The sequence below is a fragment of the Xiphophorus couchianus genome, chromosome 12, assembly GCF_001444195.1.
Source record: "Xiphophorus couchianus chromosome 12, X_couchianus-1.0, whole genome shotgun sequence".
NCBI lineage: Eukaryota > Metazoa > Chordata > Actinopteri > Cyprinodontiformes > Poeciliidae > Xiphophorus > Xiphophorus couchianus.
This window is the reverse complement of record NC_040239.1, coordinates 17,805,967-17,868,977: the sequence shown is the minus strand read 5'-3', so window position 1 is coordinate 17,868,977 and position 63,011 is coordinate 17,805,967. Positions and strand designations below refer to the sequence as shown.

Sequence of the window (63,011 nt, the reverse complement as noted above, 5' to 3'; positions counted from 1 at the left end):
TAGTCTTTTCCCCCCGGTTCATAGTTCCTTTACAGTTTTTGTTCAGCTTCTTCTGTGCTGAAGAAGAAGCACAGAAAAAGCATCTTCAGTTCCTCCATCAGTTTCCCTGCTTGCCTGAACTGCAGGTGTGAAGGAAAAACAGGGAGCAACCAGGCCGGCCGAGGGAAGGAGGCTATAAACTGGAAGGACGAGGACATATCCAACAGCTTAAAGAAAAGGTTTATAAACTCAAGAATGCACAAAGAAAACTAAGAACAAACAAAGAAAATAAATATGAAAGAATGAACTGCTAAGATAAGAGCCCAGCTTAAATAAATAAACAAGAAAATAATCAAAATGCAAACACAGATGAAAGCCAAAACTGAAATACAGCAGGATTATAACCGTCTGTTCTTTATGTCCTGGTACAAGATCTATGCATTCTATGTTTATCTGTTTTCATCCCAAGTTCCCGTCGGCGTTGTGGTCCGAGTTTTATTTATTTATTTATTTTTTGCAAATAATTTTTTAAAAAGTGTTGCATCCATCTGCATTTGCTCCCCTTTACTCTGATACAACCAAATCAAATTCAGTGCATCTAACTGCCTTCAGAAATTATCTCATTAAGTAAAGCTGTTCTTCAGCTGAAGTCTGTAAGATTTCAGAGGTTTCTTATAGAAGATTAATGAACAAATAGCATCATAAAGACCAAGGGGAAATGCTTTGGCGAAGTTTAAATCAGGGACAGTAAATTATTTCCAGAGCTACCAACACACACCTAAACTGAAAGGACAGTCAGGTAGAGCATCAATCAGAGAAGCGACCAAGAGGCAGGAGCTCTAGAGATCCACAGCTCAGGTGATAGAATCTCCAGACAGCATGACTATTAGTCATGCTCTCCATTAGTCTGGTTTTTATGGAAGAGTGGAAGAAAGAAAGTCACAAGAAGGTCAAATTCCTGCAGTTTGTCACAACTTAAGTAGAACTTGAAGCAAACATGTGGCGCTCAGGTCAGACGGGACCGAAATATTAAATTTTTACCTTCCTGCGAAACACTGTGTGTGAAAAAACTAAAATCCCCTTGAGCACAGCATACCGATTGATCAACATCAAACTCTGTGGTGGGAGCGGGAGCATTATGCTGAAGAAAGTGTACATGTTAGCAAAAAGATTTTTTAAATTGTTGGGAAAATCCATTAAGCTAAATACAGGACGATCTGTTGGAGGCTGCAAAACATTTGAGCCAGTAGAGGTTCACATTCAACAACCCTAAAAATGCAGAGGTCCAACAGAATGATTTAAATCCAAGTATCTTCATGTGTTAGAAGAGTCCAAAGGTCCAGAACGAAATCTTGTTGAAGGTGATTTGAAAATGAATATTCATAGAAATAGAGAAATATTCCCAAGGAATTACGTCTGGGATTGTGGATTAAGAAGCGTTGACTCAACATAACACATTATGCAACTATTCAAATTTCTGTTGTAAACAATGAATGGTTTTTCTCCATCTTCACAGCAATGTGCTAATTGTGTTGTTGTGTCACCTAAAATCCCAATAAAAACCAAAGATGGCTGCGGTTATGACAACATTTGAGTTGAAGGGATGCGAATATTTTGCATGTTTAGATTTTTCGCCTTATTTTCTATTCTGACATTTCCAGAACAGGGATGCTGGAGGGATGAGTCAACAAAAATAAAAGCCAACCATCTGGCGTGGACCATATTACACATTTTGATTTAATCACTTGACTGAAATGAAACTATTCCTGCTTGCAAATATGGCAGATTTTAAATGACATAATAACTTATCTGGTTGCCTTCTGAGAGCAGAAAAAGTAGGACACAAGATGCACAGTGAAAAAGCCAAAAATGATAAAGCTGGCAGGGAATAGGAGTTGAACACTGAAGAGGGGCAAAGAAGAGTATTAAAAATAATGTTTCATTTTCCTTCTTTATTCTCTATTTTACACATATGAACCTTGTATTGCTCTACCATATAAATCCTGATGACATAAAGTCAAGCTTGTGTCAACTTGACAAAACAGGAAAAGGTTCGAGGGATGTGAATACTTTTGCCAGACGCTGCAAGTGTGAATGTTGTCAATGGCCCAGCAGCTGAGGTGATCCCCAGGAGGGCTGATCTGCAAACTCACTGCAGCAGCAAACAATAAAAAGCATCAGCAGAACACACTGAAACCCCCTCAGCTCACCCTTACCATGGGTTTACATCTTAAAAAATAAAAGATGAAAACTAAACTGAGTTGTTTATAAATATTAGTGTTGGATTGAAATGCGACATGGTTGCATGTTTTAAACTGTGTTGTTTTTTTAAATAAATAAAGAAATATATATATTAGAAAAGTAGATGAGGGGATTTCTAAGATGCGTGTTGCATGATATAAAGTTAATATTGAGGTTTGTAGTTTCAACATCTCAGCTGCTCAGTGCGAACGGAGTTATTTCTGGGCAGCCGGTAGATTTTTTTTTTTTTTGAGGGTGGGGGGGAGAGGAAAAGATGTCTCTTTAAAAATACAGTGCCCTTGTGCTGACTAGCGACTTTTCCCTCCCTCCTATAAAAGCGCAGCGCTCTCCCTCCTTTGCAGTCAGTTCTCCACCGGCCTGGCCAACATGAGTTTCACAGTGGACCACCACTTCATGGGCCCGAGCTCGTACCGCAAGGCTCGGCCCGCATCCGTGTCTTCCAGCGGCTTCCACTCCCAGCAGCGCCGCCGCCTCACCTACAGCCAGCCGACCTCCATCGAAAGCCTGGAGACCTTCAACGGCGACATGACGCGGAGGAGCGAGAAGGAGATCCTGCAGGCTCTCAACGACCGCTTCGCCGGATACATCGACAAGGTGCGCAACCTGGAGATGCACAACCGCAACCTGGAGGCAGAGGCGGCGGCGCTGCGGCAGAGCCAGGCGGGGCGCATCTCCGTAGGGGAGCACTACGAGAGAGAGCTGAACGACCTCAGGGGGCTCCTGCAGCAGCTGACCGGGGAGAAGACCCGCGCCGCCCTGGAGCACGAACACTTGGAGGAAGACATCCAGCACCTGCGGGTCAGGCTGGAGGACGAGGCGCGCAGCCGCGAGGAGGTGGAGGCTGCCGCCCGCGCCATGAAAAAGTATGTGGAGGAGTGCCGCTTGGCGCGGTTGGAGCTGGACAAGAAGCTCCGCGCTCTGGAGGAGGAGGCGGTTTTCCTCAAGAAGAACCACGAGGAGGAGGTGGCGGAGCTGCTGGCGCAGATTCAGGGCGCGCAGGTGAGCTTCGACCTGAGGGACACGCTCAAGGCGGACGTTACCAGCGCGCTGCGAGAGATCCGCTCACAATTGGACAGCCACGCGTCAAAGAGCGCAGTGCACGCAGAGGAGTGGTTCAAAGGTGAGGCTGGCCAAAGGGACAAGTTTCAGAGCAAAAGCTGCGAAGTCCCTCTGTCCATGGTGCTGAAGCCGTTTCTCTGCATGTCATATAAAAGCTGTAGAGATTCATTTTAAACACCGTATCTATTAATACGCATTGATTATCTGGTTGCAAACTTTTCCAAGAGAAAAAAATATTAGAAAAACATATTTTGGCATACAATTCGGATTTCAATTACATGCACCGCAGTTGGGCTGCATCGACGCCGCATAATGATAATTTTCGCAGAAAGACAGGACAGCGCTGCGTGAGATGGCACACAGAGAGGAGACTCATTTGCACTCTGGCTTGCTGCCCTTGCATGCAGTGCATTTTTTATGGTAATGAATGCAAAAAATAAAACTCCTCTTCAAGGACACAGTTCCTTGCTCAGACAGCAGGACAAATTAACGCCTCGATCAGTGCGTCTTCTTCTAAATTTACGTACTTGTACCTACATGCAATAATCAAATGGCTCATTATCTTTTGTCAAAATAAAAAAATAAAAAAATAGTACAGTCACAGTTCCTCTGACCTTTAAGCCTTTATTGTGCTGCAAATCCAACAATGGTGCCATAAAACTTGTGCAGCCTATTTCCATGCTGCTCTGAGTGAGTAAAAAGAGCAAACTGAGTGACCTCTGAGTCCAGCCTACTGCAGCAGAGCGTCATTCCTGAAGGGGAGGAAGCTGAGTCAGACTGAATGACAGGTGGGCAGTGTCAAGGTTACTCACGCTCCCAGCGGTGAAGGAAGGGATTGCCAAAAAGTCTCAGGATGACAAATCTAATCTGACATGCTTATAAATCGGTGCTGTGAAACTAAAACAGAAACGTGGCTTCTAAATGTTTAATTTTTCCTTTAATTTTGTACACCTGCAGTGCGCATGGAGCGCCTGTCCGACGCTGCCAGGTCCAACCAGGATGCAATCCGTGGCTCCCAGGAGGAGATCGCAGAGTACCGCCGCCAGCTCCAGGGCCGCACCATCGAGCTGGAGACCCTCCGAGGAGCCAAGGAGTCGCTGGAGAGGCAGCGGATGGAGAGTGAAGACAGACACCAGGATGACATCAACTCACTCCAGGTACCAGATAGGCACTTTGTTCCCCACTCACACATAATCTCCTCATATGTTCAGTGTGACTCTTTATCTTAAGATTTCTGTGTTTTCATTTCGCAGGAGACCATCAATCAGCTTGACAACGAGTTGAAAACAACCAAATGGGAGATGGCGAGTCAGCTGAGGGACTATCAGGAACTCCTGAATGTGAAGATGGCTTTGGATATTGAGATCGCTGCATACAGGTTTGCTAGGGTCAAAGTGCACACGTCTTTTTTTTACTATTTAGACACTCCTACCAAAGGTTTTCAATATTTTTACCATCTGTGGTTTTGAAACAGGAAGCTGCTGGAGGGAGAGGAGAATCGCTTTGTGTCAGGTGGCAGCCCGTACACCTACCTGGAGAGCAGGATCTCAGCCCACATCAAAGTAAAAAGCGAGGAGATCTCAGACACTGTGATCGTGGAGGAACAGACGGATGAGACACAGGTGACAGAGGTGACAGAAGAGGCAGAGGATGAAGAGGAGGAGGAGGCAGAGGAGGAAAAGAAAGAAGAGGAAGAGGAAGCGGAAAAGGAAGACGAGGAAACCAAAGAGGATGAAGAAGGTGAAGAAGCAGATGAGAAGGAGGAAGAGGGAAAGGAAGAGGAGCAGAAGGAGGAGGAAGAGGAAGAAAAGGAGGAGGAGAAAGAAGAGAAAGAGGAAGAAGGTGAAGAAGAGAAAGCTAAATCTCCTGCTGTGAAATCACCAGAGTCTAAATCACCTCCAAAATCTCCAGAATCCAAATCACCAGCAGCCAAATCCCCTGAGCCCAAATCCCCTGCCAAGTCTCCTGCAGGAGACCAGTCAAAATCCCCTCCTAGTAAATCCCCCGAATCCAAATCTCCAGCACCCAAGACCCCCGAACCAAAATCTCCAGAAAAGGAGAGCGCTAAGCCGGCTGCTGCCAAAGACACCCCACAGGAGGAGGAGAAAGAGAAGTCTCAGCCAGCCAAAGAGGAGCAGAAAGAGAAAGAGCCGCCTGTGAAGGAGGAGAAGAAGCAGGAACCCAAGGAAAAAGAGCCAGAGGTGGACAAATCTGCTGCAAAGAAGGACGAGAAGGCAAAGGAGGAAACATCGAAACCTGAGACTCCCAGCAAGCCCGCTGAGGACAAACCTGCTCCAAAACCTGAGCCCAAAGAAAGCATTCCTCCTGCTAAAGAGGAGAAGCCCCCTGCTCCCAAACCGGAGAAACCAGAGCCTGAGGCAAAGTCTGAGAAAACCGAAAGTAAGAAGGAGGAGAAGAAGCCTGAAGAAAAACCAGAGAAAACTGAAAGCAAGAAAGAGGAAAAAAAGCCTGAAGAAAAACCCGCAGCCAAGGTAGAAACAGAGAAAATCGAGAGCAAAAAGGAGGAGAAGCCAGACGAGAAGAGTAAAGAGGAGAGTAAAGGAGCGAAGGCAGAAAAAGCTGAAAAGTCCTCTAGCACTGAGTCAAAGGATACCAAGGAGGAGAAGGCCAAGAAGTGAGACTTATAGCTGCATTTTTACCTGTGGAGGAGAAGGAGATGCCAAAGAACAGAGTAGGAAGGAAGGAGGAAAAGGGTGCAGAGCAGGAGGAAGGAGCTGGGCGCACCCAGCTGTTCAGGCAGGTAACAGTATGTAAGCAATATTGATTTCTGTAGCAAACAACCCCACCGCTCCCCAAGTATGGCCACTACACCCCCCCACCCTCCAAAGCTTCTGACTGTATGACTGTAGTGAATGCAGAATGCTCTAAACTCCTTATGTGAATGTGACAACCGCCCTTAACGGACATCAAGTGCATTTAAACTGAATCCTGACGGGGCCGGCAGGGCCCTCACGAGCCTTCAAGGGCAGAGATATCAAAACTATGTCAAGCTAATGATTGTGAGCAATATTGAATATATATAAATATGTTTATTAAGGGAGGTAGAAATCTCTATATTCTATTTACAGATGAATAATTTAAGGAAGACTTGAGTTTTGCTCGTTGTGCACCAATAATGCTGCTTCTCCAGACAGGTGAACGATGGCGTCTCACTCTTCCAGTCTGCAAATGCTAAGACAATGATGACTGTGCTATGTATAAACTGCTGAGAATATGCAAAATGAAACAGTAAATAAAAAATGGGAAAAAAATCATAAAAAGTCTGTGTGGCATCATTTTCTCTCTTTTTCCTTTTTAATATTACAGTCCTACAGAAATGTGCAGCGTAAGAACTCTTGGTAGAGATTAATGAAGTGTCAGAAGCTCTCATACAAGGTGTGAGACCACAGAAAGGTAAATGCCGGGAGTTACTGCACTGCATTGCGGCTAAAGAGAGGGGGAGCTGTGCCCGTCCTCAGCAGCCACTGCACCCTGCCTTACATGCAGAGGATCACACTCATGTATAAATCAGTAGTCCTGTCTTCACGGAGCAACTTCAGTCTAAGTAACAGCAGCGCCTTTATGAGCCAAATTAGTACTATTGATTCCTTATTACCAAGGTGAGGGGATAAACATGTAAAAACAGCAGCAGAGGCTGTTCATTTTCAGAACCCGCTTGTTCAATCAATAGGGACAGATGCAATTGATTATTTCTGACTACGTCAATTGAATAGGAGACAATGATCTTTGTAGGAAATTCCCAGCATTGGTGCTACAGAGCGTGCAACTGCTGCAGAAACAGGGTGTGGTTTCCCTTATTCAAACTGTCAGATGTGAAAAATTGCAAAATTGACACATCAAGCAAGAAAACATGCTTGTGTAGTTTTAATTAGGTGTACAGACAACACTAGACAACACACTGGACACACTTTTTGCTGACTCTGAGGATGCGTACTCCGGCAGGTTTGTCCTCATTGCAAACAATACTTCACTAAAGCTGCAGAGCACCAAATTAGAAGCAGAGTAAAGTAATTCCTCCTCCTGCAGCTATTCTGCCTCCAGCCCCTCCCACCACAGCAGCATGTTTTTGATGCAAACTCCACGTATACTAAAAATAGATTCCTGATCACTGATATAGGACTGGATCCTCACTGGCATTATGCCATCATTTGTTGAACCCTCTAACCTCCCAATAGGTGTAATACCAAGGAGTGGATGAGTCAGAGTGCCCTCCAGCTTATGGCAGAAAACCGTTTTTAGTACCTAGAACTTGACTCAGTGAGGATAAAAAATACAGGACAAACATGAAACTTTGGTGTCGATTTAGAATCTAATTAAATTTTGACTGATCATATGAAATGTGCTACTAAATTAGCTATCATTAGCTAATTCAGTATTTCAAGGAGCAGAACTAAAATCCCTGAAAACCAGCTTTCATACAGGATTTTGTTTCATACATGCATGTGTATGTAAGTCTCCGCGAATATGTATGTATGTATATATATATATGCTTCATACTCTCATGTATGATTTATGTATGTTATATTCTGAAAAACTAATAAATATATATATAAAATCCCTGAAAACCTGAGCTGTACAGAAACTGTCAGCTCCTTCAAATCAGGAGTAAAAACAATTTCGCTTACAGCAGTTTTTCAAAGAATCTGATTAACTGTTTGCACAATCATTAATTATTGAAGCTTGAGTTTCAAGACTGGATTTGTTTTTAAATGAGCATTTTTGTTTTACTTCACGCAAAGCTTTTAAATGTTTGACAAATGTTTATTTTTTGTTTTGTTTTTCCTTTGATGTCCTGCTAGTGCATGAGTGGAGCTATTTAAATAAACCTCCCTCCCTACAGCTCTTTTGTACACTAATATAGGATAACCACAGTTAACACACATATACAAAAAATCTGCTATCCTGAGAACATTGCAATTCAGTTATTTAAACATATTATTTTGATAGCTTTGCATTGTAAAAAAAACCAAAAAAGCTAAGCTTTAAGTATTTTTGCAAAGAATGGTCTTAAGCCATGGAGAGAAAAGCAAAGCAGTTGTAATTGCAGGGTAAGATGGTTCTGCAAGATATTTCTTCAGAAAGGTTGTAAAGAAATGCAGGCAACACTTTTCAGATTTTTATTTGTGAAAAAACACATTACTTCCACTTCAAAATTACACACCAATTTGTGCTCAGCTATTACACGAAATCTTTAAAAAAAATACAAACATCTTGAAATAAAGGTTGAGATGTTTGAATACTTTTGCAAGACACAGCACCAGTACAAGTGCCGTCTCATATTCTCCACATCTCTGTACTTGTACTGTCAAATTAATATCTCACTGCTGTCTCTAGGATGTCACTCTGCTGTCTATACATTTTCTCTTCAAAACACTTGTTTTAATTCTATGCAGGGTGAGGTTTAATTAAGCATTCTGCAGAACTGTTTACATTTGATGAGTGAAAATCATCAAACTGAGGTCAGTCAGCAATGATCATCTTCACCAGAGGGCTCATAAGAAATTTTTAAGAATCTCCTCTTCCCAAAATTACAAAGAACCTCCCACCTTTGTTTGATCGAAAAAATGAAATGCATCTCAGCAAAATTCTTAATACCAAGCCGCCCTGCCACTAGGAAAGCCTAGACAATGAAAGAGTGGTCAAAGGTTACCTGCACACAAAATGCAAAATGTTGCATTGTGTGTGCATTTGTCCCTGTGGAAATGACTCAGCTTACCCCTCCACTGAACCACAGTGGAATAATAATCAGCCTGCTCTCACATAGCTAAAAATAGAGCAGGAAAGACAAAGGTTGGAGAACAGAGGACATTCAAGAGATTAAATGGAAAACAATGTGTGAAACAGAGCCTGCTAGTCATAGACAAACCAGATCTATGACCATTAAAGATGACAACAAAGAGATGTTTTGTTTTCAAAATCTTTAAAACGGGACTTTGTGTTAAGAGGTACAAACACAATTTCAGAAGGACAAATATAGACGCAGGTCTAACGGTGACTGAAGAAGCCCTGAGGGTGGTTGTACTTGAATGGCTTCAGGCGGTTTGGACCCCTGAATTTAAAAAAAAAAAAGAGAGAAAGAAAGAGAAAGGATGCAATTACATAATAATTAAAAATCTATCAATTCTGACAAAATTGGATACCTGACAGTACGCAGACACATCTTTTCTCGTGGGAACTCTCGAGGTCCCTCCACACTGTCATCTTGCACTTCTGTCTCCAAATGCACGTCCAAGCAGACGCACAGGCGTGCAATCTGATTGGTCAGAAGCTGATGCCCAGGCTTTGGGCCCTGTAGCTCGTTTTTGAACACATTCACTTCACTCTCCATGGCCTAAAAATGTAAAAGACATTTAGACGATAAAACATTACATAAAATCTTGCAAAAGTATTCACATCCCTTAAAATCAAGCAAAGATCAATTTCAGTCTCTAGATGTCCAAAGCTAGAAGACAAAAAGCTGAGTATGGACAGATATTTAATGGTACAAGTATCTGAAAATCCTCTTTTTCATCCACTTCATATTATGCACTACTTTGTGTTTGGCTTGCCGACAGGGCCGAATGGTAAAAGGTTAAATGACCATAAATACTTGTGCAAGGCACTTATTGTATTACAGGACTAAACAGTAAACTGAGAACAGAATTTGAGGATATATTAAGCTGAAATGTCCGTACTCTTAGGTTGTCATCACTGCGCCCGCTGCACTCTCCCTTCCAGTTGAGGGACAGAGAGAACAGAGGAGAGATCTCTGGGTAGCGGGGACTCAGGACCACAGCGGCGTGAAGACGCGCTAAAGGAAAAGCAGCCATAACGTGGTTTTTTTTATAGCTTCACAACAAATGACTCCATCTATGGTGTCAGTGACTGGACTTACCTGTTCCTCTTTCGACAACTGCCATAAAGTACAGGTCTGACTCTCTGGCCAGTCCAGCTTCAGTTACATGATGAGTATAGGCCAGTTCCTTCAGATGAGATTACGCTGAGCATGAGCAACACTGTGAACTTGTAATGAAAATGTCGAAGTGGTTTCTTCTTGAATTTACCAAGTACTCCTGCTGAGTGATGGTGGTCCACCGAGCCAGACGGGAGATGATCTTGGCAGGAAACAGGTGCTGACACTCGGCGGAGATCGGAATGATGTTGTGCTCTGCAGCCACAAACACAGTCAACCTCTTGCACAGCGATCCACAATTAGGATTATTTAACATAAGTTGTAAAGCGAGTCACCTAAAGAAGCAAACTGTTTGTGCAGAGCCAAGCGGGACAGGACTCGCCCCCTCAGCAGCTTCATGGTGGTCTCCATGTGGCTGGCGCTCAGAGAACTGCCCACCAGAACACCCTGGAAACACACAGACATACACTGGCATTTAACAGCTGCAGCTTCGCTTTCCTGAGGCACCACAGGATGTCAACACACACCTCTGATGTTTCAGTGGGGAAATGAAGTCCTCCCAGATTCTGGACCCACATGTAGGGATATCCCAGCTCATCCACATAGTCAGCAAAGGAAACAATCCTAAAGTAGAATTACATGTTAAACCTTCTTGAATATACTGACATGTAACATTGTAATCAAGAGCTCGCATTTTATTCTCCTCATCTGCTCGATGTTCTTACCCGACTTTGTCAAACTGGTAGCGATTGGCTGGATTGGGAGTTTCTCTTCCTTGGTCACTGGTGTAGAGACAGCTCAGGAGAGTTTCCGATTTAAGAAGCTCTCTGGAGAAAAGAAAACACTGTTACAGCATCTTTAGGTTCTTAAAGGCAGGGTTTCTATGAGCTTTCTAAATCCAACACTTTATCAGACTTGAATTTACAGACTTCTCAGTCCTTTTAAGCCTCTTTTTAAAGAAGAAATACAAACAATCAGGGTGGAAAGAATTGTCCTTTTCCACACAGCTCCTCCATGGGGATAAGAGTTCTCAGCTCCTTCAGACTAGCGGCAGCAGCAATTAGCAAAAACCTGGCGGAACTGTATGTATGCTGAGATCTCTCTCAGTCCAACACTCCTAAGATGGCTGTACATGGTGCAACGGACGAACGTTGATGTGGTGATGGTGAAAGCAAAGTGTCAGAAAGGGCAGGAGGTATTTAAAGAGACAACGACAATTTCAATGTGTCAAATTACTAAGTAAAATTTCTCTTATGTCACATTTGATATATACATCACTTTTATAACAACTGAAGGTAACATTGTTGATTGTAATACAAAATGGCACCATGTGCCCGGAAAATAGATACTAACCCTTTAAAAACTTCTTTAAACTCCACTGACAAATACACATTTGATGAAATTTGTATGTAAATCAACTTACTTGATATGTAAAATATTCAACTTCTCATTAATAAACACTTCTCTTTTAAGCTTTACTAATAGTTGCATAGAATTAGCTTAGCATATTAGTTTTGCATCCTCTTTTTTGTTTAGCTGAAGCCTTTTTAAATAGAAATTAATTTGATTAACAGTAACTGCATCTCATTACTACTCTTAATCTGTTTTCAGTGTTTGTTTGTTTTCAGCCCTACTTTAATAGCAGTTATTATATATATTATATGGATTCTTTTAAAAAGTGTGACATAATTTGTTCAATGGAAGAGAAAGAATTCAACATTATCACAAAGTAAATGATCACTAGAATAAATTATTCAGTACAGCTAATTGGATGGACAATCTGATTTATAAGGGGCAAACAGATGAAAAGATGAATAGACCAACAACTGATGAAAGGACAGACTGATGGATATCACTTATTAAAAACAGGTTTAACTATATCATTGTGGGGAAACATATTTTTCCCACACCATTTTCTTTCACCGGACTAAGGGTCTAGGTAAAAACATTCGAGAGTTTTCCAGATTGGAACCCTAACACAGAGTTGAGTTTATACACACCCAGCGCTGATGGCCGCGTTGAGGTCTGTGGAGGTAGAGACTCTCGTCTTCACAGTCAGAATATTCAGATTCATCAGGTAGAAGAAGTAGAGATGCAGAGTGCTGCCATCTGTAGGGATAATGAGGGAAATAAATCATCCTGAAAAGACAATTCACTGCTGTCTTAAAGACGCTCTCATCCTTCCTTCATTAATCCTCCCAGTGATAGCCCTCATGGGTTTACTTCACACTGCAGGGTGTTAGAGAGCAACAATAGTGTGGCAGCCAGCCGCACCTGGGGAGCACACACTATGCTGATGGTCATCTTTTTACATCCCGTCTCTGCAGTAACGCTGAACTCAGTGACACGCCGTCAATCACTCACACTGCTCTCTTTTTGCTTTTCCTGCACTAAAAAGGCTGCTGGTAGCAGAGTGAGGGGGTGGGGGGGTGGTCATGAAGGGAGACTGGGGTAGAAACAGAGAGAGAAAATGCTTACAAGATGCTGTAGGTGCTGCAGACCTACGATGCTGCAAGTATCTACCTCCCTCCGCTTCCTCCCCTCCCTTCCCCCATTAGGTAGAGTTACGCCTGCAATGCAGATCTCCCCCATAACTTGCCACCATGTTCCCTTTGTTGCCAGCAGAGGGAACACTAGGGTCAAGCGGTGTCATGCCACAGCAGAGCCGCTCACGATTTCTCCCTCATACAACCATAAATATAGAGTTACATCGCAGCACAGCAAATATGCGGTCAGATTACAAAGTGTGCATGAGAAAAAAACTGTAAATATTAGGATGTATGGTGTGTAAAAAGAAGAAATGGATGAAACCTTTACACTGAAGGTTCAAGCTGAGAGACAGAGGGTGTCTTTTTAGCATCTCTCGTCTTTTGTCATCCAGCTGTCCACCTGTGGTCGGCCTCCTTCTCTTCTGTCAAACACACAGCCACCAAGACATAACATCAGAAAACATAAAAAGGCAGAAGATGTTTCATGATGTTTATGAGATGCAGTTAGACAACCAAATAGCTGAAAAGATTGGGGAGAAATGGAAAGAAACATTTTCCTTTTGTTAAATTAGAGGTTGTAGAGAGCACTACGTTATGACATAAAAGTTTAACTTTTTACCTTTGAAGATTATTAAAAGGTAAAATAAAAGAGAGAAGGAATTAATTGATGGTAAAAGATTGAGAAAGACAAAAAAGGGAGTTTTGGGGCACAATAACAGAGCAGGCGTGGCCGAGTCCAGTCCTCCATGTTTTCCTGGCTCAACATACATGAAGCAATTAAGTTGCTCACTAAAAGGCTCCAGTAGAATCTGATGACTGGGTAATTCAGACAAATGAGCCCTGTGTTGGACTAGGGACAGACATACAGAACAGTGGATGTTGAGGACTGGAGCTGGTTGATTTTCAATGCAGGCCTTTTTACTGCTTGGTCTGACAGACGGATGGACAGACAGACAGATGGATGAAGGATGAATGCCGGCCAAATCAATGGACAGACGGATATATGAACAAACAAACTAATGGATGGATGAACAGAAAAACCAATGCGCAGACAGATGAAAAATGAGCAGATGGATGGCTGCAATTTTTAGGAAATAAACTCAGGAAATACATATTTTTCACCTTCTTTTTCAAACATTGTTATACCTGGAAAAAATACTCTAATTGCTATATTTTAAAACTGTGTCACAACCTTCACTTCATAAATCATATCTTTAAGTCACAACTAAACCTTCGTCCATTTAGATGCTAAAATCCAGATTTTCTATGCTGCTGAGAGTGCATGTCCCAGATGGACTCAGGTTACAGTCACCTCTCCGATCTGGGTAAATATTTCCCAGAATCCCCCACTCCCCTCCGGATGTAGACATCGATCGATCGCTGAAACTCTCTGAGCCACCCGACCACAGTGTGTAGAAAGCAAAACTTCAGGCAAGGGTTTCTGTGTCCAACCCAGAGACGGGTATATTTATAAAACAACTGAACTCACTAACCTCTGAGCGTGAGTGTGTGTCCGTGTGTGTGTGCATCCTGGCCTGAAACTCACCGTTTTCTCCTGCTCCTCTTCTGCATCTGAATCACTCTCATCATCTGGGAACAACAATGTCACATTTTGAAGAACATACATGTTAAAAAAAATCCAACTAAATGGACAGAAGCTGAGTTTTTAATGTGGACAGCCTCCAGTGGCATCAACATGGCGCTCCATGTACCTTGAGAATCATCAGGAGGCTTGGAAAGGGCCCTGGCCTCATCCACGTCACCACAGATCGACACACTCAGGTTCTTGTCTGAAATATAAAAAAAATAAATCAGTTATCAAACTGAAACTGCATGGTGAGCTGTCAAACTCAGATTTCTTCTTTATTTGTGGTATATTCTGTCTTGACTCACCACAGGCTTGGCCGTAAGCATTTGCTTGAACAAACAGCACGTAGAGCGGAGGAGGAAGGTGACGGGCAATCTCTGCCTGCTTCTGGGTCTTTTCGAATGGCATGGACAGATACTCCTGCACCGGGAGAGACGCCTGTGGAGACAGAGCATGAGGAGGAAATTCTCTAGCTTAGAATTTCAACATAAACAGAATAACAGCAGTTTTCTGTTATAACTTGCCTGCATGATGGCATTCAGTCCAGGCTGAAGGCTTATCAGATGCTCCTTCTTTACCTCTATGGTCTTCTGAATTTTCTCCTTTGTGGATTGTGACTCCTCGTATTTCTCCGCCAACCTGGATTCCAAATACTAACGCTTAACAACTTCTTTCATCTCTCCAAGAGTTACTAAAAGCAACACCAAGTTATTCCAACTCTGGACGACTCTGCTTCCAGTTTTTCACCTCTTCCTCTGTTCCAGCTCCCAGTCCAGTCTTGCCAGTGTCAGCTGGTGGGGGTCATTTTTGGTCAGGCTGGGTCTGGAAATCTCCGGCGGAGCATCCTGGAAGAACTCCTCTTCGCTCACCAGGTCAATTTCTTCATGCTTGGATCTGAAGCAGGAAAGATGCTAATCAATGTGACAAAATATAAATCTGAAAATGTGAAACATTTGAGGATTGCTTTAAGTGTAACTGGATTGTGCTGTTCGTATGAATTTTTTGAGTCGCTTGGTCAAAGTCTTTAAAGTTTAATTTTAATACGTAAAAGCTTACAGTAACGACGTCTCATACACATTTCTGTGTAAAAGTATTAAAATCTATTGAACTTCATTAAACCATAATCTTCAGTGTATTTTATTGGACTTTAATATGACGGACCAATATAAGATAGTATGTATTTGTGAAGTGGCAGGAAAAGAAAATATGGTTTTGAAAATATTTTACAAAGAAAAGTCTGAAAAGTGTGGCATGAATTTGTGGTCAGTGGCTCCCTGATGACTTTGTAGAACCACATTTCCTTCTTATTGCAGCTGCAACCAGAATAAACACTCAGATAATTAAATGATTATACATTATTATTTTTGCAAAACACACCAAACTCAGCTGGTTTGAATGTAGAGCATCTTTGAACTTGCATGTTTAAATGTTGCCACAGATTCTTAACTGGGTTTGGGCTTTGACTATGCCATTCCAACACATTAAAACATTTTTATCTAAACCGTTCCTTCGTTTCTCTGGCTTTGTGTTGTCCAGCCATCTTACCATTAATTCTGACCAGCTTTCCTGTCTCTGCTGAGGAAAATAATCCCCACAGCATGATGATGCCACCATTTTAATGAAGATGTTTACTGCCTAATGTTCTCTGAGGCCTTTACAGAACAGAGTTTAAATTACACACATGTGGTCTCTATAAACTATGTGACCAGATCTGGTTGCACTTGATTTTATTTAGGTGTAGCAGAGCAAAGGGGGCTGAAGACAAATGCACACCGCACTTCAGGATTTCAATAGAAATAAAATTTAATACATCATCTATCTTCAATAATGCACTACTTTCTGTTGGGTTTTCACATAAAATACATCAAACTCTGAGGTTGTAACATGACAAAATAAATATTTTTGCACGGCACCGTCTTCCAGTCCTTTATGCCAAGGTAAACTGGTGCAACGTCAGTGACGTACATTGTCTCAATAAAACTGTAAATGTTTCATCTAACAAAGAGTAATTCACACTAACTTGAATTCGAGACACTTGCTGATCTCCTTCTGAAGATGCATAACCTCATATAGGAGGTTCTGCAGCTGAAGATGAAGCACATCGACCTTTTGCTTTGCCTGAGGACAGAAACATAAATCGCTGGTGAGGTTTTTCCACCAGAAGAATCACCTGACGGACGCAAAATAAACACAAATACATTTATACCTGACAATACGCCAAAACTGAGAGCCAGGTTTATGTGGTATCAAAGATTAATGAGCATAAATATGATCTACAGTGAACATTTACAATCTAACACAAGCACACTCAAACAGTTTCTGCAGACTGTAGCCTCTACTGCAGTTAGATGTTGCAAGGACAAAAGTACTTAGTTCAACACTCCTTCAGTGATCAGCACAAAGGGAACTCGCATCAGCATTTTTTGAGAATACATAGAATAGTACAACTCAACTTATTTTGTCTGTCATTAACTCCATTGTAGACCTGTGGGAGAATTACCTCATGGGTTTGGTCTCGCCCTCTTTTTAGACGCATGTGAGCCAAACGGTTGAGTTTTTTCAGGTTCATGAAGTGGATGCAGCCCTGCATGCGTCTCAGCTCCACCTCAGCACTCTGAGGAGAAACACACAAGGTAGATATATAGATATTTAAGGTCCTCTTACTGCACACACTGCAGATACAAGAGGGGTGGAAGCTGAGAAGCTAAATATCTGCAGCATCTTCTTAATTATTGATTCCTTTGAAGAAATATTATCAATTTTAAGAGACATGTTTTAAATGTAGCAAGTAGTTAGTCACTGATCAATGTGTATAACTATGTGTGATGAAAAAAAAAAGATGTCTTCATTCACTTAAGCTGATCTGACAGTTCCCTTTCTTGTCAGTTTATTGGATAATTTTCATGGCAACCATTATGCTTAATTTTGGCATAATGTCTTTTCTCCTTTTTTGTTTGTTTTTTAACAAATTCTTACTTAAAACTCCAGTTTCACTATCTTCTGAATATATATTCTGTATATAGGTGGCATTTATGTATTAGCAGTACTTTTTTTTTTTTACTGAATCGCAAAAGCAAAATAATTAACCCCATAAAGAATTGTGAAGAAAACAAAACACACTACACTGAATTGAATTAAGGTACTCTCCATTAAGAACGATGGGAAACTATATTTATGATGAATTGATTGTTTTACCCCCTCTTTGGCACCATTGGCTTTCAGCTCCTGGATCTCACTCATGACTGTAGCCAGACTCTCACAGGATTCTTTGTACTGAAGGTAGTCCTGCTCGGGGTCCCTGCCGTCCAGCTCCCCCTCCTCATTATAGACACGAACGTCCTGAATGAAACAATAATTAAAAAGTTAAGAATCCACCTGTATTTATGGGTCACCTCTTCCGTGTTGCTCTCATTGTGTTATCAATGTTAAAAGGTTTCAATCAATCTAAATCAAAAACAAAATTTTTTGGTCATAATTGGTTATGGTTACACACGCGTGCAGCAATGTGTGTATGAGCAGATAAAATGAATAAAGCAAGGGCACAAAATCACACATACATAATAAAGGTGCAGCTCTGCTTCAGCTTTAATTGTTTTCCATTAGGCCTCATATTTTCCTCCAGCAGACTCTAATATTTACAAGAATTCACGGTGGATGGTGTGATGATGAGCCTCTGATTTGCAGCATCTCTGCGCTTAATGGATGTCAAGCTTGTGCTGACGGTTGTTTTGAATGTCCTCCACTTGTAGGCTGATTTCAGATTCTTCTTCTCAGCCTTTCCACATCCCCGCTACAATCTGAAGGCCTCAGACAACTCTTCTAACCATTGTGTTCACTAACACTTCAGAACTAAATATCCTGAGCTTAAAGAGGGCAAACCTGCACCAAAATGCGGAGAAAACGTGTTCGAATCATTTGCACCGATTATGAAATTACTAAAACTAGTTTTTGACATTTTACGTGGGACTAAATATAGAGGTGTAACAAATTATTCCTATCCAGAAGCTATTTTTTGTTATATTTTATAGAAAATGTTAAAGGGTTTTTCGTGTTAATTTAAAACACAAAACTTTGTATCCGTTAATATTCTCATTTTATTAAAAATGGTTATGAAATCAGATGAAGACACACTGTCTGCAGAGCGTCGGTTCTCTGGTTGTGTGCTTACCTGGTCCACCTCCCCCCGGCCTCGCTTCGTCTCTGGGGTCCCTCCTTCACCGCGGAGAACCTTCGACTTTCTCTTCTTTAAGGCATCGGTCGACATGGCTATCTACGTGTAAATATGGGTGCATAAACCGGATAAAAGAAACGACATGAAACCTCAGTTTAGCAACATGTTAGAAGTACGCTAATGCTAGCCACATAGCCTGTGATAGCTTAGCTGCTAACAAGTTCAGCCGCTAATAGTCGTCTTTCCTGACGACTGTAATGAATATGATATGTCTATTATTGTGTTTCAAAAATAATCACGCACCAGTTTGTTTGAAAAAATGGCACCGTAATAGTTTAATGATAATTTGGCAACAAAAAGAGCTATAATGTCTTACCACAAAGCGCCTTATATCGACGGAAGCCTGGATTAGCCAATAATCAACCAAAACAGAATAAGCAGAAATAAGACTGCCACCTACTGTTATGATGTGGTTACCAGGATTACCTCTTTCAGTGTCGAAACTGTTTTGTCATGTCAGTTGTATTACAATAAATTATATGGAAAGAAAACATTAAACTTTTCCAAATGAGCATTACTGGAAATTTGTAAGACTCATCGGGGGAATTAAGTTATTCTACCTTTCTTGATTAATTTAACCAGGATTAATTTATAGCTGTCAACAGGAAGTTTATAGACAGATTAAAATAGATTTTATTTTTCACAGGGCTGTCTTTTTGTGTCTCTACTAGAATTTGGTCTCCAAAAAAATAGAGTGTCTTTACTTTCTTTTCTGTGTTGCTCTAGCATTTTCATGCTATTCTAGTTAAAGTTGGTGAGAATGATCAAAGTAACTCTTAATTCAAATTCAGAAAGCAGCATATAACCTTTGAGATATTTGGTTCTGAATTTTCAGCTTCCTATGATAGTTCCTAGTTACTGCTGTGGATGCTCAGCGTTGTTTCTAAAGTCTACGTTTTATTGAAGATGTAGTAGTTCTTCCTACGTCAGCTTACTGCAGGATGTTCCATCCTCATTAGACAATTCCCACTATTGCTGCATCAATGACAAAAGTAATGAGTTGGCTTATGCTGAATCTGACATTATTGTCATAAACTTGCAGAAAAAGGATTGAAGGACCAAACTCGTACATCGTATTTCCATAAAAAGTCCAAAGTTGTATTGAAGAGATGTCAATTCTAACTGAGAGGTCATTAATAAATAAATAAAAATAGAAAACAGGTTTTATTTGTGGAAAGTAGTCTGTGAATGGTAGGTATTTTTATTCAGTCTGACATTTTTAAAATTTATAGACATGACAAATAACCACTGTGCTAAAGTTACATGAAAAAGTTGCTTTACTTTTTAAATCATTTTATAAACATCAAACCAAATGCTTATTCTGTCCAAGTTCACTTTGCCATATCTATGAGACTCTGCAAAGACGTGGGAACCCAAGTCTTCTCCCCTTGCACGAACACAACCCCCCTGTCTATGAAGATCACAATACGTCCAAATGTGTAGAGCTGCTTCCCCTCGTGCCGTTTGCCCACTAAGGGCATGAAGACGATGTTGTTCTCCTCTGCTTTGGTCTGAATGAGATCTTTAAAGTTTGTTGGCACACCAGTACTGATGCCTCTATGAGCCACACTCTCAGCATCCCTGCGCTCCTGCAGCGCTTCGTATTGGAAGTCCTTCCGTCTTTCTGTCTGTGTGAGATATGCAATGTTCTCTCTTGCTCCTGGTTGCATGTATCCCCCTGTGGTTGCAAAAGTGAACAAGTGTTAAAATAGGTTTCAGTGGAAAGACAAGCTGAGATGCAATAATATCTTTTTAAGGCAAAACAACTTTTTAAAGGTTCTTCAGTACATATTTTAAACGAATATGGACAATGTCCCATACCTGAAGACACTGCTCGGTTCATGATGTCCAAAGCTTCGTTGAATTTCTCTTTAATTAGTGGCTGCGCCAACAAGACGTCGCTGTACATGCTTTTCCAGCCGAGGTACCACTTAGTAATTTCCTCATAGTTTGGACTGTTGCTCAGCCACGAACACAGCACCTTTAACCAACACAAATACATCCCATTAAAGTTATGAACATATTATTACTGACTAGAAATGCTTTTCTATAAATCCCAATAAAATTGTAGAATCAATGGTCTAACCAAATCACATCCTGTTCCTATAGGTGACACTCCTGGATCCCTAAAATATCACTCAGTTTTTAATTAAGTAGGAAAATTATATTTGTAAAATGACTGAAGGTAAAACAATAACTAGTTAATATACTAAAGTAAAAGTTTGTTTATATTATTGAAACTCTGAGATTTCTTTATAGGTTAACAAATCTGCACAATTGGGTTTTTTTTTAACTGGATGTCTAACATGAGGTGTCCCTCATATGATCTCCACTACTAATTGGCTGATCAGTTCCATCTGATGTCTCCTCCCCAGGAAGTGCGTAGTGCTGAGCTGTTAAGTTTGTGCAGAAGACAAATTTTACACCTATCACTCTGTTTTTTTATTTTAATGTCATAGGAAGACATGATGCCGTATGAAAGTAGCACTCCAGAATTGCCTTACTACTTTTACTCTGCAGTATTTCACAATAATTTCCTTTCCTAAATTTACAATTACATTTACAGTTGCAGAATAAAATTAATATTGTTTGTCTCTGTTGGTAGTTCAACTTTTTTGATTGGAGTTTAACCATCTTTGATTGTAAACGAATCATAGTCCAGAAAAATATATTGAAATTTCCAAATTTCTTAATGTTATTTAAACTACTTACATCTCACTACATAATTAGCTTAATAATGTACAGACCTGAAGATGATCTGTTTATGTGTCCATAAGATCTGTTTTATTCCAAGTGCATTCACTAACCTGCAACCATTTGGGAAAAAAGTTTTTATCCAAAAGCGAGACCAGGCTGGAGGGGGACAGCATGCCTTCCCAGTCCATCACCCAGTGAAATGGCTCCATCTGCTGCTGGTGAGGGTTGATAACCAGCTCTTCCAGACACAAGGCTTCCCCAGTGAACAGAAGAGAGACTACAATTAGTAGCAGCCACAACAAATGGAGAACAACGGGCAGCAAAGTACACATTCATTAATGGATTTGCCAAACATAGTCCTAAGCATCCCTGCGGACTTACCTAGTTTAGGGATGATGTTTTTCACCATAAAGGCCTCCCATGCTCCTGCTGTGAACACATTCTTCCATGGCTGCAGGATAAGGCGGGCTGAGGCGTCACTTGGATGCCACCGTTGCAAAGCGTTGGACAGTTTGCTCCTGATAGGAGGGTAAAGAGGCTCCAGGCGGGCTTGGAGCAGAGGCAGCCAAGGGTGGATCCAGGAGTGAATCGGGACGGTGTCGGTCAAAGGGTTCCAGTTATCCACCTGTTTCAACAAGAAAGAAGTTCACTCTTAATATCTGTCTTCTGATGCTGATATTAGGGAGAATACACAATCATGTGAGACGGTCTTCGTCTTGCCTCTCGCTGCAGTCGGGGTAAGATCATCTGCTCCAGCAGCTGATCCAGGATCCACGGGGGGAGAAGAGGGGCCCACAAATCCAAACAGTCCACCATTGGCCCAACTAGTCGAGGCTGCCAGTTGGACACACAGGAGCGCATCACTGGGATCCACACCTCCCATAACAGTCTGGATGAATAAAAGTACATCAGACACTTTACAAACACAAACTAAAATATAGTGACAGAAGTTTACATCCTCTTATAACCAGCACAACTGCTGTTAAATAAGGGGTTTTACTACATGTTTATAAACATTGACACAACTTGAATTTTAAAAACAAGAATTAATTTAACATATTTTAATTCGCATATTTTAATTCTCTAATCTAAATAGGATTACATTTATTTAGAAATTTATTTGAAATGCATACACATTCGCCCCTACTAAAAGTCTAATAAAAACAGCTATCAAATATATCAGAATTAGGCCAGTTTTTCATGGGTGCAAAATTTATCTGCAAGTTGCTAATTAGGATTTACCTAAATATCATTATTTATATATTTAAGATTCCACGCATAATTTTAATGCAGTGGGGATTAAAGAATATCATCAAATTCTAACTTGTGCGCTTACTTTTTGTATTTAAAATTCTCTAATTGTGTGATTACTCCACCCACAAAAAGAGAATAATGTTTTAAATGCTTTGTTAAAAGCCCAAAATTAATAAGAAACTCACGTCAATTATGACTAGATAGAAATTCTGATTGGCACAAATTCTTCACGAGGCACATCTGAGTCTCTCTTTTTTGTTAAAAATCACCTGTGGTATGGATCCATGTTTGAATGTGGACCGCTGGAGTGCATGTCTTGGGACTCGAGGATTGCTCTCCATTGACCAATATCTTCCAGACAGTATGAGCTGTCCTGAAATAATCAGACAAACATGTTGGCAGGACCACTTAAAAATGTCATCATTTTCTTTAGCTATGATGATAGTAGAAGAATACCTTGAGAGGGTCCCAGGAGGAGAGTTTCTCTTTGAGTAACGGGTGTACAACAGCGACAGCCAGGTCCCCCAGTCCCATTGTCTTGTACTCTTCATAATAATCAGTCTGCAGGGTCTCAAACATACGGGCACACTCCTGAACAGAGAGGAAGAAGAAGTGATTAAAAGAATAGGGTTGGAACTATAAAACTCAAAATGCTTGACGATAGAGGCTCTACAGTGTATAATCAGTGTAACATAAACCTGCAGGGTTGGCCCCTCGCCCGGCGCCGTCTCCTCCGTAGGAAATCGCTCCACCAAGGCCAACACAGTCTCCATTCTTTTAATGGCATCCTGCTCTGTGTCCAGTCGGCTCTGCAAGGCTCGAGATTCGTGGCTCAGAGAAACAACCACGTCTTTTTCATGCTGCAAACGCCTGGCGGACTGCAAAACATACACCAGGGAAAGAAATTAGGCTTAGAAACCATTTGGTAACTCTTACATTTGTACCTCAGATTATTAATGTTTTATGAAGATTAAGTCTTGCTCTTGCTGAATGCACCTCACCTGTAAAATGTCCTGCTCTGTGAGGTCTATTAGAAGCTGCAGGTTGTGCTCAAGCTCAGGGAGAGCAAAGCCAGATCCTTTCTGATCGCGGGTGGCCAGACTTGGTGGGGCTTCATCTGGAACGCTGTGTTTGTTGGATATCTGGCTGTAGCTGTAGTAAACCTTCTGCTCTCGGCCAGTCATATCTATGACCTAAACCAGGAGAAACATGGGAAAATTACATTTAAAATGCTAAATAGTAGACTTCAATGGACTCATGTTCAAGATATTCATCCCCAAACTCTTCATTTTGCTCCAGAGGTAGTATGCCCAGTGAAAAATTAACATTGTGACATGTATGACTCATTCGTTAACATATAAACAAAAAATACTGCTTTCTAAATTTGATGAGTAAGAATCCATATAAAACCATTCAAAGCTAGCAATGACGTAAGAGAGAGAAGAGGAATAAGTAAGGATGATTTCAATGCCTGAAAAAGTAAGAATGCATGCACCCTTGCATACTTTATTTTAAAGTATGCAAGGGTATACTTTACAAAATACCCTGGTGTGTGAGGGCCATAAATGTGAGTGCAACTTTATTTTTAAGCTTAAACACAATAGCCCAACTCCCCCAAAACGGTTGTGTAATCCATGTGAACATATATGAAGGAATCCAGTCTAAGACATTGACATACCTTGACTTGTGCCAGCTCTCCTGCAGATGCCGGTGTGCCCCGATAAGCCATTTTACCTTTAGCTTTTAGCTCATCTGCAGTTTTGTAGGAGTACTTTGGTTTCTTCTTTCCCACGGTCCCAGCCGGATCCTTACGCCACTGGCCTAACTCTTTCTTAAATTCCTTTAAAACAAAAACAAATAACGTTAAAGAGGCTCTGCAGGTTATGAAAAGCAAAAGCAATAGTGGATATAAATGGGAAAAGTGTGAATGGCGACATCTGTTCCAGTAGTTTACCTTTTCCTCCTCTTCCTCAGAGTCAACCACGGGGAAGTCCTGAAGACTCTGCTGAGTTCGCTCATTGCCATAAGCACCGACTGCTCCTTTACCTTTACGAACTTTGGCCTCAATGGGATTCACGATACCTGCAGCAATGACAAAAGAACTTCATGTTAAAGTTTCCCAACTACAAAATGTAAACAAAATTACACAACAAGACAATATCACTGTCAGTTCTACTCACCTTGCGCATTCTTGCCCAAACCTTTTCCTGGCTGGTAACCCATTTTCTGCAGAAGCTTCTGTCCAATTCCCTTGGTGTGCTTCTCCCAGTTTCCAATGCCTTTACCAGACTGTATGCCACCTGCAAACCTCTGGGCCTGATTCCCACCAAAAGTACCCTAGAAAAACAAAGCATTTTAAAAGAAGGTCTTGCTACTCTTCCCTATATTTTCTTTAAATGAATGGTTAGCAAATGGACAAAATGCAGACATAAATAAATTCACCATCTGAAGTTTTTTGGGAGCCGTCGCACGTGGAGGAGGTGGTGCTGGAGGGGAATCATCATCAGAGTCATCAGAACCTCCTTGTTGCTGCTGTTTCTCCTCAGCTGCAGTCTTACGCACACCAGCACTCACAAAGCTCACTGGAGTAGTGTAGTCTTTAGACCTGGAGGAAAAAAAATGTCACAACCATTTACAGTGCCTTGAATAATGTATCAGATCAATAGAAATGTTCCACATTTTGTCCAACCACGAATTGTTTTGTTAGCAGAAAACAACATGTTTTTTTAAAACTAGAAAATAGAAACATTTCTGCTGACGACAACAATTGTTTTAGCAGATCCAAGAACTTCCGGTTTACTAATGTTACATCAAATGTCTATATATTTTAATAGGTTTAATAAGTTTTACATGCTAGGCCAACATAATGTTGTTTGTATTCAGCATATTAAATAAAATCTAGTGTAAAAAATGTTATTCAGATGTCAACATATTTGCAAATAGAGCCCATTTGTGTGTAATTAATGTCAGCATGAATTCAGCTGATCTGTGAAGGCCTCAGCAAACATTAGCTAAGGAACAAGTAACACAGCAGACAAGTCAGGGAGAAAGTTGTGGAGAAGTTGGACCTGGGTTAGGTAGTAAATGAATATAACAACATTTTAAGATTTTTATTTGTATAAAACCAGATCTTCAGTTTGTGTTGGTCTGACATATTAAATTAAAGGTACTTAGGTTAGTGGTTGTAATGTAGGAAAAGGCCATGGGTATTAATATTTTTTACAAAACACATTAACTGAACCTATTATTACTTAATAGAAATGGGCATAGATGCCACTACCTCTTGCCACCGAAGCTAGGTCTCTCATCCTCATCTGAATCCCTGTCAGCCCAGATCCCATAGGTGGCCTGCTCCTTGGTCTGTCTGAACCTGCGACGCTCCGGGTTGAACTCATTGGCCAGATCCCAGTCTGTCACCTCAAAGCTCTCTATCTCCACACCTTCCTCCTCCTCCTCCCTCCGCCCGTAAAGGTGAGACATGGACATCTAAATGTTGAGGCAAAAAACACAACAAACAAAACAGAAGAATATGTGAAAATTGGTGACCTGATGGTAATCAAAACTTGTGGTTGAAAACTGAGGGGAAAAAAATCTTGTACTTGTGTTAAAAGTGTCAGAAAAGACTGCGTTTCCCTTCAGAAACAATATAAATCTTACTGCTTCAGACTAACAACTAGGATTACAAATAGGATATTATTTTTGTAGCAGCAATTTGCTCATAGTTAACCACAATAAATAAAATAGTAACAAAAAAGGGTTAAAAAATTTATATATATATACATTGCTATTTAGCGACGACAAACAATTAGGCGACATGAAAGCTAATGTTAACTAGCAAAATCTAACGTGGGACATAATCTATACGTCTGTACGTTAAAACAATTTAAACTGGAAAACACTGAATTATTTTATCATACTCACGTTAAAGTTTATGTAATATTCTTATTCGAGATCAACAACATGTTTTTTTAAAAATTAGAAAATAGAAACAATTCTGCAAACGACAACGATCGTTTTAGCAGATCCAAGTACTTCCGGTTTACTGGTGTTACGTCAACGTCAATTCTTGTACGTAACGAAAGGATAGACATGAATACGAACAAAATAAAAGTCTTTGTTTCTCCGACTTACGTTTTAAGTTATGTTTTTACTTTCAACAACTGAATTGTTCTTTTATTTTTTTACTTCAGTTACTCTGTTGAGAAGTACGAAAATATATATATTTTTGATTATCAAAGATTGAATATTGTCTATTATATTATATTATATTATATTATATTATATTATATTATATTATATTATATTATTCAGATTCCGTATATTAGATAAACAATTTCTAGTATTCTGTGTCTATATTTCAGAGCATTCTATAAATTATTTATTTTACTTTATTTTTTTTAATTTTGCAAATTATTTTGATTTTAGTTACTTCGCATCTGTGCACAAAATGTTACACTACTTTATTTTGCGCCTCCTTTGATTTGAAAATGACGTGACCCCGGAAGAGGAACTTCTGTGTTGTTCTCAAAATAATCCCTCGTGCCAGCGGCTTCCCACCATAGACGTGTATACGCTCTCCAGCAGACAACGATTGCAATAAAAATATGCATCATAAAATATACCTTTTATGACATTCCTGCATATATTTCTGCATAGTAATACATAAATGTCGTCGGATTCTGTAGAAGAGTGGCAGGTAGTAAGACGGGGAAAAGGTGCATCAAGGAAATTTCGATCTCACCATCAAATCCCCTCTGTATGTCTTCAGGAGCAGCTGGATGTTGAGAAACTCGTCAGACGGATCAGAGACACAGTGTAAGAAATGAAGATCGTCTGCAACTCAATGAATATCCTCAGTCTTTGAGATTAAATCTTTCCAAAGGTTAGTTTTTAAATTCAGCAGATTACCTTCACACACTTTTAACTGCTTTTATTTCTTCTCCTTTAGGTCTGACCTGAGAGCTGAAGAGATTTGGCAACAGTGGAAAAGTAAGTGTAGTTCACAGTATTTACAGTGCCTTACAAAAGTATTTATACCCCTTGAGCCTTTTCACACATTGTCACATTCAATCACAAACTTAAGTGTGCTTTGGAGGATTTCATAAAGTGGACCAACACAAATCAGGGCTTAGTTGGTATGAATACATATATCAGCGACTGAAGCTTTGTTTTTGAAGGATCTTGCTTGCAGCCTGATGAAAATCTTGTCTTTAGATCAGCTTCTAGTTTCAACATCCCTATCAAGACCTTCAGACAGTATAAAGACTGAAGGCCAGCAGGACAAGGACACCGAGGCGACAGTACGCCAGCAGCTGGAGTGTGTGTGCTATGGCCTCGGCTCCTTTTCTTCATGTGTCTCAGCCCGCTACCAGCTTGCCATGTTGCTGCTGCTACTGGATGCAGGACATGTGAGCGAATCAATTTCATCTGTGTTATACCTCACATTTATTAAATGGTGTTTAATCTAAGAGGGTATGCTGTTCTTCCTTTCTTATAGATTCCCTTGAAGGATTGCTCTCTTTATGATCCTGCATTCTCCGTCACAGAAAAGGACATTTTAAGAGAGCTGGGTTTGACTGTGCTCACAGAAAATGAGGTTAGTTGTTGGCTGCTTATGCATTTTATTTTTTCAGACTTAGGGTACGCTGTTAGATGCATATTAAAGGTAGCTGCATTATATTTTACTACTTAATCAAATCACAGATCCAGTCAGTTTTCTATGTTTTCTATTTATTTTAGCCTGTAATTTATGATAATACTTTAATAGTAGTAGATTAGGCAGACATCAACATTTACAGCTATTGCAACTCGTCATAACTTAATAATAACCATTTGTATGGAAGAAACAATGTCTTATTTTGTTGTATTGTAAAGGAGGGGAAGCGTCTGGCCACTAAGCCCACCTTATTTTATCTAATGCACTGTGGAAAAGCTCTTTACAACAACCTGCTGTGGCAGAACTGGAACCCACACTGTTTGTCTCTGGTTACGATCATTGGAAACTGCTTCAGCGGCATCAGAGAGAGGTGTGTACCAGGAATTAATGAAATGAGACCATATTGGAAATCATGGCTGAGATAAGATGATGTTCTTTCTTCCTTTGCCTGCAGGACTTTCGAGAGGGAATTGAAGCGGGATTACAGCTACATCAACAAAGCTGTGGATTTGTGTGAAGAGAGACTTCTGCCTTGTCCTTCCCGTCTGATAGACGTCTTCAGTGATACAGCAATTATCACTTTTTCTTCAGACCGACTAAACAAACTCCCCTCATCTACTTGGACTGACTCACCTGAACCACAATACCAACATTGCTCAGATTTAGAAATTATACTGAAACAAACATCTGTCTTAGACTCGCGAGAGACAAGTCTTAGCTAACAACGGGTGTTTTTTCAAGCCTAACATTTATACACCTTTTTTAAAATAAATGCTCAATTTGACAGATCAGCATTATTGTAAGTTTATTTTGAGCCTTTTCGGGAGAAGAAAAGAAAATATTTAGTTCAGGTTTGGTTTCATTTAGCAATAATTACTTTCATTGGGTTAGTTTATGCCTGTTATTTTTAGTGTTTTATTTCTGTTTATTGTTAACTACTTTCATATATTTGAATGTTTCTTTTGGTTGAACTGCAGTAGCATTACCAAAAAGATTATTTCCGTTCTGTGAAGTTCTGACGACCAACATTTTCTGCAAAAGCTAACTTGAGAGGAACCAGGGTCTAAATATCAGATATGTAGGATGCAGATTTTGACAAATATTGGCATCGCTGCTAAGTACATCTAGAACTAGTGCGTCTAATTAAACTAGTTAAAAAGGGTAATTGCTAAATACTGAAGACCATTTTGAGGTATTACGTTTTCAGCCTTTTTCTAATTGTTGCAGTACCACTTACCACTTACCATGCTTACCAAGAGAGCATCTGAGAGTTGGCACCAAGCTTTTTTACAGATTCCTTGAGGACCGCTCACACCCACCTGGAAGTGAATTTACTTGGGTAACTTCCAATAAAAGTTGGTAACCATCTTAAAGATTTTCTACTTGCTGCTAATATTTTTTCACTACAGAATGATGGATATTGTCTCATAATTTTTCCCAGATTCATGGGCAGCAGCGATTCATGTTGATGTCTTTCCTTGTTAACATCATGCTAACAGACACCTGTGGTGTTTGATATGACTGTGTTTATTGTTCATAATCATTTCATAGAGTTCCATTAAAAAAAACACTTGACATATTCCTTTAGGATAGTCTTGATTTTAAACTCACTATGCTTTCATTTTGTCAAGAAATCAGAATATACTTCTGAAATACGGTTCAAATATTTGCTGGAAAATTAACTTTTTTCTCTCTCTCTTGCTTGGCGAACATTATTTTATCTTTTGTGCTCATGCTAGAGTCAGGAAAAGCAACAAAAACCAGATTACTTTATTAATAGATGACAAAATTTGTTTAATACAGCAAAGTAAAAAGTTTATTTTTGAAACAAAAAATTGCAGCCAAACAAGTTTCTCACAGCATCCGTGACAGTGAAACATCTCAAAAATGAAAGAATACTCGTCTTTGTTAAAAATACCTTCCTGTTGTTTTGAACACGTTACATTTTAAATCCAAGGATAGTTTCATCTTACAGCAGTGCCTTTAGAAAGCTCGCCCCTACAAGCCTGTGTGTGTTTTCAGTGTTTTCACTCTTCGGTTGCTCCATTAGCAGTGACTCCATTTACTGCCTTGCCTCCTGTTCCGTTGCTAGATTTTGAAACGATATCTGCCCAGCTTAGTTTACTACCCAGGGCAGATGGGCTGGGAATTGTTTTCACATCTCCATTTATTTCCCTATTTTTCCCCCCTGAAGCTGACTGCTTCTCACCTTCATTCACTGTCTGGGCTTCACCATCTGCAACTTCTCCATTAGTATCCACATCAGCTTTCTCTCCATGTTTGCTTCGCTCAGCTGGCTCTACCACATGACCGTTAGCTAAGACACCTGCACCACTGTCGGTAGACATGTTCTCCTGTTGACTCTCTGCGTCTTTTATCTCTGCTTCGGTTCCTTTGTCACCAGCTTCCTTCCCATTTTCTTTATTCAAGCTTTTATCTTCTCTGCTAACAAGATGTGAGTTGACAGGCCAGATTGGGAGCTTGAATCCCAGTTCCTTTGCTGCTGCAGCCTTTCGTTCCAGGTGTTTCTGCTTATACTCCTGGAACCTGTCACTATGAAAACACAAAGAGATAAAAAAAAATTGGTATTGCCTTTATTTATAAATGTAAGTCCTCCTATTTTGTGAAAATTTTAATGAATAAAAACAGAAACTTTAACATATCAAACTGAAAACAGGTAGATTTTTTTATGCTTTGGAGAATTTTAATACACCTGGAAATATTACTGGTTTCTGTGATCTTTACAATTAAGATAAATAGTCCACTTATATCCAGCAGAAACCAATATAGTTTAAGCCCAACATATTCAAATTTAAAAATGTGGTTTTTCACAATAATTAATGATTTAATAGTGGAAGTAATTCATTTTTCACCACTAGTGATAGGTTGGTCAGGATAGTTTTGTGCCCTCAAGAAATAAAATTAGATTTTGAAAACCATTTGTCTTTGCCTGATATTAAAATGTGCTTGAAATTTTGAAGTATTTGCTGGTGTGACAAAAAACAAAAATACAACAGATCTATGAGAGATAAATATCTGTTCATGTCAAAGTGTAAATAGGAAAATGTTTTTTTTGAATTGAGCTTTACTCTCCTTCACCCAGGTGAAGGCCAAGTTCCTTCACCCATAAAGAACTTGGCCTAGAAAACCTTTTTAATAAATCGAACTACAGATTTGTTGCGAGTCATCTAAATAATCGTTTTTTATTTCTGATTTCACACTATACAGTCTGTTTAGAAATGTATTTACCTGCGTGTAATCCTCCTGATCCCTGTAACCAGAACCATCTGCTCCAGAACAGTTTCAGATGTTGGGCTTAGACACTGAGAGAAGAGCATACAACAACCTGAGCATGTTTTTACACATTTTAGACAATCTATATATACAATCTCTTACATTACCTCAACGGTTTGCTCAGCAGACTCACTTCCTGTCTGCCTGAGAGTGCGTTCTACTTTGACTGCCTGCTTGGTGATGGTCCCCAGGAACTCCTTGCTGCAGCTCGTCTGTGGGTGATCTTCTCCAAACTGGAGTAGAAAGTTAATGTAAGCAGATAGGTACAAAGAAAAGGAGCCCTCTGACGTTTTCTCTCAGTGTCACAGAGTTACGAACCAAGGCTGTAAAGGCAGAGAGGGCTTCTTTCTCATGTGTCATAGCACTTCTGTAGTCTCCTTTACTGCACATCCACTGGGCCAACAGGTGGTGGCTGCACAGAAAAAAATGGAAGCAGTAAGAAAACTTACTCAGTTACAGCCAAATTTCCGATATTTGCTATAATTAACATACCTAAGAGCGGTATTCAGATCAGTGGGGCCGAAAAATGAAGTGTTAAGTTTTAGAGCATTCTTAAGGAACTGTCCTGTTTGATCTTCTGTCAGCACCAGGCCAAGACAACTCTACCAGAAAACAAGTAGGAGAAAAAAACTGAACCATCAGCAAAAACGGTATTTCCTTCTTTGTTAGACTATAATAAATTGATTTGACTTACATCTAGCGTTGCAGTGTGCGGGTGGTCTTCTCCATGGACTGTCAACATTAGCAGACGAGCTCTGAGAAGACATTTCTGAGCCAGGGTCGTCTCCCCTCCAGCATACGCATACACGGCTAGGAGTGCCTATAAATCACACATCAGTGACAATATTCACACTGTGACAACTCGGATGAGTAAACAGTGATGATAAATATCTACATGGAGCTGTACTCACATATTGCTGTATAGTGTTTGGATGGTCAAAGCCAAGCACCCTCTCACTAATGACCACTGTCTTCAGCTGAACACTTCGAGCCTTCAGGACAAAAAAAAGTCAAGGTCGAAATTTAGCTGTTCTTGTTTATAACATCCTGAAATATTTGGCAGTACACTCTCAAATACAATAACAGTGTTGCAAGATGAATTACTGAAGTTAAGTTAGCAATACAGTCATGTTTGCTCTGCCTTGGAAAATACAGGACATTTTGCAATTTTGTCAGATTACAACCACAATTGTAAATGTGTTTTATTGGGATTTTATGTAATAGAGCATCTCCAACTAGTACATGATTGTGTAGTTGAAAAACATGCAAGTAAAAAATTTGAGTCGTGTGGAGTTCATTTGTATTCAGACCCCTCCAAGTTGAGCCTTTTTGCATAGATGTAGACTCCAGTTGTAGCTTTCACTGCAGCTGCAACTGGGAGTCCACTGGACAATGTCTCAAACAACTTTACATTTTATCACTTAAATTTTTCTCCATTCTGTTTGCAAATTACCATAGCCTCTGTCAGGTTGGACAATGAGTTTGTGAACATCAATATATACAGTCTTGCCATTGATTCTCAATTGGATTTAGTTCACTATTATAACCTGGTCACAAAAACATACTTTGATCAAAAATGTTCTCCCTGGATGTTTTGAGTTGTCCTGCTTCACTGTAAATCTTGGCTCTAGTCTCGTAGCATTTTTGCTTGTTTTCTTTCACGGTTGCTCTGAATTTAGCTCCATCTTCCACATTCAGGGTGATTAGCACTGTTAGTTCTCCTACCATTCCGCTTGTAGGCCAAAACATTTTATTTGGTCTTCTCTCACCAGACCCGGTTCTTCCACATGTTTACTGTGTCCCCTATACAGCTTGTGACAAACTTGAAATAGAACTACATTTGGCTTTCTTTCAACAATCACTTTCTTTTTGCCACATATCCATTAACTCTAGTTTTGTGGAGCTCAGAATCTGTCAACAGATTTTTCCTCCTGAGCTGCGAATCTCTGCATCTCTGGTAATGCTCTCCTTGGAAGACCTTCCAATTTAGGTGGGCAGCCATGCTTTGCTAGTTGTGCCATACTTATTTAATGTTTAGATGAAAAGTTTTATGAAACGTTGTGTAAATAAATGTGTATTTATACTGAAATTAACCTGCACACAGAGGAACTACATTTACTAACTAATTGACTTCTCAAGGCAATTGTTTGCACATGGTACAGTAAACTTGACATTAATTTTAAAAACATGCATAGTTTTTCCTTTAATTTCAATTATACACTGCTTCATGTTGGAAAATTACTTAAAACACCAATGAAGTATGTTTATGTTTGTGGGTGTAATGTGCCAGAAGGTGAAACCATTTCAAGAGGATACATTGATACTTTGCAATGCACAAAGCAATGTTTTAAGTAATCAGCCACAGATATCCATTACTGGAAAATGCAACTGGAATACTTTAAAATCTGCTAATGCTCTGTCATTACTGTCAGAAGTTGAAAGGCTGTGAAGTTGTGAGCATACCTCAGCTGCTTTCCCCTGCAGGAAGGTGACTTTGGCCAACAAGCTGTTACAGTTACAGGCCTCAGGGTCCAGATCATCACACACTCTGCCATACAGGTAAGCTGCTTCCTTCAGCTGTTCGTAGGCCTGATCTAGCAGACCTACACACCAGAATGGAGGATTCATAAACACAAGAGTCACTCAAAAGCATGTGTCAAACATACAGTGTACTCAATAGTTTTTTCTTTTCTTATAGACATACCCTTCTGAATGGAAGTCTGTGCAGCTCGGTATGCCTTTGAAGCATCAGCAGTCGGCATTTTGATGTGTTTAACAACGGGAAAGATGTTAAGGATGTCGTCAGGACTGAAGGGCGCTTTGTTCTGGTTCTCGAGGACGTAGTCTCTCAGTCTCAGCTGGTGCAGATACAGAGTTCTCAGTGGTGTTTTCAGAGAGTTTGTTGCTTTCAGGGTGTTTCTAATATATGCATTGTGTCTTATCCTGAATGCATCTTTAGAATTGCAAAGTATTGATTCAAAGAAGCAAAACTGAATATTTGATTACCTGCACTCCGGTCTTTAAACAGAATTCTCTCAGCAAAGAGACTTTTTGAAGCCCATAGTTCTCCACCAAGTGATTCGGACTTGAACTATGAGAAAAGGGCTAGGGTTAAGCATTAACTTCACCATTGCTTAACACACAAAGGGGGTGAATGAGCAAGGTCTGTGACTTCTCACCCAAGGCTGTCAGAGATATCATATGTTTCAACAGCGTCTTGGCAGACCAGATTCCACAGCTCAGATCCAGTGAGCATGCTCCAGGGCGTGCTCTCGGAGGCCCCGGCCCCACGGCCACGCCTCCGTGACTTTTTCTTAGCCTCCTCCCCGACAGGAGAGGGTGTGAAGTGATGAACCAAAAGACAACTGAGGAAATGACTGACGGCTGCTGACAGGCTTGGCACGTCCACACCCTACGCAGACATGAAGAGATGCTGAGCTACATTTTCTGTGGAGAACCCCACCGGTTGTTACAGTACCAGTAGGACGTTTACATACACTCATCACGGACAGAAACTGTCGTATTCATTTTGGACCATTACTGGTGCAAGTCAAGGCTTTGTAAGGATGATTCACAACATCTGATAGACATCTGTAGATGTAAGGCGACACCTCAAGTACTGCTTCCTTGTGTGGCATTATAGGACAATTAAAAGAAATTCACCAAGATAAGGAAGAGACCTTTTTGAGTTTCACAAATCTGGCTCCGGCTTCGGTATTTCCAGATGACTCAAGATTTGTCAACATGCCACATTGAAAAGCCTAGGAAAATTGTACCCATGGATTTTTCAAGTATGAATACCAGGGCAATGTCCCATCAACATACTTTTCAAGGAGGTTATTTGTACCAGATTAGAGTGTTTTGGTTTGAAATGTGTCAATCAACCCCAAAACAAAAGCAAAACACTTTGTTGAAATACTGGCTTAATTTGAAGTCCCCCAGAAAGGAAAAAGTAATTACGCCAAAAGCAGATTAAAATCCAGCCAGAATCATTTACCTTTTTTGGAAATATATCTGTCTGATAAAAACAAAAAGTGACGTTTTAGGCCAAATGATAGTTGTTACATTTGGAGATAAAAGGGGGAAGTCTGTAAGACTCAGAACGAAATCTGCAACTGTGAAGTGACCAGTGGCAGCATTATTTTGTGTGGATGTTTTACAGGAAGAGGAACTGGTGCACTTTACAAAATAAATGGCATAAAGAAAGAACTTTACACGGGAATATTGAAGCAACATTTTTGAAAATCAGCCAGGAAGTTTAAACGGCTTAACAACAATCTTACAAAATGCGAGTACATACCACCAACTTGGCTACAAGGTATCTTAAAGACAAAAAGTCAATGTTTTAGACTGATTATTGAAAAGCCCTGATCTCAGTCTAATAGAAAATGCAGAACTGAAAATGTGTTAGAACCAGTTCTGTTTGGAGGACTTGGCCAAATTTACATCAAACTGTTGTGAGAAACCTGCAATAAGATACCCAAAATGTTTGACACAAATCATACTATTGTCAAGGAATGAATGTAAACTTCCAACTGGAAAAGTCTTTTACTACCCATCATGTATTAAGGTTTCCAGACATAAAAACATATTGGAGTTATTACTGAATGCTGCAAAGTACCTGTAGGAAATGGTTGAACACTCTTTTTGCTGAGCGGGTGAAAATTTCACCTATTGTTGGTCTCTGTTTAATATAAATCAGGAGAAAGAAGAACATTATTTAAAAAATAGTCACAATAAGACAGTTTTAAATGTGTGAATTAAATGTGAGGAAATTAAACACACCATTATATGCCTGAGTTGCTCCTTGTGTTCTGACTGGGAAATAGCCTTCACCACGTGCCCCAGGTAGCGGAGGTTGATGCCTCTCTGGTGTAGCGCCTGTCTCAGAGATGCTCCGTCCATCGGCGCCTCATTGCTGTGTAGGCAACACTGCAACTGCAAACACAATCATTAAAACGCATTATGCACTGATTTTGTTGTCCCAGAGAATTTAACTGTAGCACAAAATCTGAAACATTGAAGACACGCACAAAGTCTGGTATCTGGTGTGTGATAATGAAAGCTGCAGCTTCTCTCAGCAACTTCTCCTGCAGGTTTGTTGATGCACTCTCAGAGGGAGGAAAACGTATTCCTGAATGTAAAACACAAGAAATGTATGCTCCAGTAAACATCTATTGTCTGTCTGTTGTTTCTGAGAAGGTATAGTTAAAGTGTATACCTGGAGAGAAAACATTTGGGTTAAAGCGCATCTCAAAGATGATGTCACTAACGGAGCCCACGTCTCTGCATGCGGCTCGTACGGCATCAGTCGCTCGAGAGTCACCTGGGAGAAAAGTAATATTAGTCCAGAATAAAATGTGTGCTTCGTGTTAAACAGGATTTGAATTTCCTTTCACAAGGATGTGGTGAAACACTCCTTACAAGCTGTTGCACATTCTTCAAATCCTCCATTTTCATCCATCTTCTCCTTCACACGTTGGGTAAACTGACAATGTCTGAAAATAAATAAAACATATTAAACTTAATTTTAAAAAAAAGAAGTTCTAACTGAATATAAAAATTTTCTTTCACATTGGACTCACTTGTGCTGAATGAAAGCCTGCACCAGCTCTGGCCTCAGCCTACAGAGACTGTGAGGAAACCTCTTTGGAAGCCCAGAGGCGCTCTGATAATTCTCTGGCCAACCTTGTTTCTCGTTCCCGTTGCTCTGCTCCTCATTCTCTTTACAGCTTTTGCTGCTCTCTTCCTCCCCAGTAGCTGTCTGACTTTGTGTTTCCTCCTCTGGACAGAAGTTGGCATCAACTGGGAAGCTTCTGAATACGTCTAGCAGGTAGAACCTCCCATCAGCCCCCAGCAGGCCCTGAGCGTCCACGGAGGTGAACAGAGGTACCTGGTGACCCTTGGGGGCCACAACAACATGTCTCTGGATGAACAGACTTTTGGCGGCTTGAGCCAATAAGGCTAGCAGCTGTCTGCGTTGACGGGATTCTTGGGGCCCTGCGTTCACCCCATAAAGCAAACCTCTGAGGAGAGAAGAAGAAACAGATTTAGCTCCAAATGGACAAGAGAAGTCTCACACAGCTCAAATATAGGTCACAGGTCAGAAGTACCCTGAGGCAGGAGAATCTTTTTGGTCCTGCTCTGAGCTTTCAAACCCTGGGGCCAGACCCTGGGCCGACAGACGCACTCCTCTGTAGTCCACGATGGCTGTGGGTAAAGTATGCAGCCCCTGCAGCCCCTCTAAGTCACTGTAAGCCTGCACACATTTAAGCTCCAACCTCTGAGCTGCCCTGCAAGCAGGAGATCAGAAAATATTAAAATAAAGTAAAGAAAATCCATTAGAAACCCAAAGTCAAAGTTGGAAAATGCCTTGAAATAAATTCCTCTTTTTTTAACAATAGTATAATGTCACACTAAATATTTGATTAAAAATCCAACTTTTAATTTGATTAACTTTTTTCAGAGGGAAAAACTCCACATTGTGAAATACTTGGCATCTGAGGAGATCACACTGTAAGAGTTATGAGTGTCGCACTCCTCGGCATCCATAATAATGCCTACAATTGCAAAAATATTCATCCCCTTTAAAAGTTTTCATGTTACAACCAAAAACATCAATGCATATTATCTTAAAAAGTAGTACTATGTTACACAGGATAACAGCTTATTTCATTATTAATTCCTATCAACAGAAAGGGAACAGCATTTGTTCCCTCCTGAACAAATGCTGTTCCCACAGCATAATATAAAAGTCAGTCTTCAATGTGGGGAACACAGAATGGCATATCACTTCTCTAAGACAAATAAATATTGGTTTTCATGATTCGGGAAACAGCCACAAGAAAATTACAGCTCTCCTAAACGTGCTCATATAGTCTGAAGTACACATATTTTCAATTAGCTTAGATCATATGGAAATATGGCAAGTACAACTGGTCAAGAACTAAAGTTTATCTTCTTTCCACACACTGCGAGCTGTATTGTAAGGAAGATAAACATCTCCAAAGCTCACTTATAGAGAACGGCAGCAAAGAGTCTCATCTTAGGTTGACAGAGTTTCCATAACAATTTAATGTCCTGTTTTCATGCAAATCTTTGCAAGGAGTGACAGCAATAGTGGCGTCTGCATAAATGTACAGTTTTGTGCATCTTCTCTCCCATGTATGCAAAAAGACTTTAGACTTTTATTACCTGCGACCCCTCTCACCACCAAACACTGGACCTGTGGCCCCTTGACTCATGAACAGGCCACTCCAAAGGAATGCTGGGTCCTCTGGGTTTCCATTTACCGGCTCAACAAAGCCATCTACAACCATCTCAGCTGCCTGCATAGCAGTCCTTACGAAAGCACTGTTAACCTGAGGCGTGAGTGAAAAAGAGGAGGACCGATAAAGTAATCCAGAAAGATGTAGAAACTGTACTTCTGTCACAAATAAAAAATTTCACCGGCTTATTTCTTACCTGTAGCAAAACTTTGTCTCTCTGCAGCCTTTCTTCCAGACTCCCCTGGGAAAGATCTCTGGCTGCTTGTAACTCCTCATTCCAGTCTGGAGCCTACAGGTGAGACCCACAAAGCAGCTTAGACTTGGTATATTTATGTTTTATGCAACATGTCCACAATTAAAATCAACAGCAAACCACTGCTGTGTGGTGTATAACCTGTGCTGCCGCCTGCTCATCCACCCCCAATCTACTGAAGGTGTTCTTGTGGAGACGAGAGGCGCAGGGAGGTCCGAGCCAGCACAGCGTGTGGTAAGGAGTGGGCATTGCCTCTACTGGTGGCTGTGGTGGCCTGAGGAACGAGAGGCATTATGCAGATTCGTATCCATCACACTCAGCCGCAGCAGTTCTTACAGCATCCAGTGGTATTTAATATTACTTACCTGCTTTTGAGAGTGGTAAAGGCTTGTTTGAAAGTAGGACTGACATGACACAGCAAGTCGGTGAGACAGTGACAGACTGGAGTAGACTGCGCAGGACGAGGGTCAAACATATCGTGGGTAGACCTAAACATAAAAAAAGAAATATGAAACAACATTAACACTGTTCATTTGCAATAACCAGGGACTCTGCAGTGACAAGCAGGTATAGCCGGTATATAGATGGATATACTTGCAGTGTCCTACAAAGTCAGATATATCCTTAGAACATTTACACATGTCATTTTAATGAATAATTGTTAAATGGAAATAAATTGATTCATGGTTTTCAGATTGTTTTTCCAAACAGAAATCTGGTCATTTTGGCATGGCCCTAAAGTAATATTTCATAGAATATTTTATTCAATTACAGCTGCAAATCTTTCTAAGTATATCTACCAACTTTCCACATGTAAAAACTAAAATTGCTGCCCATTCCTCTTTGCAAAATACCTCCAGCTTAGTGAGATTGAATCGCCTTTACAAAAAGCCTCTGGACCATTACATGGAAATACTTTGATCTAGACTGTTATGTTGTAGCACTGGCAGTGTTTTAGTGTCCTGTCCTGTGGGAAAGGGAACTTCCTCTCCAGTCTCAAGTAGTATCTAGCTTCTAAAATATTTTCTTTCAGGACTGTCCTGAATGCAGCTACATGCTGAAATAATGCTGAAGCTCCATGAGAATTACCACTGAAATCTTGGCAGCTTCTCTGATTAATGCTCTCCTTGTCTGGCATGTTAGTTTAGACAACCAGCAATCTCCTTGTAAGGTTTGCAGATATGTCACCCTTTTTCTACTTTCAAGCCATGCATTACACAGCTTTTCATAACATTTCAAAGCCTGGGATATTGTTTTATAACCTAACTGTGCGTTAAGCTTCTCCTCAGCCTTCTTTCTGACTTGTCTTAAGTGATCCTCACTCTTCATGATACTTTGTGCTCAACTATGTTATCTAACAAACATTGAGGAATTAACAGAACTGATATTATTGACAAATAATACACACAGGTGAATTCTATTTACTAATAATTGTATTTAGTAGAATCAAAGCAAATATGGCTGAACACAAATAAGTGCACACCGGACATTTTAAAAACTATGTATTCATTTCCTCCAACTTCACAATTATCGCTTTGTGTTATTGATAACACCCACCACCCAAAAAAAGAACCTGAAACATGTTTGTTATTTTTTTTTTAAAACGTGGGATATTTTTGCATAATGATGTTGCTCTAGTATCAAAACACTTAGTTATCTAATTATTGCTGTCAAGTCAGAAAATAAGATAATTTCTATTGTAACTGTGCTCACTTGTTCAGGAAGAAACCTTTGGGACAGGATGTGATATCACAATGCCGACCCTCTATTGTCACCACTGTCATGTACATGAAGTCTCCCTGCAGCTTCCTGTGTCCTGGTGGGGGGTGCCAGCAGCTGAGGGACAAGTCCTTCAGGTAACTGGGAGCCTGTTGAAACACAGATGAAGAAGAAAATTGTAAACTTGTGCTTTCTTTGGGTCAAACAAGCCAAATTCCCAGACAGACTCTGGTATGAATCCACCTCTGGTTGAGAACTGTGTGGCAGCAGAGCCATAAGGGGTCTTTCTGAGGAGCCAGGCAAGAGGTACTCAGGTGGGGGTCCATCCTGGTTGGCTGATTCTCCCTTTGAATTGCTTAACGAGCGCTTCAGGCTCTTTCCATTTGGTAGGCTCGAGTCTGTAGTAGGGGAGGGAGAGAGATTTCAGAATGAGTCAGAAACCATCTTGTGACTTTTTGTTGCCCTCTTGTTTCAGTGGGCTGTTTCTTTGTGCATTTACCAGGTGTGTGTGTGAGTGTCTCTAGTACGCTTGGTGATTGTCCTTCTCTGAGTGCATCGTGAGGTCCGGACGCTCTCAGCAGCTCCACAACCCGAGCCAAGTGGACTCTGGCGGAGTGGGAGGTATAAGGCTCTGCAGAGACAAGCATTAGTTAGCATCCAGTGTTGCCTGACCGTCTTTATGAAAGTCACAGTGATGTGGAAAAAGTCTGCTGAACCTGTGAAATGAACAACATTTCTCACAAAGCATCCAGAACATAGTGGTGAGCAGATGGTTGGGATAGTTTAAGTCTAACCTTTTAATAATAACATTAATTCATTTTCTGTACCCTTGATGGTGTTAGTACCTGTCTCTTCTTGAGCAAGAACAGTTATGACTAAGTCTTTTGGAGTATCTACCTAAAAGCTTTGGACATCTAGAAACTGTATTTTCTGCCCCTTCTGGTTTGCAACATAGCTTAAATTCAGTTAGACTTAATGGGGAACTTAAATTTAAAATAGGGGATTTAAGGAGACTTCATTTATATGCATAATGTGAAGAAGTTCATGGGATGAGGATATTTTATATTTTTAAAATACTGGTGTAAATTACTAACCAGAATAGGACAAATATATCATGTCACTAGATTTAATTATTACCCAATTGTGCAGCTACAGCAAGAACTCACACAGAAAAAATAAATTGAAATAAGAGTATACCTTCCACCAGGCGAATGAGAGCTCCTGCTTTAAGGCCCTTAAGGCTTTGCAGCTCAGCATGGGGATCCAGTGTTGTTCCAGCCAGAGCTAGAGACAAGTTTGAACGTGGACACACCTCATTCCTTGACAGCAAGGCCATTATTGCATCTTGAACAAGCCAAAATGCGTTAACCTACACAGCACAAACACAGAATGGACCTCAAAACTCTGGATCATGAAAACAAAATGAATTTGTGGGTTATGGCTGAGGGTGAAACTAATGTGCCGTCTCGCCTCTCACTGTTGTTTTTGTACCTGCAGTTCAAACGACTCGACTCCTGCTCCTTGGATCTTCACAGGAAACGCTGTGCCCTCATCTTGTTTGATATCAACAGCATCATCTCCGCTGGCTGCACTGATTACATCTGTGAGAAGGAGAGAAACCCAACTAACTGTGAATAATTACAGTGTCTGTAGAAACAGGAGAAAATAACTGAAAATTTCTCCTGGAAAATACCTGGATAGCTGTATCAAAAGATTATTTGAATATAATGAGAAGATATGCTCTGATTTTATCAGTGGTTTGTTTATTTTGTTTATCAAAACCTTTTCAAAAATCCCCTTCAGCTAACTTGAAGAGTCTTAATGAAAAAAAAATGAATAGGACAAGAAAAACATGCCAAGAAGAAGATCAATGGGGCGTAGCTACAGATCTACACACACATGTAGAACCAGAGGCAAAGCAGGACTCGGCGTGTTCCCCAAACTGATCTGTGACTAAACCTGTTGCATTTGCCTACTGATCTTGATGTCATCTCCAGGTGAAATGACAACCACACCCAGATCTGATATCAGCAGACTGTACAATGTAACAAGAGACACAAACCCCCCCAAAATTTGACTTCTTCCATTCAATACTGAAGGCCCACAACACAACAAATCCTGATCTGTGTGTGATTACTGTTCTCTCTACTACAGTAGATTATCTGCCCATGCTGTCAATCTGGATCTGCTTTACTACTGGAAAGCTTCCAGTCAACGAGTAGCCACTATTGGCTGGAGGAACACGCCTCCCCTCTGGAAGCTAAGAAGGCATCATTTATTTTCTCCACAGAAGTTGCTACTTTATTTTAACAGAAAAAAATATATAAAATAAGCTGCTTTGAGAGTCTCATTTCTATTTCTGAAACAGTAGTTTTCATTTTGCCAAAATGTGTGGGTTTTTTTGCTTAAATTGGAGCAACTTAGAAATTTGACACATATAAGTGAAAAATTGCTAACAACACAGTGGTTAAAGATGTTTAAAAAAAATGTCTGTAATGTGAAAACATGGCTCTGATTGCTGTTGTTTTTTTATGCATGAATGATCCATAAGTTGGTGTTGAATCGCTTGACAAACACTCCTCTGAAGGGTCAACTTTGAGAGACGTCCTAAAAACTTTGAAGAATTGAGATTTGAGATCACTTTTCAAGATTATAAGAAAGTTTAAAATATCATAAACAAACTAATACAAAACTGCCTTGTCATTTACATGTAACTGTAATAACACAAAGCATCCAGGTAATTAAATTCACCACCTTTCAGTTTTATTATGGTGCCAACATTTTATTATTTTACAGGAAAACGTTTGACTCAGTCTAATTTGGAGATGAACCAACACACACTGAACCCTAATTCAATCATTCAACTCTGTAAAAAGGGGAGTGGCAGATGTTCAGAAAGGTGAAGAAGTCATACTGGAGAGCATTGCTCCTTCTTCTCGTAATAAATCTACTCTTTGAAATTGTTATAACTAGATTGTTACAGTAGAGGGGGGTTTAGCTATTTTGAAGGAATGAGTCAGGATCAGGAATGCCCTAAAAACAGAAAAAATGAACTGCACTTTTCCCAAGAGGCTAAAAAGTTAGCACCAGCCATGTTAGAGCGTCAGTGCTGTGCCAGATCTCCCACCCTACTTCCACACATTCTTCACGAAGGAGAAGAATCCACTAAACGGAAAAGAAGGAACAAGAGAAAAACCTGTGATTACAGGGATTACTCACCAGTTTTGACTTGATTTCTTCCTCCTCCTTTCTTCACTTTGTCCTTCATGGCTGGGAGTTTTACTTCTTTGTTACTCCCTAAAAATGTCTTGTCTAAAAACTGCTAGAGCAGAAGAGAGTGGATAAAAGGGGGTCTGATTTGTGCAGCTGAACTGTGTGTGTGTGAGAGAGAGAGTCCAGCGGAGTGAAAGTAAACGGCTCACTGTTCACGACTGTGACTCATGCACCTCTTTACAAGGCAAACTCAACTTATCTGTTCCCAGTGTGCAAAAAAGGCCACACCCTCTTATTGCTCCACACAGACTGCCTCAAAAACTTTGCTGGACTGGGTGTGTCTTTGTTGTAGCTTCACTCACTCTTCCTCCCTGAGGCATGTTTCACTCCTCCTCTATAGGCCTGCACGTAGAAGTGAAAATTGTGCACAAAGCTTTTGACATTTTCAGCTTTTATGTTGTCACTGAGTTTTGAAAGTCATTTCAATTTGTCGGAAGAAGACATAATGCAGTGAGACACATCTATTACAACAAAACAGCTAAAATATCTTTTAAACTGCATGACTCCTTCTGCTGTAACATGAAGTCGATCCACCATGCTGCACTGTTCGTTAAGTCAGTTTGCAGAAAATACAACAAGGCATGGTTGAACTTCCACAGATGGGTGTGTCTCTGTGTGATGTGGTTCCTTGTGATTGTTTAGTGGACTACACCTACCACGTTACGTTTCAGCACACACATACTTGAGAGTGTCTCAGTTTGAACAAAACTGATGATGTGTGGGTTACAAATGTCACCTGCCTGTTATCACTGGTATCCTACAAAATAAACTGGAATAATGTAGAAGTAGGGCAGGGCGTTGTCTAAATTAGCTGTAGTTGTAGGACAGGTAAGTCGAGACCAAGACCAGGTTAAAAAAAAACTAAGTAGACTAAAGTTTATTGACCTCATGACATCTATGCTGAGCATGGAAATGACTGTGCCAGGGGCTCTTCCATAAAGATATAAAATAAGTTCCCAGATGGGGGAGGAAAATTAAGGGGTGGCAGAATTTAAATAGTTTTATTATTCTGTCACTAATCCTATGGCACAAGCCCTAAATTATTCACACCTGGAGAAGCTGAGAAGGGAACAAAAGATTAGAGTGATGACAAGAAGGCATTTCAAAGACTTAGAAATCTCTGCAAAAGACAAGTCATCAAGAATACCAGTGGAAATATACAAAAGTTGCTTAGCAATTAAAAGTATTTGAGTGAGGCTTTTCCATTAGTTATTGAGATAGCATAAATAATTATTGACATGCCATCTTCTGTTAAGATATAGGCTATATATATATATTAAAAAGAAGAAATATTTTTTTTTCTGTTGTCTCGTAAGATTTTCCTGAGTCATTTTAACTCAGAATGTGTTCAAGCCATTATATGTCCGTTTTTTTTTCTTTTTAATTATGTCTTTTCACAAATAGAGAGCTCTTACACAATTATTTGTAACGTTTTGACAAAAAAAAACTGTGCATGTTGGTCTAAATAAATTAATTTTTATTGTTAAGACGATTTCTAGCTGATAAATATATTTTAGGGTGATATAACCATCCTTAAAGTGGTCTTCATCATCTGTATTTATTTCAAATAGAATATGCCCATCGAGGTGAAGTAAATTACTCAAACTACAACATGAAATGACAAGAGGTGAAATGCCTAAAAATGCCTAAAAATCCAAAATAAATCTAAATAAATTACTTAACCCATTAATCCCACAATTCTCTTTCCTAAATTTGAAACTGGAGTGTGGCCAGCAATTTGGCTCTTTCCCTTTATACATTCACTCTTTGTTTTTACTTCACAAACAATCATTTGTACGGACTAATTTACAGTTTTGATGACAGCTGCTGCAACCTTGCTTTTATCAATGTTACCTTTAAAGTTTCTTGTAAATTTATTTTTTTTTAAAGGGTGGATGTTATTAAATGTTTTCACCTTCTGTTTATTATCATCATATTTGTTAAACTACATAAATCTACCACTTATGTTACGGTGAAATATTACCCCCCCTGAAAAATGTACGTAATGGTTGCGTAATGGTTTAGAAAATACGCTCTTTGTATCAACTCCTTTTAAAATAGCATGTATCGTGCATTACATTACAAATACACCTTTTAGAAAAGATTCATTTTAAACGTACTTTATGTTAACTAATACTGTTATCCTTTGTTTGTTTTGTAGGGTAAATCTGTCGGAAAACGTTTGACTTATAATTGTCGTATTTCCGACGACACCTAAACCTATCTGGACAGCAGCCGAGTTGACAGGAGGCTGTCCTTAGCTAGCCGCATTAGCAAACCGAGCAACATAACGCCCGCACAAGCCGTTTGTTTTCGGTCTATATGAGACGGTTGTGGTGAGTTTTTGTCAGTTATTTCATGCTGTTAATGTCGTGATGTTAAAACATCTGGAAGATAAGAAAATAAAGAACTTAGCTGTTGTGTCGCTGTCTCTCAGCTAGCATGGCACTCATCAACCAGTGGCCCGAACGTTATGTTTGTTTTGGGGTTTTTCCGAGTCATTTAAAACATTTCGGGCCAAAACTTGCGTGAAGGTTAAAATTAGCTAGTTGTGCTTAAGGTTATTCCGAAAATTTCTCGAGTGTATAATGCGTCCCTTACTACCTATTTTTGATCTAAACAAAACTGTTTACCTCCATTTCAATGCACTTACTTACAGGGCAGGAGTTAAGGAGGCTTTAAATCAGACGATTAGGAGTTAACACTTCACGTTAAAACTCTAAGTAAGGTGTTAGTCGCTGTTAATCTGCCCTGTTTCTCAGCTTCACCACCTATTATGCTCTTTCAAGATAACATCAGGTTATGCAGCAGTCGTCTGTTTACCTGTTAATCTGTGCGCATATGGCTGTTCCAGGTCCTGTGACAGTGCTCCACCCCTCAGGTAAGAGCTGAGGGTCGGGCCAATGTCATCCAGTGAAGGTGACAGAGGGGGTCTTTCTCAGGCTGCCCCAACAAACAACACCCAGGACGAATCTGACAACTCTACTCAGACTGCTGCAACATGCAGCACAGCTAAAACCAGCAAGGCCGAGTTGTCTCTTCCTGAAGCACAGGTGAGGCTGTAGATGGGATTTCATATAATGATGCAAATGGTTCTATTTTAAACCTTGCAGTATGTTTATTTTCTGTCCTTCTTCACAAAGCATTTTGCATGATTTATGCATGTTTCGCTTCCATAACTGAATGTGTTTATATAGGTGTCCCGTTTAATTTCCTACAGAGCTTCTGGGTTTAGTTAGTCTGTTTTGAAAAAATAAATATTAAGGCATTTCTGTAGCATTCCCAACTCACCTTGTAGTCATTATTATCAATAAACATGGGATTCTCCATTAGTTCTTGTTTTGACACTACATGTACTGCCTGTCTAGGCATAAAATTGCCAAGGAAATGTTTAAATAATTAGCTTATTATAGGTAGTTACTGAACTAATAAAAATATTTGGAGTTAAGTGAAGCAGAAATGCATTTAGTCAGACATGAAAAACCTTTTCCATCCTAAAATGTAAAAGGTTAGGGTGACAAAATGTTCAGCCTCAGATTGCATGATGTTGGCTAAACAAGCAAAAAATTATGATACTGGTAAATGTTGCAATAATAACATTACCAGAAAACATGCTTTGTAGAACAAACATAACTTTGAGCATTCTGGCTTTACTGCCTGACCGCAGGTTAAACAAGAAAATGTGAGCTTCTATTTGGGGACTGGAGAAAAGTGGACATCACATGCTGCCCCTCTTTTTATGATGTTCACACTCTGTAAAATGTTGGACTTGGCAAGAGTCCATAAGGGACAGCAAACACAGCACATACCTACAGCTGGGCTGGAGCATTTTTAATTACCATTCCTGAGTTTGTTGTTTCCCAGAAGTTCAAAACATATTAGCTGTTTTTCTGCAGCTCATTAATAACGCACCTAAAAAAAGCTAAATTTTTCAAGGAATCAGTGGGATTTACTTCTTAGGAAGTATTTTCCAATCACATTCCAGTTTCTCGATCTTTCCAAAAGAATGTACTCCTGCTTTGTGCAAATACTTATTTAATAAGATTAGGAAAGTGTAAACAACTTGAATGATCCGGCAGTTGCGCACGTGGGTGAATGTTGTGTCAAATGGTGGCAGGCTCTACCGTTCAACACGCTGAAACAGGAGCCGTATTACTGGTTGTATTGTTTTGTAGACATAAGAAATTCTGTGGACAGGAATTGTTTACAAGCGGTGGCCACCTTGGAATCAGCAGAACAGACAAGACAAAGCTTGTAGACGAGGGAAGAATACAACAAGGCTTTGTTAGTTTGATCCAGAGGTGGTCTGATCTTTTGTTTCCTGACTGCCCTTTGCTTTATGTAATGGGCTGAGCTCACTTGATGGGGTTTTAGTAGGAGGGTGCAGACATTGCACAATTGTTCAGACTATCTGAACAATTGTTCAGTACTATCATGGTACTTACTGCAGGGTTGACCAGTGAACCGCTCTGCAAAAAGGAAGACACAAAATAACCATCAATAGGAGGTATTTTCTTTGTCATTACAGAGGATTATAGCTTCAATCAAGAGGAGGTAATGCTTTTAGATGTTTTTCTTTTTCTTCAGAATTCTCCTGTTTTGGATGAGGTTTCTCCTTCCTCTACATCCTCTTTTGAGATGCTGGACATGGAGTCAGTGCCACCTCCGTACCAAGAGGTGCAGCCTCACTGGTTCTTCTGTCGTCAGGCAGATGACAGCGACTCCTGGCATCCCTTCAGCAGAGAGGACTCTGACAAACTAGAAAATGCTTTCAATACTGGTAAGGAACAATAAGTGTCTTAGACATAAATTGTTATTATGTTGTTATAAATTCTATTAGCTGTTTGAAGTAAAATTATGTCATAGTGGAAGTGTTAAACATGTTTTTCTATCCTTGTAAATCGGTGTTGGAAAAAAATACAATTGTAGAACAGTCCTGTGATCCTTGAAGCAAAGTCCAGTTGACACATCCCCCACCCCTTTAAGGCAATTGTCTCTAAATGTTTGGACACGGTCCTGTCAGGTGAACTTTGGTTTCTGGGTGGGTTTTTGATAAATTCCACTGTAATGAATATTTAAGCATCTGTAGTGAAATTGATATGTGGAAAATCTTTCAATTTCTAGTCTGAATTTAATTGGTCCTCATATAAGCGTCTACTATGGGTGAAGCAGTACATGTAGTTACACCACCTGTATTTTGGCACGCACGTTTACAGAATGAATACAGTACTGTGTGAAACTAAAGTAAAAAATGTCATGTTGTGTCTGCGTAATATTGAAATGCAACACCAAAACAATAGAGAGAGCTCTCCCAGCTAACACTGAAGTCTGCTTTCTGGGATTATTAAGGTTTCTTACTAAGTCAGTCGTAACAGAAAAGGAAATGTTCCCCCAAATCAAACTCATGACTGAAATGTGACGTTATAACCAAGGTACGCACTAAACCTAATTTTTAGAGTACCTTTAATCCCTACATTTCCAATTCGCATAACTACAAATGTCAATTAACTAAGTAGAAATCTAGAAACGTAACATTTCTAGATGATATTTATCTAGAAACGTAAATGTCGACAGGTTCAGTAGTTGGGTCAAATTATTATCTCTTCCTTTAACAATCCACAAATCCTTCCCAAAAAACATTGGCATGTTGTAAAAAAAAAGAAGCTTGGAATAACAGAGGCAATATCAGTAATGAAGGCCTTTATAAATATAGTATTTTTATATTGTATTTTATTGTCTTTGGAGCTATTTTTACTGAAGAATTTTGTTTGATACAGTACTATAGTTTAGTCAATTGTGAAAAAATCAGATTTTTTAACAATCAGTTGATATATTTATTTATTACCAGAGAAAAGCACCTGAGTACATACTTTTAAACCTTTTTGAAATAGAAACATTAGATAACTTCCCATTTTTTGCAGGAGGAGGTGAAGAGGACATTGTGGTTGCTGTGGAAGGGGAGCGCTACGATGTACATGTCAAGAAGAGGATGCGCTTTGCTGTCTATTGGGACCAAGGTCCCACTGAGGTCCGCCGCTGCACCTGGTTCTACAAAGGAGATAAAGACACAAGATTCTTTCCTTACTCTGAGGAGTTCAGTAAACGTTTGGAGGTATTCTCATATTCATTGTTTTTTGTGCCTTTTTTTACTTTCCTTCAGACTTTCTTTACTCTCCAACTTTGGCTTGTGACATACGTGTTATTTTCTCCCACCAATAATCCATCTCAACTATGCTGAGTTTTCAGGAAGCCTATATGATAGCAGTGACCTTAGACGAATGGAAAAGGAAGCTGGACTTTCCCACTGGAGAAACCGTCATCTTGCACAATCCTAAGGTGATGTTTGCTGCTCAAAATCGGTTCATGATGTAGACCCCATACTGGAGTTTACAACTGTAAAGAAAATGTGGTTTATTTGGTTTAAAAAGAAAAGGAAAGTCCTATGTTGAAACAAAGATCTTGATCTCATTGAGATACTGCAGGGTGATTTGAAATGGGCTGTATATACAATAGACCTCTCAAATGTCTCACAGCTGAAAGTAAGGAGTGGGACAAACTTTCCTTAGATCAATGTGAAAGACAGCTAGATGGTCACAAGAAACATCTCACTATAATTATTTCATCAAAATGATAACGCTAGCTATTAGGAAATGGGGTCTTTTGCCTCACCTATAAGACATTTTTGTCATTTATTGGCATTTATTTTCACCTGTAATTAAATGTCTTTTCAGAGAAATAAAACTATATTGCACATTGATTTTTAAAAAAAAACTTTTCTTTTGATAAATGCATTTTCTCCTTACATAATGAGTGTGTATACATGACTGTATATGAAACCCCGATTCAATGCAAATGGTTTTAAATCTAAAGAAAGCTGATGTAAGGACACATGTAAAGCAAACATGCTCAAAGAAGTGTTACATTTTTTTAAACAACAAAAACAAAAGATTTTTAAATGAGCTCCATGGGTCCCTCCTCAATATTTGTTGTCCCTTTCTCAGCTGATAATGCATTATCAGCCAATAGGATTGCAGGATGAGTGGGTTTCCTCTCCGTCGGAACAGTCACGGCCTTGTACAGTCAAGAGAGGAGTGGAGAACATTTTTGTAGAAATACCTGATGGTATGTGTGTTCCTTTGCTGTCAGATCATAATGAAAGATAAACTCATCACCAGGAGGCTAGGACCTGCTCTCATCATGTCAGTTTGTTTTCAGGTGAACCGGAGAAGGTGGATCACCTGGTCTTCATGGTGCATGGGATTGGTCCAGCATGTGATTTACGCTTTAGATCCATCATACAGTGCGGTGAGTCTGTGTGTTGGTGGTTGCGCATGAATTTTCTTAAATGTGCATCAATGACTCAGTTTGATTCTCATCTGTTTTCAGTGAATGACTTCAGGAGTGTTTCGCTGTCCCTCCTGGCCTCCCACTACAGGCGTTCTCAGCAGGAAGGCCATGTGGGTCGAGTTGAGTTCCTTCCTGTCAACTGGCACAGTGCTCTGCATGGGGATGCCACCGGTGTGGATGAGTACGTAACCTGACAAGCAGAAATGGTAAAAAAAGAAATAAGTCTGTCACAACTGTTAAAAAAAATAACTCCTCTGTGCTCTTGTTTTTGTTTTCTCCCTCCTTTCCCATATTTTAGGGACATTCAAAGGATCACTCTGCCCAGCATCAGCCGCCTCCGGCATTTCACCAACGACACTCTGCTGGACTTATTTTTCTACAACAGCCCCACCTACTGCCAGACCATAGTGGACACAGTGGCCTCAGAAATCAACCGGCTACATGCCCTCTTTAAGCAGAGACACCCAGACTTTAATGGAGAAGTTTCTGTTGTAGGACACAGCTTGGGTCAGAGTTTTACCAACGCAGAATCACAAACATTCACATGCAGGTGTAACCTGCAAAGTTTTTTTTTTACTGAAGTGTGTCATCTCTCATGTCACTCAGGTTCTCTGATCCTGTTTGACCTGCTAACCAATCAGAGAAATAGATCCAGAGCAAGAGGAGTATAGCATTAAATTTACTATGAATGTCTTCATTTTATTTTCTATTTTGAAAAGCATATTCCTAAGAGAATTATTTCTGTTTTTAAGGTACCTTCAGGAGAACACTCTGCTCTGAACAGTGACACGTTGGAGCAGATGCTGACTAAATTGGACCTCCAGCAGTACCTGCAAACTCTACTGGCAGAAAATGTCGACATGGAATCACTGGTATCACAAGCATAAACCCATAAACTGTTAGGGTTAGGGGTTAGGGTTTATACTTCATTGTATTTATTGGGATTTGATACAGCACTGAATGTTGTGGTTGTTAATTCGTTCACTGGGTATGAATCCTTCAGCAAATCTTTGTACAAGTCAAATGAATATTGCACAACTAGAAATATAAGACTGACACCTTTGGATTACACATACTTTACCAATTTTGAAAACCAAATTTTTTTATTATTTTCTTTAGGCTCTCTGCCAAGACAGTGATCTTCGAAATTTAGGAATTCCTCTTGGACCCCGAAAGAAGATTTTACACTACATCAGAAAGAAGAGGCTTCCAGAGGTCAGCCATTATTCAGGTGTAGGGTTTAGGAGGTGTTGCTTTTTATATTGAACATATATTGTAAGAAATAATGGATAAATCAGTGAGAAACAGGCAGTTAGTAATTTTATTTATTTTTTTAGCATTTACTGTTTTGTTTTTGGTGTTATTTACAAAGTTGGATGACTTCTGCTCTATAAGGACTATGAGATGGCACCAGGGCATCAGACCTTGGAGTCTGGTCCACCTCAGGTTACCAGTGAGGGCAACCAGTCTTCAGAACTGCTGAGCCAGGAATCCTGCCTCCACAAAAAGCCTTCTATCACCGGTGCTGTGGACTACGAATACTTTGATGTCGGCATTGGACAGGTAGCAAACAAGCACACAAATACTGTGTAATTTGCTTTGTTGCGTCACCGTTGCTGCTTTTTTCCTCTCCCTGCTTGCCTGGAAAGTCCAATGGAGGCATAGTCAAGGGACAGGTGTGTCTCACATGGTGTCCACGTTCTCCTCAGGCCTTGTCTCTTGATGTGTTTGACCTCACTTTGTCTTGATGTTTCCTTTGTACACAGTGCAATCTTGGTAACTGAACTGAAGTGACAGCTTTTTATATAAATCCCCATGACTCTGTTACAGTTTGCTCAAACAAAAAGCAAAGCGTTGTACCAAAAAACACACTCTGTATCTGTGCTCATACATTTGTATTATACTGCATGAGTGTTCATCTCTTCATTCTCGACTTATGTCACTGAAGAAACGAGTCCATCAGTTATAAATGACATGCATGTTTTTGTAGCTAACTTCTCACACTACCTCCCATTTCTGCTCCTCTCTCTACTCCCACAGGTGTCCATCGATTACCCTCAGCTGGCGTTTTACCCCGAGACATTTTTTGCTTTTGGGTCTCCGATTGGAATGTTCCTGACTGTGCGAGGCCTGAAACGCATCGATCCAAACTACTCATTCCCAACCTGCAAGAGCTTCTATAACATCTACCATCCAGTGAGTATCTTGTGGTTCCTTCACAATTTCTAAAGCTTTGTCATTTGATTTAAGCTGTTTTCCATGGAAAAGAAAAATGTAGTAAGGAAATGTTTTTAAACATATTTCTGGTTTTCTTTCCTTCTGTCTGTCTTTATTTTGAATGTCTTATGTTTTAACCTGAGTATTGTATGCTTTCAAAATGAACAGACTGCCTTTTAAGTATTGAACCTTTTGAATGTTTTATGTTTAATATGCCTTAAGTATAGCATTATTTGTTATTGAGTCAAAAAATACTTCAGAACCTTTCAGTATCTTGGACTATGTTCACACAGCAGGTGAATGTGGCCTAAATTGAATTTTTTTGCCCATATCCGACTTTGTCATGGCAATCTGAAAGGTCCAATTCCAATCTTTTCACCTCCCCATAAACAGATTTGATCCACTTCCATAAGTAATACTAAATCAGATGTGATTTTTAATTGACTTTTATGTTAGTAAACGTGAAACATGCATCATCAATGGCATCTATTGTTACTTCTGTAAATGATGCGCTGCTGTGTGATGTCAATGTTTTTTTTTGTTGTTTTTGTTGTTTTTTTGTCTGTGCATGCAGGTCTCTTTAGGGACAGAAACTGTTCACAGAGAAGTCTGATTGCAGTCGGCTTTAGTTAATAGTATGAATGACCATGTAAAAAAATCTGATTTCGGCAAAAAATTGGAATTGAGCATCAAGAGCTGCTTAGATACATGTTGCCTCCATTTGGTGTTAATTCAACTCATATCATTTAAGAAAACTTCAGTTTTAAAGGCTTAAATGAGAGTTTGCCATCTCAAAAGCTGCATTCATCTTGTGTTGACTCATTCCCCATTTAGTATGACCCTGTGGCCTATCGGATCGAGCCCATGATTGTTTCGGAGGTGGATCTGGAGCCGATGCTTATACCGCACCACAAAGGCCGAAAGAGGATGCACCTTGGTAAGACAGTTTCCCTTTGTTCATCTGCACAGTTGGAAACAGTTGTTTAATGTTCATCTGTAATTCTTCATTTCCTGTAGAGCTTAAAGACAGCTTAACCAGAATGAGTATGGATTTGAAGAACAACGTTTTGGGATCATTACGGACAGCTTGGCAGTCCTTTACCAGACCAGTAGCTGCACTGCCCCCAGTGGAAGAGGGGGAAGTGACAAATGACACAACCCCTGAGGAGGATCAAGGTACCAAACACTTCTACTGGGTTTGACGTGGTTCACGTTGGGTGCTGTCTGAGAGAGGACAAGCTGGTGTCCAGCCCACTGTTCCTGAATCCTCCTCACTCCTCTCTGCATGCTGCTGCCTTCTCTCCTCTCTGTTGTTTTACTACTGTGCACACATCATGCCTCCTCACTGTGAACTCCAGTTTCAGTAGACACTGCTGCTGCTAAGAGGAAGGACAAATGTACAGATTTTTGGACTAGAATACAGGAGTGGCCAAAGGCCCTTCAGAAGCATTGCCTAAAAGGTAAGCCAGGATAGAAAGTAAAACAATTCAGTTTTACCACTTTGATCATATTGATGATTCAGTTTACACTAAGTAATCTCAGTGAACACCTAAAGATTTGTCGACAGCCTGAGTTTGTGTATCTCGTCTTCTAGTTTCATTCTATACTAACAACAAAGCAAATTAAACACTATTGGTTTGTCTTTACTTGTTAGATATCTTGTGGTAAAGCTTTATACAGGAAAAAAATCTGTTCATCTTCAATGGTTTATCTTTGCACATGCTCAGAGAGGGGGTCTTACGTAATGGTTGTCATTATCACCACAGGGTTTCTCTGCTTGTCTTCTTCTCCTCTCCCTGTGCGTCACGAGTTTACCACCTGCTGAACAAGTTGTCATTTTAACTGAAAGTTTAATTTACTGAAGCCTCCCTCAGGCCCATGCATGCCTTTCCACCTGTAAGTTCTCATTGGCTGAATTCACTCACAGCTTTGCTGATCATCAATATCATAAACCATTGCAGTATCTGGCCTTAAGCACATTTTTTATGAGCTCAGTTGTTTTTATAAGTAATTAATTAGCTGTAGGCAAGACTTCACTTTAATCTATATTTTTTTAAATCCATTTTTCTACATGTTGGTGCATATTCAGTTATGTAATGAGGAAGGTTTGTCAGAACATTAGATGTCTTTAAGGTATAGCAGTTCAGAGAAAAGAGTTCATTTTACAGCCATGTATTTCTTTTCCCTTTTCGGTCCATCCCTACAAGCAAATTTATTGCTTTTCATTTGCATGTGTTATATGATAGGCTTAAAAGTTGAAAGTAGGATTTTCACCACATGATTGCAAGTCACTACTTGTATAGTGGATTATCAGAACTAGCTGGGAAAACTATTGGGATGCTAGCAGTGGGTACACTCTGAGGAACGACAAAGTATGATCTGTGACTTACAGAACGTACTGTAAGCACATTCCAGCTAAATTTTGGCTACTTGCTACATGATTTTTCTGTTATTTAAGTGCCTTCAAACTTAAGGTTCTCACTCATTTCCTCAAAATAATCAGAATATTTATACCCATTTCAGGCTTTTTGTACTGTCTCTTAAAATTTTTTCTCTTCTGTTTTTATATTATGTTTGTGAGTTTTTGTGAAAAAATTTTTTGTAGCTTTAATTAAATTTTTTTTTAGTGTCAGTGCAATTTATTATGTTTTGTTCTGGAGGTAATAATACTTATGAGTATGAGTATTATTACCAGCCCTAGTGAACATCCGACAGAGGCTCTTTCCTGGAACTATGGTTCAATGATGTTTTGTCCAGTTTTAAGATATTTTAGGACAAGGGTGTCCAGCTCCTGCCATCAAGAGCCGTTGTCCTACACGTTTTCTATGTTTCCCAAGTTTGACAAAGCTGAATCAAATAAATGGCTGATGAAGGTAATTCAGGAATTAATGACCCAGCATGATTCACAGCTACCTGTCATTTGCCCCATCACATGCAATGACTTGCAAATTACTGCTGAATCAGTAAATCGACTGGATAAGTCTATAGTGTTTCTCAAGCTAGGGTGTGTGATAATGACAGGGAAGAGTGAATCATCAGAGATTTGTCTACAAAAGTAAGATTATGTAAACTATTAGTAATGAAAGATAAAGTAATAGATCATGAGAATTATGATCGCATGCAATCATAATTTATGTGGTCAAAATACTTTGTTTCTGGGTGTTGTTGCTCTGCTGAAGTGTGTTGGTGATGCAGAGACTTCTCGGCTTTAGAGACCAACACACCTGAATCACATGGTGGACTTGTCTCCTCCGCATGCAGTCATTTTCCTCCAATCTTGGTAATAGCATAATTATTTGATTCAGGTATTCTGAAGCAGAGATGCATCTAAAAGTAGCAAGACACCGTCTCTCGAGGTCTGCAGTTTTAAACCCCGGGTCCCCGGATTAGTTGTAAATAATTTTTCATTCCAATGTAAACATCATTTTAATATATTTTTTATCTGAGCCTTCAACTTGCCAGGGTAGTACTAAGATCTTATTTGTTGGTTCTATTCTAATTATTCAAATTTTTAAAGTGGAGGTCTATTTCTCCCCTCTTGTGGCGTATGTACTAACTTCAGTCAGCTCTGTTTCAGCATCTGTAAATCCTGGACTTGTAAAAATAATTGAGTATTTTTCACCTTGCTGATTATTTAAACACAATTTATCAATGATCTTAACATTAATGACTGAACTAACTGTCCTTCTCCTCTTTGGTTCTCTTTGTGGGTCAGAACAGACGGACGCTGCTGCTCATAGTTTTGATGTCTTCATGTAAAATCTTTTGTATTGCCTTCTGTCGCAGCAGGAGTATGCACAGAAGCTGAGTGCTCAGTGTCAGCGGAGCAGACTGAACAACCCGACATTGAAATGGGGATGCTGAATGGAGGGCGGCGGATCGACTGTGTCCTCCAGGAAAAACCCATTGAGAGCTTCAACGAATACTTGTTTGCCATCCAGTCTCATCTCTGTTACTGGTGAGTCACAAATACCTGCACCGCTACAATTGTGCACATATGTCGCTGAATTCTCTATTTTGGTTTTCTTGAGACATTTGCCACTCACACAAATGATCTCTGTGTGTGTTAGGGAATCTGAGGACACGGCTTTGCTGCTGCTGAGAGAGATTTACGACAACCTCGGCGTGGCTTTTGAACAGCCGCAACAGTAACAAATTAGTGTGAATGAAGATCTGCTCTTGTGACTGTTATCTGAAAGTGAAGGACAGCCGACAGAGCCGGAAACTGAAAGACAATCCTCTCCAGAATGCCTTACCGTCTGTGTTTTACCAGACTGCTGCCTGGATGGTTTGCGGCAGTTGGGTTATCTTAGTTTACGTGTGTTTGTCAAAGCTTGTTTGCCGTAGTGGCGGCTCTCCTGCCATTCCTGCAATCCAAATATTTCAATTTAGTTCTGAGAGTTTTCCGAGATCTAAACAATGCACCTTTTTGACTAAATGTTATAATTTATTAGCACTTTCACATTTGGCATGACTTTGTGGTCATGTAAAGAAAGATTATGATCATAATTACTTAAAATGCATGTGAGAGGGTAGTTCATTTTCAGTTGTCATTTCTTTGTCATTCTGTGGAAAAAGAGATTTATAAATACAATTATCTGATCTTTAGACACTTTAGTCTACGTTGACCAAAAATGTATATCGCCCTATAAGAAACAGCTGAGTTTTTTTGTTTTCTGTTTAACAATGAAGGTTTTGTTTCTGTTACAAGTTTTCTTTGGCAGCTATAATTATTTTACTTATGTAATAAACATCTTGAAGCCTAAAGCTGCCACTCCTTTATTTTAGTTATTCAGTAATGTTAACTACACTCATCTCCTCTCAATTTGCATACAGTGCTATTTAAACCAAAATATAGTGCACCTTTCTGATTAGCCGAATGTTTGTTTATATTTGTATTTGGTTATATTTATCACAGGAATCTAAAGTATAAGTCCTTATGAAGAGTTGTTGTAGTGTGGAAAGGAGGATTCCTCAGAAGACAACAGGATTGTCTCTTTAATATGTATTATGCAACTTATCTCCTTTTTGTATCTACTACAAAGTAAGTTTGTATAGACTTTACAAAAAGGCTTCCTCTACCAATGCTCCAAGTTGGGACAATTTTATCTCAAGTCCAGACCAGCACTACATGCTTTATATTGTTATTGATTTAGAAAGAGAATGCTATTAAATTTACTTTTTTTTATGTCTTTAGTTAAAATTATACCCATTTCCATTTCAGTCTAGTCTTTATGAATAAATTCATTATTTGTCATGTCTCTGCTGCATGTATTTCTGTTGTTTAAAAATAAGATTCCCCTGCTTTTTGATATCTGTACATTTCAGTTGTTTTTCAAGCAACAAGCAATAAAAATATTTTTTATTTATCGTATTATATAAGAAGAAAAGTGTTACCTTCCAGTAGTCTCAGTTTATTTTATAGGAAAATTATGGGTATGTTGGAAAAACAGTTCCACAGCGCTAACTTTCCAAGCCTTTTTGTCATTATGACATAAATGTATATTACTTGTTTTATATGCACTGATGGCGGAACCACAGCCCGACAGCAAAGCTGTAAATTGAGTCTTTTGGATGAAATCATTGATAAATAAATCTACTGAGGTTGCTTGTTTTCTTGTGTTAAGTTTCACAATAATATATAAAATTTCAGTGTCATTTCAGTAACAGCAGTGTTTTCACTCAACGTAATCCTCTTACGTTGAGTTATGACAGTCGCCTATTCAGGCCAGAAAAGTAATATTCTCTTTAAATACTTAGCTTTATAAATGTGGATACTTGTCTTATGTGCCATAATAAAGATATTATTGTGTATTTGTGTTAGTGTTTTTTTTTTTTCTAGAGGTTATTTAAATTATTTTACTCTCATATTCAGTGTCTAAATATGTTTCAAGGCATTTGAAAGATAATTTCCAAATTTAAAAAAGTAAGCAGTTTCTGAAATTACTGTTCGCTTTATCTTTGATTTGTCAGATTATAGTTTGAGTTTTAGCTTTTGAGTTACAGAATCCACATAATATCCTCGATATCTATAATACAATGTCAGCATTATTTTACCTTTTTTAAATTTCCTCTGCATCTCTTGCATAGAAGTTGGTTTAGAAGCCAGAATAAGAATCTCTTATTTTTATTTTTAACAAAATGAATGTATAACAGATCTTAGTGGCGCTGTTTAACATTTTGAATGTGGTTTTGTTCTTGGCTGATCTTTTTTGCATCCGGTCATCTATAAAATGTTTTTAAATATTTGTTTGGTACCAATGCTAACAGAAAGAAAGTGGGCCAACAAAAAGTAAATACCTGAAATCGCACATTCAGTTATTAGGTATTTCTGTAATTTCTTCAATCGCCTAATTATTGTGGTAAAACTGGAGCATGCGCAGTAGAGCGGATGTGATTGCTTGCAGCTGGTAAATTTACAGAAGTTTGGAGACCGTCAGGCAAGTTTAACTGGAAAGTTTTCATTTAAAGATTTTTGTTGCATTTATTCCTTTAAAGTTCTTTGTATAAAAGTAAAAGAAATTGTGCATATTTATCAGAACTTAGAAACAGAATTATTAAGCTTCGACCCCTTGATTTTCAACAGATGAGGCACAGCTGATGAGTAAGTTCTGAATATTTCAGTATCAGAAACAACATCTTGTGTTGGATCAGTCGTGGAGGAGATGTTGAGAAGTCATTCAGAAATTTAGACGGTCAAACCCGCAGAGTTTCATGTGATTCAGCTCAGTGGGAGGAAACGCGCTCAAAAGCTCCTCTGTAGTTGTCAAAGGCTGGTTTGTACTGGACCCCACTGACTCAGTTTTCAACTATTCCTCATTTAATTTAAAGGTTGGGTGGATAGCAGAACCTGAGAATCAAACCTAAAGGGTACCGTAATGCATTCATTTTATAGAAATATTTGTTTTAATCAATACATTAATCAGATACTTCCTGTTCAGAATTTTAATACATTTAAAGGAAATGCATTATTTTCTAGCTGTTTCAACTGCGTTCAGGCTTATGGTTCACAATAGTTTATTTGTATAACCCAAATTATGAAAAAATAAATAAAGAGACAAGCCTTGAAAGTCACATAAAGTTGCTGAAGAGAAATGAAATTGTAATATGAACAAACTGAAAACACAGCAATACTTAATACATTGTATACCCAAGACAAAAGCAGAGCAAAGTTGCAGCTCAAATTAGGATAATTTACCTGGTGACCATTCTACTGAATATGAGAAAGTCATCCACCCATCCATCCATCCATTTTCTGTTCACCCTTGTCCCTAATGGGGTCGGGAGGGTTGCTGGTGCCCATCTCCAGCTACGTTCCGGGCGAGAGGCGGGGTACACCCGGGACAGGTCGCCAGTCTGTCGCAGATGAGAAAGTCATGTGAAATGTTATCTAAATGCAGCAGCTTTGAGACTTAGCAAACCGGCAACCTACAGGGAGATTTAGAAGCACTCCATGGAAAGCCCAGTCTGTCGCCACATTCACAAATAACTGTGATTATTTGTAGCTGATTATCTATAACTGATTTAGCAAAATAAAAGCAAAACAAAAGCATAAATGTCCAATTAATTAAAGTATCAGATGAAAGAAAGGCCTTGCTAATCAAAATGTCAAAGATCATAATGTAAGCTATGAGCTGTTATGGTGATGATTTTCTTCTGTCTGTACAGGGAAACCTTTTCTTAAAAAAACATTTTTTACCTAAATATAGAAAAAGAAACGGTCAGAAAAAAAGCCAAAAAAAAAAAATGTTGGTGTGTTTGGGACCCAGCAGGTAGTGGGAGCATTTCAACAAGTGGAGCTGTGTTTACCCTCCTCCATTCCCCTGGATTTAACAATAGACAAGACTCTTTCACTTCAAAACATGAAACCCTCCCATGAAGCACACAGTTTGTCTCTAAATGAAGGCATTAAAGTGGGGGTAGACATTTGTTGCAGTTTATCCTACTTATAACTCACAGAACCTCTATTTTGTTCTCAGTCTGAGGACATCGTTCTGCCTGATGAGGGACTGTAATCTGGTTAATGTGTGTGAAAGAGAGGAAGATGTGTAGTGGAGCAAGGAGGCGGGACTGTCACCAGAGCTGTTCACATGTAATACTCCTCCTGATTTTGTAGAGCATGTAGAGAGATGAGGAGAGGACAGGCTGCTGGGTCAGATGTATTGTGGAGCTGTGATGCTGCTGGAGGCATTCAGGAGCTGATGCAGCAGTGAACCCTGTCAGAAGAGTGTTTTTGGAGCATCTGGGATAAACCTGAAACAAACGCACGTCCTGCTGTTGCCATGGGGGGCTCCCTCAGCCAGCACAGGAGAGCATCGCTCAGCTCTCTTAGGAAGAAGGACAGCTTGTAAGAACAGATTTTTTTTTAAATGTTTGTTTGTAAGACTGTGTGCAAGCTTTGTGTTGGAGGCGAAGGTGACAGAAAGCAAAAGAGCCAGAAGGGAAGGGTCTGGATTCATTCACTGAAGGCAAATTAGCCCATCATGCCTTTCTGTTTACAATGTCAGCTGATTGGCTGATTTTAATACTGTTTAGCTATTCAAATCTGAGGGAAGTCAGAGGGCAAGACTGGGGAGTGGAAGGAAGGTTTTGTTGCTGTAATCTTTCTTATTGAAAGGATTGATTAATAGCTGCAACAATATATTTAATCCCAGTTGTCATCGTGCTGTCAGTATGTTATCATACTTGTTTGAATGCAATGTTTAATATGATATACTATCTCAAATTCTTACACGTTGCTATTATGACATGGACTCTTAACAGCCCTGATGATATGTGGTTTTAATGGCCGAGATGCTAAAGCTCAATCAGAGTGGTGAAAACATTTTATAAAGGGAGCAAAGGGTAAGACAAGGTTTTGCAAATTGAAATCGTCATTCTACTGTTGAGTTACAATTTTGTAGTTGCATATGTTTCTGATATTGTGCGGCTCTGCTGTTAATTATGCATCCACGACCCAAATTTAACAGGATTGTGTTCATGAATTCATCCATGGAGTTTATACGTCTACTGAGTCTTGTTTAATTCATGTGTAAGTCTTTGTGACAGACCAGAAAAGTGAATAAAGGATGTTTCCATCCTGAGGCATCTGACAGAGCACAAACATAAACCATTCTTCCTCTTTCTTCACCCCGTTAATCTTCTCAATGCTTTTACTTTATCCTCTCAGTGATGTTTTTCATTACTGCTCCCAGGAGCCTCTTGAAGTGGATTTCTTTCTCTCGGCGCACATGAAAGTCTGAGCTGTTCTATATTTAGACACTTGTTCCTTTAATTTCTCAATAGTTCCAGTCGTGAAGGACAGGAGTTGGGATAAGATGTGAAAAGCCTTGCTAGGATGTTTTTGAGGTGGCTTTTAAAGCTACAGTGTGGACAAAGAAAGAGAAGACAGATGACCACTTTAGAAAGAGAACAGAAAGAGAACCAGATAAAGCAACACTGAAGCACACCTTTTAAAATAAATATCTTCTGCATCCATCTGTGTTGGTGTTAGGTCACGAGGGAGCTGGCAT

The 63,011-nt window shown here is 39.6% G+C and overlaps 7 protein-coding genes across 13 annotated transcripts in view; 4 read left to right on the top strand and 3 right to left on the bottom strand.

The window, feature by feature from the left end:
- Positions 1 to 2,532: 2,532 nt before the first annotated feature.
- On the top strand, positions 2,533 to 6,581 carry LOC114155089 (neurofilament medium polypeptide). Of its 2 annotated transcripts, XM_028034773.1 has the most exons (5): positions 2,533 to 3,361; positions 4,258 to 4,457; positions 4,554 to 4,678; positions 4,775 to 5,700; positions 5,749 to 6,581. In XM_028034773.1, exons 1-5 carry the CDS (start codon positions 2,608 to 2,610, stop codon positions 5,937 to 5,939), a joined length of 2,196 nt encoding a protein of 731 aa, XP_027890574.1. In that variant the 5' UTR covers positions 2,533 to 2,607; the 3' UTR covers positions 5,940 to 6,581. The 2 variants fall into 2 exon arrangements, with proteins under 2 accessions (XP_027890574.1, XP_027890573.1); XM_028034772.1 differs by having other exon boundaries at positions 4,775 to 6,581.
- A 1,843-nt stretch (positions 6,582 to 8,424) lies between these two features.
- On the bottom strand, positions 8,425 to 18,942 carry thoc5 (THO complex 5). 2 transcript variants are annotated; one of them, XM_028034526.1, is made up of 20 exons: positions 18,838 to 18,942; positions 18,459 to 18,560; positions 17,486 to 17,629; positions 16,791 to 16,904; positions 16,311 to 16,408; positions 15,038 to 15,184; positions 14,815 to 14,929; positions 14,596 to 14,728; positions 14,415 to 14,492; positions 14,249 to 14,292; positions 13,025 to 13,124; positions 12,214 to 12,322; positions 10,939 to 11,040; positions 10,741 to 10,837; positions 10,549 to 10,660; positions 10,365 to 10,468; positions 10,196 to 10,283; positions 9,996 to 10,111; positions 9,462 to 9,652; positions 8,425 to 9,370 (listed from the first exon to the last, which is right to left on the bottom strand). In XM_028034526.1, the coding sequence occupies exons 2-20, from the start codon at positions 18,552 to 18,554 to the stop codon at positions 9,307 to 9,309; spliced, it is 2,052 nt and encodes a 683-aa protein (XP_027890327.1). In that variant the 5' UTR covers positions 18,555 to 18,560; positions 18,838 to 18,942; the 3' UTR covers positions 8,425 to 9,306. The 2 variants fall into 2 exon arrangements, with proteins under 2 accessions (XP_027890327.1, XP_027890329.1); XM_028034528.1 differs by having other exon boundaries at positions 18,459 to 18,556; positions 18,838 to 18,899.
- Positions 18,943 to 19,683: 741 nt separating this feature from the next.
- Positions 19,684 to 26,519, bottom strand: tfip11 (tuftelin interacting protein 11). Its single transcript, XM_028034530.1, has 15 exons — positions 26,394 to 26,519; positions 25,753 to 25,958; positions 24,915 to 25,077; positions 24,653 to 24,809; positions 24,427 to 24,554; positions 24,151 to 24,312; positions 23,474 to 23,665; positions 23,171 to 23,350; positions 22,929 to 23,063; positions 22,742 to 22,845; positions 21,939 to 22,107; positions 21,600 to 21,843; positions 21,329 to 21,471; positions 20,343 to 20,502; positions 19,684 to 20,199 (listed from the first exon to the last, which is right to left on the bottom strand). The coding sequence occupies exons 2-15, from the start codon at positions 25,956 to 25,958 to the stop codon at positions 19,853 to 19,855; spliced, it is 2,490 nt and encodes an 829-aa protein (XP_027890331.1). The 5' UTR covers positions 26,394 to 26,519; the 3' UTR covers positions 19,684 to 19,852.
- A 468-nt stretch (positions 26,520 to 26,987) lies between these two features.
- On the top strand, positions 26,988 to 29,710 carry srrd (SRR1 domain containing). Of its 2 annotated transcripts, XM_028035021.1 has the most exons (7): positions 26,988 to 27,168; positions 27,241 to 27,287; positions 27,421 to 27,461; positions 27,687 to 27,880; positions 27,970 to 28,068; positions 28,347 to 28,498; positions 28,583 to 29,710. In XM_028035021.1, exons 1-7 carry the CDS (start codon positions 27,139 to 27,141, stop codon positions 28,848 to 28,850), a joined length of 831 nt encoding a protein of 276 aa, XP_027890822.1. In that variant the 5' UTR covers positions 26,988 to 27,138; the 3' UTR covers positions 28,851 to 29,710. The 2 variants fall into 2 exon arrangements, with proteins under 2 accessions (XP_027890822.1, XP_027890821.1); XM_028035020.1 differs by having other exon boundaries at positions 26,988 to 27,287.
- A 211-nt stretch (positions 29,711 to 29,921) lies between these two features.
- On the bottom strand, positions 29,922 to 44,249 carry LOC114155232 (clustered mitochondria protein homolog). The gene is made up of 28 exons (XM_028035014.1): positions 43,882 to 44,249; positions 42,154 to 42,263; positions 41,860 to 42,031; positions 41,162 to 41,293; positions 40,906 to 41,060; positions 40,657 to 40,811; positions 39,309 to 39,431; positions 39,085 to 39,217; positions 38,887 to 38,979; positions 38,617 to 38,783; positions 37,536 to 37,715; positions 37,008 to 37,448; positions 36,847 to 36,920; positions 36,644 to 36,748; positions 36,456 to 36,556; positions 36,208 to 36,360; positions 36,044 to 36,106; positions 34,602 to 34,834; positions 34,429 to 34,513; positions 34,127 to 34,280; positions 33,886 to 34,025; positions 32,334 to 32,414; positions 32,117 to 32,242; positions 31,915 to 32,024; positions 31,741 to 31,834; positions 31,530 to 31,655; positions 31,378 to 31,451; positions 29,922 to 30,681 (listed from the first exon to the last, which is right to left on the bottom strand). Exons 1-28 carry the CDS (start codon positions 43,928 to 43,930, stop codon positions 30,156 to 30,158), a joined length of 4,155 nt encoding a protein of 1,384 aa, XP_027890815.1. The 5' UTR covers positions 43,931 to 44,249; the 3' UTR covers positions 29,922 to 30,155.
- Positions 44,250 to 46,130: 1,881 nt separating this feature from the next.
- On the top strand, positions 46,131 to 59,313 carry ddhd2 (DDHD domain containing 2). 4 transcript variants are annotated; one of them, XM_028035016.1, is made up of 19 exons: positions 46,131 to 46,271; positions 46,790 to 46,988; positions 48,523 to 48,715; positions 49,857 to 50,047; positions 50,182 to 50,271; positions 50,937 to 51,057; positions 51,151 to 51,240; positions 51,322 to 51,463; positions 51,581 to 51,789; positions 51,889 to 51,947; positions 52,035 to 52,154; positions 52,402 to 52,497; positions 52,678 to 52,845; positions 52,932 to 52,958; positions 53,323 to 53,478; positions 54,334 to 54,436; positions 54,517 to 54,675; positions 57,289 to 57,457; positions 57,570 to 59,313. In XM_028035016.1, the coding sequence occupies exons 2-19, from the start codon at positions 46,839 to 46,841 to the stop codon at positions 57,649 to 57,651; spliced, it is 2,325 nt and encodes a 774-aa protein (XP_027890817.1). In that variant the 5' UTR covers positions 46,131 to 46,271; positions 46,790 to 46,838; the 3' UTR covers positions 57,652 to 59,313. The 4 variants fall into 4 exon arrangements, with proteins under 4 accessions (XP_027890817.1, XP_027890816.1, XP_027890819.1 ...); XM_028035015.1 differs by having other exon boundaries at positions 57,286 to 57,457; XM_028035018.1 differs by lacking the exon at positions 52,932 to 52,958.
- A 2,316-nt stretch (positions 59,314 to 61,629) lies between these two features.
- The window catches only part of LOC114154565 (transforming acidic coiled-coil-containing protein 1-like), a 23,987-nt gene continuing 22,605 nt past the window's right edge, over positions 61,630 to 63,011 (top strand). The window contains exon 1 of the mRNA XM_028033776.1: positions 61,630 to 61,846. Within this exon, the coding sequence (XP_027889577.1) occupies positions 61,782 to 61,846 (65 nt within the window). The 5' untranslated portion in view covers positions 61,630 to 61,781. The remainder of the gene's footprint in view (positions 61,847 to 63,011) is intronic.

Excerpts from the sequence above, each read along its gene's own strand:
- LOC114155232 (XM_028035014.1), bottom strand. The coding sequence starts at position 43,930 with ATGAAGGACAAAGTGAAGAAAGGAGGAGGAAGAAATCAAGTCAAAACT. Across the intron at positions 34,514-34,601 it reads GATATCTCTGACAGCCTTGG|TTCAAGTCCGAATCACTTGG; the intron begins GTGAGAAGTCAC and ends CTTTTCTCATAG. Across the intron at positions 31,656-31,740 it reads TCTCTGCCTTTACAGCCTTG|TTTGGAGAAGATCACCCACA; the intron begins GTTCGTAACTCT and ends TTTCTACTCCAG.
- ddhd2 (XM_028035015.1), top strand. The coding sequence starts at position 46,839 with ATGTCATCCAGTGAAGGTGACAGAGGGGGTCTTTCTCAGGCTGCCCCA. Across the intron at positions 51,948-52,034 it reads ATAGATCCAGAGCAAGAGGA|GTACCTTCAGGAGAACACTC; the intron begins GTATAGCATTAA and ends TCTGTTTTTAAG. Across the intron at positions 53,479-54,333 it reads TCTATAACATCTACCATCCA|TATGACCCTGTGGCCTATCG; the intron begins GTGAGTATCTTG and ends TTCCCCATTTAG.
- srrd (XM_028035020.1), top strand. The coding sequence starts at position 27,139 with ATGTCGTCGGATTCTGTAGAAGAGTGGCAGGTAGTAAGACGGGGAAAA. Across the intron at positions 27,288-27,420 it reads AGACGGATCAGAGACACAGT|GTCTGACCTGAGAGCTGAAG; the intron begins GTAAGAAATGAA and ends CTTCTCCTTTAG. Across the intron at positions 28,069-28,346 it reads CTGTGCTCACAGAAAATGAG|GAGGGGAAGCGTCTGGCCAC; the intron begins GTTAGTTGTTGG and ends TGTATTGTAAAG.
- thoc5 (XM_028034526.1), bottom strand. The coding sequence starts at position 18,554 with ATGTCGACCGATGCCTTAAAGAAGAGAAAGTCGAAGGTTCTCCGCGGT. Across the intron at positions 14,729-14,814 it reads GACTGAATGCCATCATGCAG|GCGTCTCTCCCGGTGCAGGA; the intron begins GCAAGTTATAAC and ends CTGTCTCCACAG. Across the intron at positions 11,041-12,213 it reads AACGCGGCCATCAGCGCTGG|AGAGCTTCTTAAATCGGAAA; the intron begins GTGTGTATAAAC and ends TCTTTTCTCCAG.
- LOC114155089 (XM_028034772.1), top strand. The coding sequence starts at position 2,608 with ATGAGTTTCACAGTGGACCACCACTTCATGGGCCCGAGCTCGTACCGC. Across the intron at positions 3,362-4,257 it reads CGCAGAGGAGTGGTTCAAAG|TGCGCATGGAGCGCCTGTCC; the intron begins GTGAGGCTGGCC and ends GTACACCTGCAG. Across the intron at positions 4,458-4,553 it reads ATGACATCAACTCACTCCAG|GAGACCATCAATCAGCTTGA; the intron begins GTACCAGATAGG and ends TTCATTTCGCAG.
- tfip11 (XM_028034530.1), bottom strand. The coding sequence starts at position 25,958 with ATGTCCATGTCTCACCTTTACGGGCGGAGGGAGGAGGAGGAGGAAGGT. Across the intron at positions 23,351-23,473 it reads CAGAGCAGGACATTTTACAG|TCCGCCAGGCGTTTGCAGCA; the intron begins GTGAGGTGCATT and ends TATGTTTTGCAG. Across the intron at positions 21,472-21,599 it reads AAACATCATCCCTAAACTAG|CCTTGTGTCTGGAAGAGCTG; the intron begins GTAAGTCCGCAG and ends TCACTGGGGAAG.